We start from the raw sequence: 72089 nt of genomic DNA, 5'->3' as shown, positions 1-72089 counted from the left end.
ATTGGGGAAGATCCCACTGGACAGGGTCTAAGCAATCATCACTCTGTCACTCCAGATTTACCTTGATGGCCTGAGGGTAAAAGCCAGTGAGGACATGGGACAGCCAGTTAGAATTACCCAGGCGGGTAAAGAAAGAGGAGTCGGTACCAGAACCTTGAGGAAGAGTCACTCACTGACCCTCACACCGCAAATCCCCTGTTGACCAATGCTCACTCCCCAACTTGCAGTCCAACTCCCCTACTCACTACCTCAGTGGCCCCTCACCCTCTTTCCCCCCGGTCCCCCCCTCACCCTCTTTCCCCTCGGTCCCCCCCTCACCCTCTTTCCCCTCGGACACCCCCTCACCCTCTTCCCCTTGGACACCCCCTCACCCTCTTCCCGTCGGTCTTCCTTCACTTACTGGTTTTTAGTATTCCATCCACGTACTGCAGACAGAACCTCAGTCAATCGGCACAGGTCTTCTCCAGATAGTCCTTCAATCTGTCATTATTGGCCTTGTTCTGGTTCAATATGTGGTGTATATTTTGTGCAACCATACCTGCGCTATCCACACCGGTTTTTTCCTTGTCGAAGACGATCATATCTCTAGCAACCCAAGCCATCCGGAAGAACCATCCCAGTCTCCTATAATCCTGTAGCTCACATCCAGACCTTGCCTGCGTTGCATGCACCCCTGTCAATCAAAAACACATACAATGCATCCCAGAGATACCAGCCACCATCCTGTAGATCACCTGACTTCCCTGAATCCTCTATTATCAACATCCCGGGCGGGGGGGTGGGGGCTGCTGAGGCTGGGGGGGTGGCAGGTCGCCATTGACCAGAAACTGAACTAGACTAGCCATATAAACCTTGTGGCTGAAAGAGCAGGTCAGAGGCTGAGAATTTTGCAGCACGTATCTCACCTCCTGACTCCCCAAATAACCTAAGAGATAGGAGCAAGCAAGTCAATTCAGCACTTCTAACTTTTTCCTCCATTCAACAAGATCATGGCTGATCGTCTACCTCAACCTCCACCTCAACGCAGCGGTGGCAGAGTGGTATTGTCACTGGACTGAGGGGTGGAGGGGGGGGGTACTAAGAGGCGGCATGAGAGGGAGGGGGGGCTGAGAGGCATTGTGTGAGGGAGAGGGGGAGACTGAGAGGCGTGGTGTAAGGGAGGGGGGACTGAGAGGCGGCATGTGAGGCCTGTCCACCATCTGCAAGGCACAGGTCAGGAGTGGGATGGAATACTCCCCACTTGCCTGGATGAGTGCAGCTCCCACAACACTCAAGAAGCTTGACAGCATCCAGGGCAAAGCAGCCTGCTTGATTGGCACTCCATCCACAAACATTCACTCCCTCCACCACCGACGCACAGTAGCAGCAGTGTGTACCATCTACAAGATGCACTGCAGGAATTCACCAAGGCTCCTTCGGCAGCACCTTCCAAACCCACGACCACTACCAACTAGAAGGGAACACGACCACCTGGAAGTTCCCCTCCAAGTCACTCACCAACCTGATTTGGAAATGTATCGCCGTTCCTTCACTGTCGCTGGGTCAAAATCCTGGAACTCCCTTCCTTACAGCACTGTGGGTGTACCTACACCACATGAACTGCTGCAGTTCAAGGCAGCTCACCACCACCTTCTCAAGGGCAATTAGGGATGGACAATAAATGCTGGGCCAGCCAGCGAAGCCCACATCCTGTGGGTGAATAAAAAAACCCATCTGGTTTGCTAATGTCCTTTAGGGAAGGAAATCTGCCATCCTTACCTGGCCTGGCTTACATGTGACTCCAGACCCACGGCAATGTGGTTAACTTTTAACTGACCTACAAAATGGCCTAGCAGGCCACTCACCTCAGGAACAATTCAGAACCATATAAACACAGTGGCTCAATGAGGTCAGAGGCAATGAAAACTGGCTAGTAACTCAGCTCAGGTGTCAACCTGGTGAAGCTACAACATAGGACTAATGCATACCAAACAGTGGAGGCAGCAAGTGATAGACAGAGCTAAGAGATCCAACAACCATTGGATCAGATCTAAGCTCTGTAATCCTGCCACATCCAAACGCGAATGGTGATGGACAATTAAACAGCTACCATGAGAAGATGACTCCAAAAATATCCCCATCCTCAATGATGGCAAAGCCCAGCATATGATTGTAAAAGACAAGGCTGAAGCATGTGCAAACATAAACCATTATCGGTGTTGGTGAGTTGCTGCAGTGCACCTTGTAGATGGTACGCACTGCTGCCACTGTGCATCAGTGAAGGGAGTGAATGGTGGTGGATGGGGTGTTATGGCACAGCCGTTTGTAAAGGCTGAGTTATTTAAAATCCCAGAGGGAAACTTCAAACAACAGCCATAACCTATATTTTCAATTGGTATGTTTTGAGTTGCAGCTCTAAATTCAGGAATAAGACCACCAGTTCTCAAGAAGTTTTTATATCAAACTAAATGAACCATCTATTAATTTACAATGTATTAAACACATACGCATGTCTACAAATTACTATCATAACTTTTAACAAATTCCCAAACTAATCTCCACTAAGGCAATAACCAATAGACTTAACCAGGCACCAGGCATTTGTTACCTTACGAATTCAAAATGAGGTTCCTTTCAATTTGGTTCCTTTGCAGACAGTTGTAGGCTTACAGCTGCTTAGATCTTACATGCCTCAGCCCTGCACACACAGACTCCTCTCAGGTTATACCTAGTCTTCCCTTTTGAATGTAAATTTTCATTGTATCACCAGGCCCTCTGAACCCCTTTCATAGTACCAATTTTATTAGTAATAAAAACATTGCTTGGTGCCTCCTAGCGAGGTGCAATATTTTACCCCGTCTTTGAATGCTCTATTCCACAAAATGCAAATGTACTCTTTACCTCTCTGTTTACATCTCAAAACTACGATACATGAAAGCACCCAGACTAGCTGGCTTTAATCCAATTAACACACACATAGGCTAAAGCGCTATTTTAAAAAAATATAATTTCCAATAACATTATATACATTAATATCTCTTTCTGACATTGAGTGCCAATTAACCAGGCTTTGTCCAGGATGGTGTTAAGCTTCTTGACTGTCGTTGGAGCTGCACTCATCCAGGCAAGTGGAGAATATTCCATCCCACTCCTGACTTGTGCCTTGTAGATGCTTTGGGGAGTCTGGAGGTGAGTTACTCACTGCAGAATTCCCAGCCTCTGACCTGCTCTTGTAGCCACAGTATTTATTCGGTTGGTCTAGTTTCTGATCAATGGCAACTCCCAGGATGTTGATAGTGGAGGATTCAGTAGCGCCATTGAAGGTGCCGATGGATGGATAGATTTTCTCTAGTTGAAGATGGTCACTGCCTGGCACTTGTGTGGTTTGAATGTTACTTGCCACTTTTCAGCCCAAGCCTGAATTTCGTCCAGGTCTTGCTGCATATGGAGATAGACTGCTCAAGTGTCTGAAGAGTCGTTTCCACAAACAACCCCACTTCAGACTTTATGGTAGAATCTTCATTGTTGAAACAGCTGAAGATGGCTGGGCCTAGGACACTACCCTGGGGAACTCCTGCAGCGATGTCCCAAGACTGAGATGATGGACCTCCAACAACCACAACCATCTTCTTTTGTGTTAGGTATGACTCCAAAAAGGAGAGCTCCGCCCCACCCCACCACCCAATTCCCATTGGCTTCAGTTTTGCTAGGGTTTCTTGATGCCACACTCAGTCAAATGCTGCCTTGATGTCAAGGGCAGTCACTTTCACCTTACCTCTGGTGTTCACTTCTTTTGACTATATTTGGACCAAGACTCTAACAAGGTCAGGTGCTGAGTGGCCCTGGTGGAACACAAACTGAGCATCAGTGAGCTAAGTGTCACTTGATAGCACTGTCAACGATACTTTTCATCACATTGCTGATGATTGAGTGTAGTAATTGGCTGGGTTGGATTTGTCCTGCTTACTTTGTACAGGGCATACTTAGCCAATTTTCCACATAGACAGATGCCAGTGTTGCCGCTGTACGGGAACAGCTTGGCTAGGGACACGGCTAGTTCTGGTGCATGTCTTCAGTACTATTGCCGAATGTTGTCAGGCCCACAGTCTTTGCAGTATCCAGTGCCTTCAGCCATTTCTTGATATCACATGGAGTTAATTTAATTGGCTGAAGACCAGCATCTGTGATGTTGGGGACCTCAAAGGGAGGCCACTCGGTGCTTCTGGCTGAAGAATGTTGCAAATGCTTCAGCTTCATCTTTTGCTCTCAGGGCTTTCTCCAAAAGGTGTTCCAACATGGAGAAGTACTGATTCATCAGCTGAGGGGGGACAGAAGGTGGTAACCAGCAGGTTTCCTTGCCCATGTTTGACCTGATGCCATGAGACTTCGTGGGGTCCAGAGTCAATGTTGAGGACTCTGAGGGCAACTCCCTCCCCATTATATGCCACTGTGCCACCACCTCTGCTGGGTCTAACCTGTCGGTGGGACAGGACATACTCAGGGATGGTGATGACGGTGTTTGGGACAGTCTGTAAGGTATGATTCCATGAGCATGACTATGTCAGGCTGTTGCTTGACTAGTGTGTGGAACAACTCTCCCAGCTTTGGCACAAGCTGCCGGATGTTGGTGCGACGTTAGCAAGGTCGACAAGGCCGGGTTTGCCATTGTTGTTTCCGTAGCAGTTTGACACAACTGAGTGACTTACTATCTGTTTCAGAGGGCATTTAAGAGTCAACCACATTGCTGTGGGTCTGGAGCCACATGTAAACCAGACCAGGTAAGGGCGGTAGATTGTCTTCCCTGAAGGGTATCAGTGAGCGAGATTGGTTTTTACGACTATTACACCATTAGACTAGCTTTCACTTCCAGATTTTTATTAAATAAATTTAAATTCTACCAGCTACTGTGGTGGGATTTGAACCCGTGTCCCCACAGCATTAGCCTAGGCCTCTGACTTACTAGTCCAACGATATTACCACTACACCACTGCCACCCCATCAGCAATCATATGCAAGGGCCTGAGAAAAGAAGGTGGAATAGTCTGTGCAACAAAGATGTCCTTCCCTAGAAGCTCAAAATATCCTACAGTGTAAATAAGGAGTTTTTGAAGAAACATACCAGAGTTAGACCCAAGTCACTCATAATTAGTGGAAAACCTTCCCAATCCAGGACAAACCACAAGTTACCTGGAGAGATCCAAATAGTATTTAAAATGGAAACTAAACAAACCTTGGAAGCAGTGGTGGTGACACCAACCTAACAATGATTTGGTGCCATCAACAGAACACCTACAGGGAGAAATCAAGGAGAAGACTTCTTCAAAAGAAGTGTCACGTAAATATAATAATTTTCATAACATTATTGTGGTTTATTGTAAAAATAGGTTAATAGTGGGGTTTGGATAGTTTGTGTGCGTGTGTGTGTGTGGGTTTGTATGGGATTTAATTGAGTTGGAGACAGCTGGTCTGGAGACTTTGACTCATCAAAAGAAGCTAGATTTGAAATGCTCAATATGTAAACATGGCTGCAGTTTTATAATGCGAGGGGAGGAGAATTTGCATTTTTACATAAATCAGGGTAGTTTGAATTTCAAAGAGATGATAGGATGCTACACCTAGCCAGAGAAGCTAGGCCAAGTACTGTGTTTATTTTTCCCAAAGGTTACTGACAATATTAGCACCATGAATAGATTTATATTATGAGAAAGGTTAAGGTCCAAAGACATACAGGACCAATGGGATTTGCATTAAAAGGGAGAAACATGTATAAAGGAGAAGAGGCTATGTGTCAGAGGGCAAAAGCATTGTAAGATCTACCAGAAGTGTGAAAGGCCTCCAGTATTTGTGCATTAAGCTGCTGTCTACAGAAACCGTAGCTGGAAAAAGCCACTTTGAATTCTACTGTCCAGAGTATTGTGGTGACTTGCCTGGATATGTTCAAATCTATTTTTTTTAACCATTGCTTCAACTGAGCTGTAACTGAAAGCCAGGTTAGTTAGGGGTTTTAGGAATTATAAAAATTTGTAGACCTATGTATGTGCTTGAAATCTTTTCTTAATAAATGTTTAACTTAGTTTTGTAAAAAATCTCTAGTCTTGCTGGACTTATTACTACTGAATTCAGGATGCACTACTTGAAATAAAATACAAATTGCAAAATCATTGTGATCGCGTGATCAAGTTTCCCTCGTGGATTTGATCCGCCTGGCACACATCATCTGCCGCATCATAACAGGAAGAAGCAGGAGACTTATCTTGGTGAGAGGCAGAATGAGAATCGGTTGCAATGTCAGCACCAGTTGAGCAGTCACTGCCCCTTCTGCAGCCGTTTGCAAATCTCGAGGGTTCAGAGAGGCCAGCGTTAGGAGTTCTGGAAAAAGCAATTCCAGCTGTATCAAGCAGCATCAGTTTTGCATGCCAAAGAGCAGAAGCACCAGGTTAGTATGTTCCTGTATGCACTGGGGTCCATTGCTGATGATGTGCCCCTGAGACAGGGCGTGGAAGAGACCTCTGCAGATTTTGAAACCATCATGAAAGTATTCGATGCATACTTCAGTACAAAACGGAACTTCAATCAAGCGAGTGCAATTCAATTAAAGATCCCAAAGGCCAGGCAAATCCATTGAACTGTTCCTTACAGGCTTGTATAGGCTAGCCAGCTGTTGCGATGCGGTATGGTCCATTGAATGACAAACTTATTCACAGCCACATTGTTGTTGAAGTCTGCAATGTGAAGTTGTCAGACTTTTTTGCAGACAAAAGCCAACTTAACACTCAAACAAGCGGTTCAATACATTAGATGGGCCAAACTTAGGGAGCAAAATCAGGCCATAATCCATGGAAATACCGAGGTTTTAGATGAGTCTGTTGGTTGGGTAAGCCCAAAAGTGGCAGCAGCCCTGCCCACTCAAAAGCATGGCAAAATGGGGTGGGGGGGAGAGAAACCGCGGAATCCCTGCAGCAGCTGTTTTAAAGTGCCCATGCTGTGGAGCTAAAAAGCAACGTAGAAAGCAAGGTTGCCCAGCAGGGGGCAGAGTGTTTCCAATGATGAAAGACAGGACATTCCAAGCAGTTCTGCAAATCTAAATACATAATTAAAGGAAAAAAGCATGAGAATGTCTCTGAAAAGCAACCAATCTAGGAAATTGGGAATAAGGAAAGAAATGAGAATACTGATTTCCCAGAAGAAATGAAGGATCAAGAACAAAAATTTTGGTCAGTTGCTTTACAAGTTAAAGGCTTTAAAACTGAGTTCAAACTTGACACTGGAACCAGTGTTACAGTACTGTAAAAGGTCATATAGCTGCCACCCTCAGCCATAAGGGGCGAGAGGGAGCAGAAGATTCCAGGAACAATGTTAGTTTGTCCTCTTCCTGTTCAAGAGAGTGCAACAGTCCACGTCCTGAAGTCTTCTCTCTTGAATCAGTCTTTCATTGAAAAGGTTTCACGACCTTCACAGTTCAGTGATTGTAGAGGTCACAGCGCAGTTACTCAGTCATGGAAAGCTGTTATCCCACTTCACCAATGTGTTTGTCTTCCAGGAAAAAGATGAGAACAGCATATGTCCACAACGTCCTACCAGAAGGCTGAGAATACTGTGGGAGACACAGTGACTTTGGTTGGTGGTGTGGTGGGGGGGGTGGGGAGGTTGGGGGTGGATAGAATCTGTAACAGTACAGGTGGTTTACAGAAAATTTAACAATTAGTTTGAGAAAATAGTTTAAGCTTGTCATCAAAAAAGTTGACATTATACTGGGGGTGGGGGAGATGTAGAATAATGGGTAGTAGTTATGGTAATGGATAGTGATGTGCATCATGATGCAACAGTGACATCAGCAATTATGTGCAAGAGGCTGAGAAGAGAAGATGGAATAGTCTGTGCAAGAAAGATGTACTTACCTAGATGCTTAGAATGTACAATAGTGTAAATAAAGGAGTTTTTGGAAAAACCTACCAGAGTTAAACCCAAGTCACTCATAAATAGTGGGAAACCTTCCCAATCCAGATCAGGCCACAAGTTACCAGAAGATAGATCCAAATAGTATTTAAGGTGAAAGTCAGACCACACATCAGTCCCTCTCTCTCCAGCAGTATCCAGCCTGGCACGGCCCCCTCCCGACACTATTACTCACTGACCAAAGAATAATGCCCCAGTACCAAGCCTCGAACTGAGACTCTCTCTGACCCCATTACTCACCCACAGAGACAGCTCCATGCAGAAGGACCAGCACAATCAGTCCAAGGTTTGTTGTTTCCTTCAATAGGTTGGGAGGAGCAATTTGCCAGACATATTTTCCCAAGAGGGCGTCCCTTCTCAGTCTGTGAGCTGTGTCCTGTACTGGTATTAAATCCTGTTTACTCAGTTCATGCTGATTGTACATTAACATAATGCTGAAGCAATCAGAATAAAAACTGCCCAAGAGTCAAGACTCTGGCAGAATAATCTCCAGACAATTTCAAATTGAAACTAAGATGTTTCCCAATATTGTGAACAATCCAATTATAGTTACATCATCAGTTGTCGGGGAGAATGAAATGAACTGGGAAGTTTGATTCAGAAAGTGACTGAGGGATGAACATTAGGAAGAGGCCATTCACCCACTCAAGTCTGCTACGCCACTCACTTAGAAATTGATGTTCTTTATCTGAACCATCACATTTCCCACTTTGTATTTTAGCCCTCTCAAGGTGAAAATCAAGATTCCTTTAGATAGATGGTGAAATAGGCAACCACACAGCACATGAAATTTAATGAGGTGAAGCAATGCATCTTGGAAGGAAAAATGAGGAAAGGCAATATAAACTAGAGGGGTCAAAAGTGCACCCTCAATCCTGACCCTTCTTCGGCACATCCTTACTCCTCTGACAATACAGCACTTACTCGGAATTGATGCTCCAATAGTGGAAAACTCCCTCAGTATTGACCCTCTGACAGTGCTGCACTTTTTCAGTACTGACCCTCCTTTAGCACTCCCTGACCCTCTGACACTGCAGCACACCCTGAGTACTGACTCTGACAGTGCAGCACTCCCTCTACTGTCCCCTTTCCATTATGACCTGGTGCTCAATCATCTCTGCAATTGCTTTCCAGACCCTAGGTTTAGGAATACATAAATGTAAAACAAACCAGCTCAAATCTTTCAGTGCCCAGATCGTCAGAGATCGGACTTAAGTTGAGAGATGCGAGTCAGGACTCCGTGGAAGTCCTGACGGACAAACATGGGCAGAAATTGTCCAGGAAGTTTAAACTTCTGATGGGCTGATGCCCACTGCCTGGGACCCTCCACAAATGTCTCCAATACTGAGTTCAGGCAGAGATTTGGGCCAGATACATGGGACTTGCTTGGATAATTACCTTGGAAATGTTATGCTGCTGAATACCTGGTCTAACTCAAGTGATTAGCCAGCATGACTGAACTGAGCACCACAACCAACTCCTGAAATCAACTCCCCCTGACACGAGCAAACTACACCCTGACCACCTGCCTACACCACCAAATCCTCCCCTAAGTACCCGACTTCCCCCCCCCAACTCAACTACTCATCTACTCTCCCGACTACCCCACCAACCAGCATACTACCTACCAACCAACTCCCCAACCACCCCTCTATCCCAATCACCTGACTACTCACACCCCTGCCACCACCCGACTGTACCTGTCTCTGTAGTGATGCATCAGTATTCTCCAGGTACCCTCTATAAATTGGGTGGCGGCTGTTACCTCAGATAGACAATCATGAGGAGGCAACGGTTAAGGTCACTGTTGCGATGAAGATACAGTTACACTAGTACGTGAAAAAATTTGGGTATGATGTTTCCCAACTCCCCAAACATGCTATGAACCTTACGATCTGGAATTGAGCATTCATATAAATGTTATGTCTTACAACAACAGAACTAAGACATAAGGAAGGACATTTCTGAAACTGGGGATGACAACCATTGCTGGGATGTTGGATTGAATGTTGAAATTCCTCTGTGGATTAGGATTCTTTCCCAGATGTTGGTAGTTATTCAGTTACTGGTTCTAGGAGGGGTAGTGTTCTCACTCGTCTACATGAAGCAAATGATGCATAACTTTAGAAAGACATGTTGATGACAGGAACCATGTGGGGAATGTATGCAACTACAGTGCCAGAGTCACAACAGTTGATTGTGTAAGTCTGACAGGACCTGACTGAAGCATGAATTACACTGTTTTGTTTTTCTGTACGTACTTTACCTATCATATAAAGATGAAACTGAAAGTCCGAACATTGAAGCTTAAAGCATAGATTTGCAAAATATTTGTGTCAGGGTGCTAGCAGAATTTTAATGCTATTATATGTGTCGAGTCTTCCGTCATTATATATAGTAATTTTGAAGGATCAGCTTCGCTTCACCCTCAAGGTGGGAAATACATAGGTTAATATGGAATTGTGAATTCAGAAAATGCTGAGAAGTGAGGCATGATTTTTAAGTAATTTAGTCAAAGAAAGATTTGGATGCATAAGGACCGTGGAAAGAAAACGTCAAGCTGTTGTAAAACTTGTTTCAGGGAATATTCTGACCTTTGGCTGATTGGAAGCTTGAATAAGCATTTTTGTCTGCTGACATGTAAAATTAGACAATAGCAAAGTAAGGAACTGTGCTATGTTAACCATTTTAGCTAAAGGGTTTCCTGCTAAATAAACAAAAACGTCATGCATGAAAGTCATTTAAGTTAAAACAGTAATGGGCAATAGTGAAATAATAGTAAACTAACAATGGAATAATAGTAAACTAGTAAGTTGGCTAAAGTGAGGCTTTGCCCTGCTCAGGCTACATACGAACATATACGAGTTAGGAGCAACAGTCGGTCATTCAGCCCCTCGAGCCTGATTGCCATTCAATAAGGTCATTGCTGACCTGATTGTGGCCTCAACTCCACATTCTGCCTACCCCGGATAACCTCTGATTCCCTTGCCAGTCAAGAATCTATCGACTCCCGCCTTAAAAACATTCAATGACCCTGCCTTCACTGCTCTCTGGGGAAGAGAGTTCTAAAGATCCATAACCCTCAGAAAAAAATTTCTCTATCTTAAATGGAAGACCTCTTATTTTTAAACTGTGTCCCTTAAACTAATCAGTCACCTAACACTGCACAAGGCTAGATCCAAAAAAGGTACAAGAGGAGGAGTTTGAGACCCTCGGCACAAAAGATACACCACTGTCAAGGAGAACATGGCAACAACAAGAACACACCAAGAGAGAGAGCCCTAATTAACTGGAGAGTACAGAGCCGGTGTTCGTAACAACAGGTTACGGCTACCACCTTAAGTACAATTTTATTGCGCTACTTGTGATTCTACTTAATAAACTTACAACTTCTTATAGCAAGTGCCTCATACCCAGAGTGGTCAGTGGCTAGTTGGAACTAAAGGTCCCAAACATTGACTCAAACTTAAAGCCCCACTGGCCACCTGACTGCCCGACAACCATCCTCCCCACCCACCTCACCCAATTACTAAAACACATGCATCCATTTACTCACCCCCACACATTCATTAAAAGACTTGAGACATTGAAAAACTTACTGAATACGGCAGCCACTGTTGTAAAAAGGGGACATTGTTCTCTCCTTCCCAGACTCTCCTACACTCACTGGTCTTCCCCGTTAAAGGCTTCTCTGATCTATTTCTGTTTCAGACAGGGTCAGAAAACATGGCTAAAAATGGGTAGTATCACTGGGTCAGAGAAAACTTTGCGGGCAGTGGCAATGCATCCAGCATTGCGGCTGACCGGAAGATCTAAGCCATTATGTTTTCCCCAACCTCTTTGCTAGCCAGGTAGAATGTGGATGGCCACCAGAACTTTGAAGCTGAATAGCTTAAAAATAAAGAAAGAAATTATATTAATACAGCACCTTTCAGGAAATCCAGTGGAGGGGAGAGGGATGTCACTGCAATAAAATATCTCAGAATTTGTAGCCTTGCCTGCCTTTCACCATCAGTTCTATTATATTAAATGTTTTAACAAGGGATTAATTCACATGCATAACATTCAGCATGGTGTGGGAATCCAGTCAAAAATAGCGGTTTTAATGTAGCCACATAATTATTTGGCCTGTAACTCTCATTGCATCCAGCAGTGGGAGCTGCTGCATTAGTTACTGTACAGATCATAGAGCAACATGCTGAATAGGTGCAGGCAAATTTGAGAGATGGCTCATTCCCTGCATGAAGTCAGAAAAGTAAACCTCACCCCCAAATGTACGGTAATGGTTTCACATTTCTAAATGTTAGATTGACAGGTATATTAAAACACAGTCAATAATCAATGAACAAATCCTTGGAGGTATTCCTTTGGGACAGCTTGTCAATAGTGGCACATTTTTTCTCCATTAACACTCCCATTAACTGTGAATGAATGTCCCTATATTATCAGGATTTAAACAGTGAAGGGGGTGAGATGTCTCTATATTCTCCTCCCTTTTCCCCCTCAATTTTCTATTCTTGGGATGCTTTGGGTTATCCTCTATGATAAAGAGGAATATAAAATACTTGTTCAAAGTTTCCGCCATTAACTTGTCAAAAACTCCTGGAACTCTCTCCCTAACAGCACTGTGAGTGCACCACATGGGCTGCAGCGGGTCAAGAAGGCAGCTCACCATCTTCTCAAGGGCAATTATGGATGGGCAATAAATGCTGGTCTAGCCAGCGATGCCCACATCCCATGAATGGATTAAAAAAGTTAGTCATACCCCAGTCTCACCTTCTAAGGGACCAACATTTACTTTAGCTACTCTCTTACTTTTTATATATTTGCAGAAACTCTTACTGTTATATATTTCTTGCTAGTTGCTCATTATAATTTCTCCCTCTTATGATTTTGTTTTAGTCATCCTTTGCTATCTCTAAAAACCTTTCCAATTTTCTGGCCTACCACTAGTCTTTGCAGCATCGTACATATTTTCTTTCAATTTGCTATCACCATTAACTTCCTCAGCCTGATTCTCAAGATCTTATTTTTCAATGGAATATATCTTTGTTGAGTTATGAAATGTCTCAAATCTCTGCCACTGTTTATCAACTGTACCTTTTAATCTATTTTCCCAGTTCACTGTTGCCAGTAAACTCTTGCCTAAGTTTAAGACATGAGATTCAGACCCAGGTTTCTCACCCTCAAACTGAATGTGAAATTCTAACATGCTATGATCATTCTTGCCTAGAGGATCCTTTGCTACGAGATCATTAATTAATGCTGTCTCATTATACATTACCAGGCCTAAAATAGCCTGTTCCCCAATCTGTTCCAGAAAGGTATTGTTTTAAGAAATTGTCCCAAATTCACTCTATGAACTCATCCTCGAGGCTACCTTTGCTAATCTGATTTGACAAATCTACATGAAGGTTAAAATCTCCCATGATTATTGCAGTACCTTTCTTAGAAGCCCTCATGAATTGAGGTATACTCTGCCCTACTTTGTCACTCCTGTTGTGGGGGGGTGGGCGGGGGGGGGAGAAGAGCGTGCTATAAACAACTCCCACCAGTGACTTCTTTCATTTACTATTTTTCATTTCCACTCAAGCTGTTTCTACTAAAATGCCGCAAGGTTCAATGTTGGACCTCAGCTATTTTTAATCTATATTAATGACTTAGACAAAGTGACAGCAGTGTATCTATGTTTACTGACAATACAAAGCTAGCTGGAAACAAATTGTGGGAGGGTACAGAGGGGCTGCAAAGAGACAGAGGTTAAGTGAGTGGGCAAAAAAATGGTAGATGGCGTATAATGTGGGGACGTGTGAGGTTATTCACGTTGGCCATGGGAACTGAAAAGCAGGATTTTTCTTTAAAAAATGGTATGAAACTTGCAAATGTTGATGTTCAGAGAGACTTGTGTATACAAGGAAACTCAAAGTTAGCATGCAGGTACAGCAAGCAGTTAGGAAGGCAAATAGCATGTTAACCTTTATTACAAGGGGATTAAAAATAAAGAAGTCTTGCTACAATTGTACAGGACTTTGGGGAGACCGCACCTGGAATACTGTATGGAGTTTTGGTCTCCATATTTAAAGAAGGCTACAGTTGCATTGGAGACAGTACAGCAAAGGTTCACGAGATTGGTCCCTGGAATGAAAGGGTTGCGCTGTGATGAAGCAGAGTAAATTGGGCCTATATTCACTGAAGTTTAAGAAGAATGAGAGGCGATTGCATTTAAACATACAAGATTCTGAAAGGACTTGACAGGTTAAACAAGTTTTTCCGCTGGTTGGGGCATCTAAAACCCAGAGTCTCAGTTTCAGGATAAGGAAACGATCATTTACGACTGAGACGAGGAGAAATTTGTTTAAAGAGTTGTGAATCTTTGGAATTATCTACCCCAGAGGGCTGTGGATGCTCCATCATTAAATATATTTTATTTAAGGCAGGGATTTACAAAAAAGCAATGGATATGGGGAGATAGTAGGAAAGAGGAGTTGAAGCCCAAGATCAGCCATGATCATATCAAATTGCGGACCGGGTTCAATGCTGTTCTTGATCTTCTGAGCCAAATTAATTTCTCACTCCTGTACTGATCTCATCCTTTATTAATAGCACTACCACACCTTTTCCTTTCTTCCTAAATGTCAAATGCCATTGAATATACAGTTCCCAACCTTGGTCACTTTGCAGCCACAGCTCTATAATAGCTATCATATCAAGCCCATTTATTTCAAGTCATCAGTTTTGTTACAAATGCTGCATGCATGCAGATGCAGCCTCTAATTATGTCTTTTTACCATTTATCCCTACTCATTCCTGATTTGCTGGTGCACTCATTTGTATGACTTACCCCTTCCTATTACATTCTGGTCATCATTCTCAGCATCACTACCCTGCACTATCGCCTTGACCTTTTTCAGTAAATTTCGAAATTTCCCCCAACATGAATCCCCCGCACATCCTCCCTCCTCCACCACATACACCCCCACCTCCCAAACCAATTTAGTTTAAAGCCCTTGCCAAAGGCCAAAGCAAAAGTTATAAAATTCACCAGCACACTGGTCCCAGTGCGGTTCTGGTGAAGACCATCCCCATGGTACAGCTCCCTCCCTCCCCAGCACAGGTGCCAGTGCCCCATGAACCCATTTCTCCCACACCAATCTTTGAGCAACACAGTCAACTCTCTGATCTTATTTACCCCATGTCAATTTGCTTGTGCCTCAGCTAGTAATCCAGAGATCAAGGATACTATTGTTAGATCTCAGTTCCAATCTCCTTTGAACAATTTGTGCAGCACCTGCTTCTGGGTATTGGTCAAAATGAACTGGTGGGTGGGGGGCAGGGAGGGAAATGGGTTTTCATTTGTAATTGGGCCTCTGGTGACTGTTAAGCACCTGTTGGCATAGCACTTCACTGATTGCACAGGACCAAAGCCCTGGCTATACTGCTAGAGATCTGGTTTCAGGCACATTGGCATCTTGAAATGACACAATGTAAAGTCCTCACTCGCTAACTTCCCGTATTATGCCTCTTTTTCAGCCAATTAAACTCTTGTCAACTGAGTGCACTTCGTATACAATATTATTTCTACTATACTTAGCAAAGTATGTTTCAAAGGTGCAACCTCTCTCAAAGTTTCAGCCTTATAAATCATGGTGCTACTTAATTTCATCCAAACCCATTCAGGTATCTTGTGCCACAGTCCAATCCAATCTACCACACGTAAATAATTATGTGAAGCAGTGATATCGCAACATTGCATATGACAAACACAATCTCCCAGTCAATATCAAATGTAGGGACCAACAAGTTTATTCAGTAACAAAGCCAGACTTGATCTTTGTTCTCTCCTACCTAGCAAATCTCTGCTGAGAACACGGCAATGAGCCTTGATTGGCGGTAGTGGCCTTGGGTTAGGAAGAGGCAGAATTGGCACTGGATCTTGCTCTTGATCACTATCCTCCGCTGGCCCAGAGTGTGAGCAAGAATGGAAGAGTTTGGGTTCAACGGTGATGCTGGTGCAAATAGACTGCCAACACAGGTGGTCAAGGGTCACAGGCATACACACAAAAACAACCGGAGTAAGGTATGGAAACACACTATAGAAGACAGTCAACAGCTTCTGTAAGAGGAGGGTAGAGAAAAAAATATATGCAGGAGAATGAATATTGTAAGTGTATGCTTTTTTCTACTAAAATAAAACTCACCCAACAAATTTTATCCTCTGGCTATTAAAATATTTCTCCCATCACACGATATGAAACTCGTGCAACACAGTTGGCAGGCCCACAACAGTTTCCACCCCACCCCGACTCAACCTTCAAACAACATGGTGATAGACAAGAAAGTTCACTACTAAGTAGATTTTCCATTCCAATGCAGCAGATATGAAATGGGTACATTTTGTCTCAAATGCACCAAAGATCAACTGAGGGATCTTACGAAAATCGTCACAATTCAAACTCAAATCTCAAAACACGTCATGTAACACAGCTAACTCCTGTTCCTCAACATGCTCCTCTCCAAACACAGCGACAAATAAGAAAATAGAGGCAGGTGTGTAATGGGAATTAAACGTTTAGGCCAAGTAGCACAGGCACTTTATTCAAGCCCACAAGGATTAGACTCAGTGAAGGGATTAAAATGAAATCAGCTGCTCAAAAAAGGGTCAGTGGGGGAACTTTAGGACTATGCTGAGAACATTGAGAATCTGATAAATTAAGCATAGGATCATGATTTTTAAAAATTTACATAAATTAAAACCTAGGAGTGTAAAACCAAGACCTGCAATCATCAGGGACAGGCAGAGCTGGGGTTTTATATATAGAAACATGTTGAAGGCTACATTGGACAAAAGCACAAAAGGAAAAAATCAGAAAAAATGGGAAAAAAATGCTAAGACTAGAAGGGAAAAGGAAACAAATATCAAAGCATTAAAATTATTTTTAAAATTGTAAGTTTAATGTGGCTAAAATAATCTGGTTCCTTATTTCCCTGCCACCCCCTCACCAGATGCTACGAGAAGGGTGCGTACTGTCAGTGCTGTGCAGCCTCTGTTTAGCTTCAGCTACTGGATGATGCTAACCATATACATGTAAAGTATCAGCAGGTCTCTAACCAAGGGACCGAGCACTAAAGCCACGAGGCTCCGACCACACCCACTCTAACTGGGATGGCCGACTGATCACAGCAGAAGCAAGGTCAAACCTCAAAATGTGGTCCTCAACTCAAAGCACACACTCGCAACCAGCACTGCAGGACACAGGAGCAATGGTATGTAACAGTTCAGATTTATTCTATTCCCCCAACCCCGACTGAAAGAATTTCCTCTCAATGGCCTTGCATCAAAATTCAAACAATTTCCAGCCAGTCCTTCTCTTGCGGGATTCAGCACAGTCCCTTCCACACTCTCCAAAGCCAAAACGCTGTGGCAGTCTTATTGTGGCGAATAGATGGAAGGAGTAAGCAAGCAGATAGCAATTTTTGTTTGGTCCTTTCCCTCCTTCACTATTTCTGTTCCTTGGTGGGGGCGTAGTACAGCTCAAGAGGCTTGCTGACCTTCCAATATTTCTCATTCACCAATTCCAGCGTCAGTGATCCATTCAATGTCTGCACAGAAATTCAAAGGTAGAATTAAACAGAGATACATCCTATCGAGAAGCTTTCCTGGGGAATAACATGGGAGTTTGGTTAAACCAACTGCTGATGGTGGCAGTGAGTCAAAACAACTCAGTAAGGTCCAAGGCTCGTTCTGTGTTGTATGAACTGATCTCACCTAGGTTGCTACAATCTACCAGAGGGTAGAGGCTGGGTAGGAAAGCCAAGTCATTGCGCCAAATCCTGATCTACTGCCAGGGGCACCTCAATACTTCTCTGGCCTCTGGTCAAGATCAGGATGTTTCTTAGTTCTGATACAGCAGCAACTTGCTTTTATATAGCACCTTAAACACAGCAAAAAACATCCCAGGGCACTTTAAGGGGGCATAAACAAACACCAAAATGATACTGAACCACAAAAGGGGGCACTAGGACAGGTGACAAAAGGAAGGTTTTAATGAAGATCTTTAAAGAGGAGAGAGGGATAGAGAAGCAGAGGGGCTTAGGGCAGGAAATCAAGAGCCAAGGACCTAGGCCACTAATGATGAAGTGATAAAAATCAGGCATACGCAAGAGGCCAGATTGGAAGGAAGGCAGAGATCTCTCAGCTTACAAATGAAGAATGACCACTCGGGAAAAGCAATCAACGCCATCTGAAGGGAGGATGGAACAGAGAAAGAAGGAGGACATTGGAAGAGAGGGCAGCCAAACATGTGTTATAATCTTGTGCCTCTCCATGTCAAATATGCTACTGTTCACTGGATGGGTTGGTGCTGACAACGATGTGAATGCTGTACCCTCGCTCTCCTACGGGAGGGACAGAATACACTTCATTGTAGCAAAGCCTGCTTTCACTTTATTATTGGGAAACCTTAGAGAAAGGCTGAGGCCACAAGCCCAGGGCATCATCAAGGTAGAAAAAGAGAAGATAACATAAACAAAGTAGATGTGGCAAAGTAAAGCCAAGATCTGATTTTAAAACCTACAGAACAAAAGGGAAAGATGAAGTTAGGTGAGGAACAGCAGTTTCTAAGGTCAGGGAAGGAGGAAATTAGAGCTGGACACAGGATGATGAAAATCCATTTGTACACAGCTACAATACAGGGAGGAAAGGCAGAAGTGGAACCTAAGAGGAACAGAAATGTCAGAGCAAGATGAAAGAGCCTTTCAATCGAACTGTGTACAACAGGTTAAAACATGAACTGTGTATACCTACCGTGAACTGGCCCCCAGAGGTGGTGATGTAGATTGTGTACTGCTTCTCACTGACTTCCTCCAGACTGACAGGGTTATTCCCAATGCTCTTCTGCTGCTCTTCCAAAGCAATCCTTAATGCCAGATACTTGGACAAATGGTCCACAGTGGCATTTGCAGTGGTCTTCACGTATCTGAGCCGTCAGTGCATATCATGGATTCAGAATTAGGTAGGAAGAGGGAAAAAAATGCAAAAGTAAAATTCATAAGCCATTTTCTTCAAAGGTGGAAGCTGAATAGAAATGTCAGTCATCTGATACATGGCAAAGTAACTAGGAGATTTTGAAAAAATATGAACTTTTGTCACGTAGATTGTTAACAGCCCTCAATCAAAATCACTCAAATTCATCTTATCTGACCGTTTATCGCACTGCTGTTTGCAGAGCTTGATGTGTGCAAATTGGTTGCATTTGCTACATTACATTGTTCAGAATCTATAGCAATGATTTAAACTTTAAAAGCACAATTTCTATACTCGTGGACATCTCCAAACTGGAAGAGGACTGCAACAAATTACAAGACAACATTAATAAACTTGGAGAATGGGCATATATCTGGCAAATTAATTTCATAGATAAGTGTGAGGTATTACATTTTGGTAAGGAAAATAAGGAAATCACATGTTACATGGAAAACAAGAATCCAAATGGGGTAACAGAGCAAAGGGAACTGGGTGTACAAATAAACAAGTCACTAGAAGTAGCAATGCAGGTTAATAAGACCATAACAAAAGCAAACCAGGCACCAGGGTTTATTTGAGAGAGAATTGAAAAGTAGAGAAGTTATGTTAAGCTGGCATTAAGTCTTGTTTAGGCCATATTTGGACAAGTGTGCGCAGTTCCGGTCACCATATTATAAAAAAGATATAGGAGGCACTGGAGAAGGTGCAAAAATGATTTACAAGGATGAAACCAAACTGCAAGATTATACCCATCAGGAAATGAAGAACAGGCTGGGTCTGCATTCCCTTGAAAACAGAAGGCTGAGGGGTGATCTAATATAGAGATCTTTAAAACTGCGAAAGGTTTTGACAGAGTGGATACAGAAAGATACTTGTGGGGAAGAACAAAGCCATCAATAGAAGACAGTCACCAAAAAATCCAATATAGAATCCAGAAGAAGCTTCTTTACAAAGAGTGCCGAGAATGTGGAAGGTGCTACCTCAAGGAGGAGTTGAGGAGAATAGTATAGATGTATTTAAGGAAAAGTTAGATAAGCACATGAGGGAGCAAGGAATAGAGGGTGCTGCTAACAGAGTTAGATAAGGAAGGGTGAGAGGAGGCACAAATAGAGCATGAATGCTGGTATGGGCTGGTTGAGCCAAATGGCCTGGTTCTGTGCTATATATTCGACATAAAGAGATACACTTAAAAAAAAGTGCTGTAAAGCACTTTGGGACTTCCTAAGATTGTGAAAAGTGTGGTATAAATGCAAGTCTTTCTCTCAAGCTGCCATTTTGAAGGGGTGCATACCCCGAGAGGGAGGGTGCAGGCCCGTATCCAAAAAGCAGATCGCAGTAAAAGTAACGGTGGTTAATGGCGGGGATTGCCTCACTCCTTTTATCATATTGTGCAAAACCTGGAAACCAACATACATATATAATATGAAGTGCTTTTGCTACACTTTTTTAAACAAACAATTGCATAGGAAGGGGCAATAAAACCATCATACCCATGACACACAGGCTGGAATGAGTCAGTTCATTTTTAAGTCTTTTTTTCCCCATAACGATTGCCCTCTTAACTGCACCCATTATGAAAATCTGCAGCAGGATTCCATTATCCCCCACTATCCCCATAAACAGATTGATCAGCCATGGAGATACAGGAATGACCATCTCCTGCTGACTTGGACAGTTAACACCTGCCCAGTCAGTTAACAACAAACTGGATTAAAAATTGGCATATTTGCCACATAACAGTGATAGGTGTGAAGTGCATTCGGATATCCTGAGGGTGTGAAAGGCACCATATGATTCAAGTCCTTTCTCTTATCTATCTTGCTCACAGCAAAGTTACACCAGTTAAAATGGAATTCATGCTTGTTCATCCTCCTCCATGTAAAAAAGCATCCCAAGATCTTGTACAGTAGCTTTGCCTACAGTCAGGACAAGTATGCACAATTATTGTGACTGATTATGACACAGCCAGGTTGGAAACAGCAGGATGCAACTGAGCCAGAACAGAAGGTGTCACATTAGCACATCAAACTGCTGGAGAATTCCACAATATCTTACAGATGCGCGCTGGAGCTTAACACTTCTAACTTGGAATCTTATTTGTACAGGCCATTTTCCCATACCTTGTTTGTGAATATTCATCTTTTTCCACCAGCACTGGATGAGGTCTGAAGACCAACTCGATTTCACTACAGGAATCCACCCCAACATCCGGGCTTCCAGCCCCTTCCCGTGAGTTATCCAGATCGGGACAGGAGTCATCGGAAGCTTTGGAGCGCTTGCGGCTCGGACCGGCCTCCTGATTGCTGTGCGTAGACACGTTGCTGACATGAGAGCGGCTGTCACAGTTGTCCTCCCCTCCACTGAAAGTGGTGTTGTCTGATTCATGCTGTGCCTTCCTTACTCGCTGAGCTCTACAAAGAGGAAACGGTTGGGCGGAGGTGGGGGGTAAAAGGGGAGCATGTTTAAAATGCATGTGCCTCCAACTACATAAAAAGAGGGTGATCGCAGTCATCCGGCACACACAAGAACAGCGCTCTAAAATCTGACAATAAAGCATCTGAATTAAGTCAAAAAGTAACCTGGTAATGTCCCAAGGTCTCTGCTAGAACATTGGCCTGTGCAGTGCAGAATTAAATCATACTCCAGAAACATTCCAGGTTTGGTCAATGTACTTATGTTATCCCAGCCAGGATAGTGGGGACATGAGAGTTGGCTTCTGAGCCTCTCAGGTCCATACCTGATCACTATTCATTAATTCCAGCTGAAAAATGTGTATACGAACATTAACCCTGACGACCAAAAGCCTGCAAGCGAGACTGGCCTTTTGCTTGAGGTATGGAAAGGCACCTGTCTTCAAGAAAGATGGGGAAATTAACACCGTGGCTTCAAGGTCACGAAAAGTCATCTCCGCTGAGGTCCTACATCGTGCCCACTGAAAATACCATGGACGTGAAATTACACAGTGAGATACTGGCGCACAAACACTGTGCCAGAAATTCCCTTCTATTTGTACAAACTGTTAACGCTTTAAAGTAAGGAATAGGACCTCAACTCAAGTAGCAGACACAGGAATTTCAGAACAACACGTTAGCATTCTTAAACAATTACCCCAAAATGTAATTTCAAGGCCTAAACAACAATAGAAAAATGAACACTTGCTGCAATAAACCTCCTGAACAGACTATCATAGTGAGAGAGACACTTTCTGATAAAGTACATACCCTCTCTGAGAATACTGACTAGTAATGAACAATGCGATTTAGAATCTAAGTATTAAACTGATCTGTTTTCTGATCTTTTTCCTTACAACTACTTCTTTGATATCTATCAAACATTGAACCTCCTACATTTTCCAATCCCACCCCAAGCCTTTCATATCTTAGAGCCTTTTTTAACCCTGCCTGCAAACTTCAGAACCTCCTGATTTTTATAACCCTCCAGCAGAACACCTCTTGAACTTCTTGGAATGCAGGGCATTTCTTCTACCCTTGCAACAACTACTCGTATTTCTATAGCACCGTTAACATAAGAAAGCATCCTGAGGCCCTTCAGAGTGCAATCATACAAGATTTGAGACAGAGCCACATTAAACGACATCAGAACAGTTAGTCAAAGAGGTAGGTTTTGGGATTGACTTAAAGGACGAGTGAGGCGGAAAGAATTCCAAACCTTGGGTCTAAGCAGCTGAATCCACGACCGTCACTCGAGGGGCAACCGAAACATGGGATGTGCAAGAGGCCAGAATTGGAGGAACGGAAAAATCTTGGAGGGCTGTAGGAAGCTGCAAACATATGAAGGGGCAAAGCCTTGAAGAGGTTTAACACAAGGTTGAGACCATTAAATTTGACATGTTGCCGAAATAAGAATCAATGCAGGCTAGTGATCAGAGGTGCTGGGTGAACAGGACCTGAGAGTTAGGACAGAGGCATCAGAATTTTGGATATGCTGAAACTTATGGAGGGTGGGAGGCCGCCCAGTTGAACATTGGAAAAGGTGAGTCCGGAGGATTTCAGCAATGGGTGGACTGAGCCAGGAGTTGAAACAAGCAATATCATGGAGGTGGAAATAGCTAGTCTTGGTTATGGCGATGTATAGGGACAGGAGCTCAGCATTTGTTGCCAAGGTTGCAAATTATCCAGTTCAGACTCAGGCAGTGGCCAGGGAGGGAGATGACATCAGAGGCTCGGGAATAGAGTGTGTGGCCACTGCCTTTGATCTTTTCAAGATTTAACTAGAGGAAATCTCTGCTCATCCAACACCAGATGTTGCCCAAACAGCATGGCATATCGGAGACAGTAGAGGGTTCAAGGTAGATGGCGTGAGAGAGAGCTAGGTGCCATCAGTACACATGTGGAACGTGACATTGTGTTTCTAGATGATGCCGCCAAGGGCCAGCTCGTAGATGAGAAATAGAGGGCCAAGGATAGATTCTCAGGGGTCAGGAGAGGGAAGAGAAGCCATTCACAGGAGATTCTCTGACTACGACTCGACAGATAGGAAAGGAACTGGCCGAGTGCAGTTCCACCCAGCTGGATAATGGAGGAGAGGCAACAGAAGAGGATGGCATGGTCAACCGTGTAAAAGGCTAAAGACAGGTCAACAAAAATGAAGAGGGAGAGTTTACCACAGTCACAGTCATACAAGACTTCATTTGTGACCTTGACGTTGGCTATTTCAGTGCTGTGGCAGGAGCAGAAACCTGACTAAAGAGATTCAAAGGTGGAGCTGTGGGCAAAATAAGCACCACCTGGCATTCGGGACAAGTCCCTCTTTACCTGTGCATGGCCTGCATTTTCAGCCCTTCCTCAATGCTGCTGCTTAGGGCCTGCTGGTTATGCAGCCTGCTCAATCGTGCCAGCACGCGATCTTGATGTGCCTCATACTCATCCCTGCTCGGATAGATCTTACAGATCAGTGCATCAAAATTTGGATCTGGTCGGAGCGATCGTTTAGACACCAGCTTCTTTCGACATGTAGGACATTCTTTGTTCCTAAACAAAAGTGGCAGAAAACATTATTAGTTCAGCAGATAGCCACATGCCAGTGGGCACAACATTAGAGCACATCACAGCCTGAATTCTTCGGTTAAGGGCAAGTAATACAGGCCAGTCTGGAATGGCAACACTTAGTTGCAGCATGAGATCCCAGAATAAGGTGATTCCTTAGCAGAAGAAAAAACAGAATATAATAAAACAGATAGACAAAATCATATTATACTGGGAACTAATCACCTGCTCACTTGCTTGTTGGGTGCATAATGAAGGAGAACCTGAAATCAGGGAAGGGGTAGGGGTCACTTGTTAATAAATGTAGACAGAGGAAAAATGAATGTTTAAAAACATGAAGATCAGGTGAAGCTCAGGAAACAAAACAGTTCAGTGTGATGTGTGCTGGCTTTTTTACGAGTCCTAATCCATACCAGAGTATGGAGTGGAAGGACTTCACAGGAAATAAATTTTTTCAAGTCTCAATTCCAGTTCTTATGAAAATGGGTCCATAACATAAACCTGCCTCTAGCTGACAATCCAACTCAGAATTACAGGATAGCCAGTGTAGGAAGTGGAACAATGGCAGAGGGTTGCTGCAAGGAATCCACTTCTTGTGGTTGAAGCTGAGGAGGTCATTGAGGCTGCATTTCATCACCCTGATACATAACCCAAGAGCACTTGATGTAGACATCACACAGACTCGGCTGTGATATGTTTCATCATTAAACAGTCTCGCACTCACTGACTGGGCTCACAGGTGGAACATTAACTCATGGAACCTCAGCCATTTGACAATGTGTTCAGGAAGAAAAACTTTAAATTGCGAAGATGTAGAATGAAAAGTGATTCCATTCGATAATCACAAAACAAAGATTTAAGATCTTCAACAAAAGAGCCACAGGCAAACTGAGAATTGTATTTTAGGTGTTGAGTAACACAACAATGGGACCATTAACGATATTTGGTCAAATGCAGTGCTTTGCCCCACTGCCTTAGTTAACCATCATCCCCCAGCCAAGAACAAAGTAGATTAACTGCACATTTCACTCACTTCTAACTTGCAATGTGCAAAATGGCTGCTGCAATTATCGATATAACAGTGATGGTACTTTAAAAGAATTTAGGTATAAAGTGTTTTGGGATATCTTTAGGGTGTGAAAGGCACCATACTATAATACAGAATAAAAGTTCTTCTTTTACATTCTGTCCCTCTTTCCATTTGTGAATAACAATGATTGCTGTAGTAACTGATCCCTATCTCTGGGTGGTGCTGTAACTCCTGAAGTACACTGAAGGCTGTTACAGTCCGAGTACCTGAGAGTGAACTGCTGCGGTCTGAGTGTAGGTTCTCAGGAAGTCTGATTAGTAAGAGTATTTAATAATAAAACCAGCTAGCTGCTTTAGGAAATAACTAGATATTGGACTTAAAACATAGGATTGACTAGTGGCACAGAACCAGACAGAGTTCAGACCCGAGATGTGTAACGCTACACACCAGTTAGCAGCTCACTAATCCCCATTCACTAAACACCTGACATTAGTTAACAAGCTAGACTCAAAGCCTCTGCAGACACTGGGTGAAACTCTTTCGAGTTATCAACAGTCACAGATTGCAACTCTTTCGAGTACAATCACGGTTCTTGGTTTCCAGGAGTGGGACATGAACCCATAACCCTCTGAGTCAAAGGCGAGGGTGCTATGGACTGAGCCACAGCTGACACCTCCAGGCACTGGGTGAAGGTGCATTTAATCACCAAGCCACCAGAGAGGTTATATGCATTAACCACACACACAACATCCAACTGTCCCATACCCGCTGCGGAGTGCAGTGACGATACAGTCTGAGCAGAAGCGGTGTAAACACTCCTTTGTCGTCATGGTGTTCTTTAACATGTCCAGGCAGATGGGGCACATCAGCTCGCTGTGTAAGCTTCGGGGCGACACTGCAATCTCCGTCCCATCCATAATTGCCTCCTGAAAGAAAAAGACAAGGCAGTCAATGTAATAAGCCAACCTTCTGTGGCCATTATATCTGCAAACAAAGAGATGAGAGGCGTATCAGGTGAATTATTGTAATCTAGATCTACATGGTTGTAATTTTGTCGGTGGAGTTTTGTCAAAGACAGCACCGATCAACTGAAGCTGAGCAATAAATGCCCAAGCGTTAAAACTATTATTTTTAAATTTGTTCTCCGGACTTGGGCAAGGTTAGCAAGGCTGTTTATATTGTGCATCGCTAGTCACCCTGAAAAAGTACAGTTGGGCCTCTTCAAAGCAACTGCGTACAACTGAGTGATCTGCTGGGTCAGCTCAGAGGGTTACATAGCAGTGTGAACTAGCCACATGTAGATTAGACCAGGAAGGTGATCCAGTTGGATTGTTGACAATTTCATAAGTCATTTTTCTGCAGTCAATCCAGAAATTAACCAGTTTTATTGAATTCAATTTAACAACTTGCCATGACCTCAGGATTGCTGGCCCAATAACTCCTGAAAACAAGTAGCCTCATCCTGGCCCACACAAGGTACAGCGAGAATAGTGTCAAATTTCAACATGCTAAGTTTTGTTAACCACTGCTCTCATCAGCTTGAAGTTTCCCAATCTTAATTTAGAGCCTTGCTTCTTTGCTTCTCAAAGTCGGAACTGCAAACAGGCATTGAGATATCAAGGGCCACAGGACTCCTGTGAGAAAGTTACAACCTCAACCAAAAGTAAAAGCAGAATGTGTGGAAATGCACAGGTCAGGCAGAATGGGAGAGCACACGCTGGGAGAGAGAAAGCGTGCAAGCGGAGAGGGAGAGAGGGAGAGAGAGAGGGAGAGAGAGAGGGAGAGAGAGAGGGAGAGAGAGAAGGAGAGCGGGAGAGAAGGAGAGAGGGAGAGAAGGAGAGAGGGAGAGAGGGGGAGAGGGAGGGAGAGAGGAGAGGGAGGGAGAGAGGAGAGGGAGGGGGAGAGGAGAGGGAGGGGGAGAGAGAGAGAGAGAGAGAGAGAGAGAGAGAGAGGGAGGGAGGGAGGTTGATGCTTTAGGACTAGGGTGATGAATCCCACCCAGAACAGTAGCCTATCTTTCAAATGCTGATTAACTTGTGTGATTCCACCACTTTGTTTTTACTTCAGGTTATCAGGATTCAAACTTTTATGAATATATGCAGGCCACACAGATTATATATTTGGTAAGTTAAAATGTATACAAACAAGGGGGACAAGCCTTTTGATCATTGATAAGCAATTATTGATAATGGGACAGTGGAACAATTACTTAGAATCAAATGATATTACAGCACAGGAGGAAACCATTGAACGCAAGGAGCTATCCACTAAGCCCCATTCCACTGTCCTTTCAAATCTTTATTTAAATATTAACCCACATTCCTTTGAAAATCTATTCTAATTTCTGCTCCCACCACTTTTTCCTCATCGGACAGTGCATGTCACAAGAACCCTCCACATAAACAAACTTCTCCTAATCTCCCTTCTCTTCTTACCACAACCTTAGACTTATGTCAGTCACTGACCATTGGAAATAGTTTTTCGCAATTCATCTAATCAATATCATTCATATCCCTTTCTGTTAAGTGTCTAACATCTTCTCATAACCAAAGCTTCCCGTTCATTGTCCTGTCTTAATAATCTCTCCTGTACCTACTTTATGTTGATATTTTTCCTAAAGTAGGGTCCACAAAACAGGAAATATTATAGCCAACTATCACATCTACTCCTGTTTCTGTAGTCTTACGCTCCCATTTATAAAAACCATGATCGCACAGACATTTATATTTAAAGCATAATTAACACCTGAACTCAATTTCCTCTGCTCTTCAAACTTCTTTTAAAGCTTTACCATTGTGTATGTTTTCTTTCCTTATTCTTCGTTCCAAAACGATCTAATTTTCTCTGCATCCATCAAATCTACCAATCCCTCTGCATTCTCCTGAATTTTCTTCCAATTATCTGTAGATTATCCACCCTTCCTTTTGTTTTATTGTGCCCCCGATCATCCAGTTTAACTGACTTTTTATGGATGCATTTATTCTAAGAGCAATAGTCCCAATAATAACCCCCAAGAGAGAGCTTTATCTACAACCCTCCAAAAATCCATTAACAACCAGCCATCCTCCTGCCCTTCAGCCAACTTGCCATCAATGCTGCCATGGTCCTTTTAGTTTTTTCTCTTTCAGATGTCGCTGGCTAGGCCAGCATTTGTTGCCAATCTCTAATTGCCCTTGAGGTGGTGGTGGTGAGCTGCTTTCTTGAACTGCTGCAGTCCATGTGGCGTAGGTACACCCACAGTGCTATTAGGGACCGAGTTCCAATTTTGACCAACGACAGTGAAGGAACGGCGATATATTTCCAAGCCAAGATGGCGTATGGCTTGAAGGGGAACTTGCAGGTGGTGGCGTTTCCATGCATCTGCTTCCCTTGCCCTTCTAAGTGGTAGGGGTCACAGGTTTGAAAGGAGCTGTCGAAGGAGCTTCAAGCTGCTGCAAAGCATCTTGTAGATGGCACACACTGCTGCCACTGTGCATCGGTGGTGGAGGGAGTGAATGTTTAAGATGGTGGATGGGATGCCAATCAAGCAGGCTGCTTTTCCTCAATGGTATTGAGCTTCTTGACTGTTGTCGGAGCCGCACTCATCCAAGCAAGTGGAGAGTATACAAACTTTAGGGAGTGAGTTGAGTTACATTCTGCAGAATTCCCAGCCTCTGACTTGCTCTTGTAGCCAGTGTTTCTATGGCTGGTCCAATTCTGTTTCTGGTCATTGTTAACATCCAGGATGTTGGTAGTGAGCGGTTAATGTTAATGCCACTGAATGGCAAGGGAGATGATCAGATTCTCTCTTGTTGGAGATGGTCATTTCCTGGTGATTGTCTGGCCCAAATGTTACTTGCCATTTATCAGCCCAAGCCTGAATGTTGTCCAGGTCTTACTGCATATGGACTTGAACTGCTTCAGTGTCTGAGGAGTTGAGAATGGGACTGAACACTGAGCAATCATCAGCAAACATCCCCACTTCTGACCTTATAATGGATAGAAGGTCAATGATGATGCGTTGGGGATAGTCTTGAATTTCTAAAGGTCATAGACATGTTGGTGGATTGGGCAGACAAGTGGCAGATGAAGTTCAATACAGAGAAGTGAGAGGTGATTCGTTTTGGCAGGAAAGGTATGGTGAGACAGTATTAAAAAAAACGGGGAGTGTCTAAAGGAGATGCAGGAACAGAGGAACTTCAGTGTATGCATACATAGGTCATTGAAATGGCAGGACATGTAGAGAGCAGTTAATAAAGCATATAGCATCTTAGCTTTATTAATAGGGGCACTGAGTACAAAAGTAAGGAGGTCATGTTGAACTTGTATAAGACACTAGTTAGGCCTCATCTGGAGTACTGCATCCATTTCTGGGTGCCATACATAAGGGTGTGAAGGCATTGGAGAGAGGAGATTCACATGAATGATTCCCAGGATGAAGAACTGTAGCTATAGTCAGTTATTTGAGAGAAAAGGCAGCTGAGAGGAGACTTGATAGAAGTATTCAAGATCCTGAGAGGTATAGTCAGGATAAATAATGAGAAACTGTTCCCACTCAAGAGAACATCAAGAGCTAGAGGGCACATGTTCAAAATAATTGTCAAAAGGAGTAAATGTAATAAAGAAATTTATTTTCACCCAGAGGGTGGTTGGAGTTTGGAACAAACTTCCTGAAAGGGTAGTGGAGGCAAGTTTGACCAAGGTATTCAAAAGGGAATTGGATTGCTACCTGAAGTGAGAATGTGCAAGGTTATGGGGATAAGGCAGGAAACTGGGTCTAGGTGGAATACTCTTTCAGAGTGCCAGCACAGACTTGATGGACCGAATGACCACCTTCTGCACTGCAAAGATACTGTCTTTGTCCTGGGATATCCATTTCAATTACTGGACAGTCACCCTGAATTTCAATCTTCCAAGGTTCCTTGATGCTACACTCAAATGCTGCTTTAATGTCAAGGGCAGTCACTCTCAGCTCACATCTAAAATTTAGCTCTTCTGTCCATGTTGGGACTAAAGTTGTAATATAGTCAGGAGCCAAGTGGATCTAGTTGAATCCAAACTAAGCATTGATGAACAGTTTATTGCTGAGAGTGCTTGAAACACTGCCAACAATATCTCCCATTACTTTGTTGATGGTTGAGAGTACACTGATGGACCCCTCATGAATACCTCTACCAAGTTTCCTCTCAGCCTTCTTTTCTCAAGGAAAACAGTCCCACCCTCTCAAATCCATCCTTTAGCTCCAGTTCTTCATCCTGGGAATCATTCATGTGAATTTCCTCTGTACTCTCTCCAATGCCTTCACACCCTTAAGTAATTGGCTGGGTTTGATTTGTCCTGCTTCTTGTGTACAAGACATACATGGACAATTATCCACATCATCAGTTAAATGCCAGTTGTTGTAGCTGTACTGGAACAGCTCGCTAGGGTTGTAGGTTTTGGACCACAAGTCTTCAATACTATCACCAGAATGTTGTCAGGGCCCATAGCCTTTGCAGTATCCAGTACCCTCAGCCGTTTTCTGATATCACATGGAGTGAATCAAATTGGCTGATGGTTGGCATCTGGAAATCTCAGGAGGCCAAGATGTATCATTCACTCAGCACTTATGGCTAAAGATGATTGCAAAGGCTTTAGCCTTGTCTTCTGTACTGATATGTTGGGATCACCAATCATTGAAGATGGGAATATTTGTGGAGCCACCTCCTCCAGTTAGTTTTTTAATTGCCCACCACCATTCATAACTGGATGTGGCAGGACTGCAGAGCTTTGAACTGATCTGCTGGTTGTGGGATCGCTTAGCTCTATCTATCACTTGCTACTTCCGCTGTCTGGCATGCAGTAGCCCTGTGTTGTAGCTTCACCAACATGGCACTTCATTTTTACCTATGCCCGGTGGTGCTCCTGGCATGACTTCATTCATACTTCATTGAGCCAGCACTGATCCCATAGTTCAATGGTAATGGTACATTGAGGGATATCCCAGGCCATGAGATTACAGATTGTTGTTGCATACAATTCTGCTGCTGCTAATGGCCCACAGTGCTTCATGGATGCCCAACTTTGAGCTGCTAGCTCTGTTCTGAATCTATCACATTTCATACAGCAGTAGTATCATACAACACAATGGAGGGTATCCTCAATGTGAAGACAGGGCATGTCTCTGCAAGGACTATGCGGTGGTCACTCCAACCAAAACTGTCTTGGACAGATGTATCTGCGACAGGTTTATTAGTGAGGACAAACTCTAGTAGGTTTTTCCATATTGTTAGTTCACTCACTACCTGCCACCGACCCAGCCTAGCAGTTGCCTCCTTCAGGACTCAGCCAGCTTGATCAGTAATGGTGCTACCAATCCACTCTTGGTGATGAACATTGCAGTACCCCACCCAAAGTACATTTTGTGCCCTTGTCACTTTCAGTGTTTCCTCCAAATAGTTTTCAACATGGAGGAGTGTGGGTTCATAAGTCAGGCAGTAGGCAGTAATCAGCAAGAGGTTTCCTAGACCACATCTGACCTAACACCATGAGACTTCATGGAGTCTAGGGTTATTATTGAGGACGCCCAGGGTAACAGGGCTATATATCACTGTGCTGCCTTCTTTGCTGGGTTGGTCCTGAGGTAAGAAAAGGCATACCTTAGAGCCTATGTACCATCCTGGGGTACGATTCTGTGAACATGACTATGCCGTGCCTTTGCTTGACTTTACCGACAATCCACAGGTTTATTAGTTACATGGGATCATTCCTGGGGTGAAGGGCTTGTCTTATGAAGAAAGATTGAATACATTAGGCTTAAAGCCATTGGACTTTAGAAGAATGAAAGGTGATCTTATTGAAACATACAAGATCTTGAGAGGACTTGATGGGATAGATGTTGGAAGGATGTTTCCACCTGTAAGGGAGACTAGAACTTAGGGGACACAGTTTAAGAATAAAAGGTCTCTCTTTAAGACAGATGAGGAGAATTTTTTTCTCCAAGGTTTGTTGCTTGTGGAATTCGCTTCCCAAGGAAGCAGTGGAGGCTGGGTCATTGAATTTATTCAAGGCAGAGTCAGACAGATTTTTGATAGACAAGGGAGTCAAGGGTTATGGGGGGGGTGGGGGGGGCAGACAGGAAAGTGGAGCTGAGACCCCAACAGATCAGCCATGATCTTATTGAATATCGAAACAGGCCAGAAGGGCAAAATAGCCTGCACCTTCTCCTAAGTCGTATGTTCCTGCTGAGACTGGCTTTTAATTCCAGATTTTTATTAATTGAATTTATTAATTAATTGAATTTAAATTCCACAGCAGGATTTGAAACTGTGCCCCCAGGGCATTAGTCAATGACATTACCAGTACACCACACACACCGTAATCTCATCAAGGTGTTTACTGGGCAGCACCTTCAAATGCCTTCTGAAAATCCAATAGCCACAATATTTCCTTTAGCACCCAATTAATACCTCAAAGAACAGTGTTATGCTTACCAGACACCAATGGCCTTTTGCAAATCCATTCTGGCTGCCCATAACTGGGTCATGGGTTTCAGGTGATTTTATCTACGCTATGCTCTCTAGTTACCGACTCCTGATGTTGGGCAGACTGATCTATAGTTACCCAGCAATCCATGTCACCCTTCCCAAACACCAGTGCGAGACTGGCAACTTTCCAATCCTTGGGTTCAACTTCTCTAATCCAAGGATGTTAGAAAGATTGCAGTCAGAGCTTCACCAAATTTGCCTGGCATTCTAAGTTGCCTGCCATCAGGCTCTAGCGCCTGTTCCACTTTTGAGTTCAACAGATTTTTTTTCCCTCTATGCCATTTCATTATCTGTAGTTGCCTTTTTGATTTACTCTTTCTCCCACTTGGCACATTCATTATTGAAAACTGAAGTAAAGTATTCAATTAAGAGGGGATTTTCTGCCTGTGCTGCAGTAGAATCTTTCAGAAACGCTACCAGCTGTCCTTTATTTTCTGGTCTATCCATCAAATATTTTCTAACGAGGAAATGTTCAGCTCCCAGTCCTACTCCAACTAAAGCTGCACTGTTGTTAGTGAAATAATGCCACACCTCTTGCCCACTGCAACTTGTTCCTCGTTTACAAATTTTATTTAGAATATACTTAAGTGCAATTACATTCAGGTACCTTAAATCTGTCTGTATTTGGCTATCATACTCGTCCTAATCCTTCTTTCAGTTTTTCTCTCATCTAACCTACACCCCTTTCCAGTTTCTCTTTGCTTCCCGGGCTTTTTATCCTTTCCTCACATTAGTTGAACTCCCCTTGTCCCCACCCCAACAATATGAATTTACTCTCTCAATCAGGAGACTGCCTATGGGGGCTGTGCGTACTGTGCTTAACTGACTAGTCAGGGAAACTGACAAAAGCAAATTGTTGTCAAGCGAGACTGTGAACATGCTTTAAAGTACATATCCTCTAACGTGCTTACACAGGACCCAAAACCAACACAGGAAGCACGCCTCACTCCCCACCGCCGCCTCACCCACTGCTTTCCCAAGTTACCTCCCCACAGCTGCCTGGAAAGAAAAAAACAAACTCCAGAACGGACTTCATACCCTCACACAGGCCTTATCAGTAAAAGAATCGGCAGTTCTTTTTGAGTGCGCATCTTTTGTTTCTACAAGTAACAACTTAAACGTTACAGATCAATTTTGGCCAGGAATTCGATCTGTCCCTAAATGTTAAGGGTCATGGAACAAAAACAAGGTTAACAAAAGAGAAGCTATACAATAAGATCCAACTGGTCTTCACTGTGATGAATAAAAATTCTCTTAGGGTGAGGCTTTCAATTGCACAACTCGGCCAAAAAAAATGCAGCTCATAGAGAACAAAAGCAAGAAAGTTATGCTAAACCTTTAGAAAAGACTGGTTAGGCCTCAGCTGGAGCAGCGTATCCAATTGAGGGCACCACATTTTAGCAAGGATGTCGAGGCCTTAGATAGGGTGCAGAGAGAAGACTTTCCAGAATGGGTTCAGGGATGAGGAACTTCAGTTATATGACGAGACTGGAAAAGCCAGGGTTGCAAGGTCAGTTAAGGGGAGGTAACAGAAGGTATTCAAAATCATGAAGGGTCTTGATAGATTTAATAACAAAAAGCTGCTTGCACTAGCAGGAGATTTGGTAACCAGGAGAAACAGTTAAGCCAATCAGCAAAAGAGTCAGAGGGGAGGGGAGAACTTTGCTTTTCCACTGCAAGATGCTGTGATCCAAAATGCACTGTCTGTAAGAGCGATGAAAACAGATTCAATGGTAACTTTCAAAAGGAAACCGGGTATATGTTTGAAAATGAAAAATTGACAGGACAATGGGGAAAAAAGGGCAGTGTGGGTCTAATTGGATAGCTTTTCCAAAGAACCGCCAAAAGCTCGATGGGCCAAATGGCCTCCTTCTGTGCTGTACAATCTTATAGGACGTAATCTCCACCACCAAGGGCCTGGCGGCCTCTGCCTAAATGTAATTTTCCTTTGGGGAAGGAACAAGACTTTCAGACATCAATTATTTTGCAGTGCTCAAATTAGTTGCAGACAAAGAATCCCCACGTACACATACTCAAGTTCAATGCACCCATACCAACAGCAGTGCGCAGTATTAATTTCCCAAATTACAACCAGTGGCTTCTTAATTGATCGAGAGATAAATAGTTTGAGGCAAGGTAATAAAAAGGGAAAAGCTGGAAATAATAGCAGATTTGGACACATCTGATCAATGGACAGCCAAGCAGACTAACCTGAATCATTTGCAGCCTGCCTATGTATTTGCAGCATTTTCTGTTATTTTGAGACAGAAAACCAACAAGACTCCCCCTGCAAAATGCAGAAGAAAATGGACCCAAGCCATGCAGCACCTCTCAGGGAATGGCAAGGTTAAGCACTATTACAGTGGTCAGCAAACTTTTTAACTTGAAGAGCCTTTAAAAAAAAAATGAGTCAAATAGAAACTATTGGGAACGGCAGGATGAAAATTCGGCATTTCTAAACCAATTAAGTGTCAAATTGCCGACAGTCTCTGGTAGAATGCATAATTTTCATGTATAATAAATTGAGTTTACTTATTGAATTGAATCAATTGAAAAAACTAAAATCAAAATAGGCCTATCTCTGAATTATCACATCTTTTGACTGGTTTGCATTTTTACATTTTTTTTCTCTTTGTATCCCAAATGTGCATTTCAGGTTTTATACATCAATTTGCGGGAATTGCATATAAACATTATCGATAAGAAAATATAAAAACGGTCAACCATTATTAATTTAATGGGAAAACAGTACGCTTTCACTTTGAATAAAAATGCAGTAAGAATTTTACATACAAATTGAAAGAATGCTTTTTTGTCAGTGTTTTTAGAACAGATTTTGCAACAAGTAAAATTATTGTGAAAATAGTTCTGTCAGTAAAGCCATCTTTAAAGCCTGTTCCTCGAGCCAAAGGTATTATCTTTAACAACGGTTATACAGGTTTACTTAGAGCATAATGTTTTTCATTAAAATCATTAAAACTATAGGTGCAACATAATGATTAGCCTTTTATCTCCACAATAAAAAAAAAGCTCTTCCTTTTCTTGACTTAAATTATTTTAGGGCTTTACAATGTTAATGCAGTATAATTATAAAAGGTTGAGTGTCACAAATGTAATGTTAAAGAGGCACATCAGGCTCTGGAGGCACACGCTGCAAACCCTATTCTATCACAACTAAGCCATTAATGTAGGGGTGGGACAGTAAATGAGTAGGAGGGCGAGTCAGGGCAGTCGACTTTTGCTAAACCTCGTCAGCCAGAATGGCACCAAGAGGGCTAGGACTGCAAAGGCCTCTCTTTCTCAAGCAAGGAGATGTGTTGGCAATCAGGAAAGAAGGAATAATAAGGACATGTTATAAAATGGAAGAGAAAATAGAACTGCCTAATTGTAATAAGTACTGAGCTGAGAATCAAAGCTTTGTATAAAATGTTTAGCCCTAGTTGAAAGCTTACTGCTGTGCAACATGTGCAATTTAAAAACGTGCATTGTACAGCAACTAAAACATTGCAAAGGGCTTTCTGTTAAAAATAACTGTGCATATTTCTCATGCAGACATGCAAAATAGACACAAAGGGATATCCCCTCTGCTCAACACGTACCTGCGGGGTCCTGTGTAGTTCGTAGAGGCTGAGCTGCCCTGTTTTACTCACCTGTGGGGTCCGGTGCAGTTCATAGAGACTGAGCTCCCATGTTTTACTAGGGTTCTGAGTATTCACCGGCGCTGCCATAGTGACTGCAGCTTTGTTTAAGTTTTATTTTGAAATGAACGAATGATGGCTTTTGCACTCTGTTCAGACCTGGGAGAGAAAAGGACAAGCACAAAAAGAAAGCATTAATCAAAGCCATTTTAAAAATCAATTACAAAATACCCGCATAGCTGAAAAATAAGCAAGGGTGTAAAGAAAGAGTGAGCTGGTCCTCTACACTTCCCAAAATTAACCACACAGCCTGTAGCATAACAGGTGATCCCCAACCCACAACTTTTTGACAGGTGAAAAGTACAAGGCAAACATCACTTAAAAGTCATGGTAGACTCCTCATTGTTCCAGTATGTCCAAGCTGTAAATGATTTTGTCATCTTCTATGGGGCCTCTCATGAATGAAGTGTCCGATGGGAGATTGGCATGGACATCCACAGAACTGGCAGTTCATGTGATGCTTGGGGACCTCTGGCCTTCCTCTGGACACGCTGGGCATTGCGAGTTTGGCATAGATGGTCCTCAAAGTACTGCATGTATTCTTTGGTTCAGTAACTACCAAGGAACAAGTCTTTTCTCAATCACAGGAAAGATCCTCACAAGGGTCCTATTAAACCATCTACTAGACAGCCTCGTAGATGATGTCCTCCCACAGTCATTAGAACATTAGAACTAGGAGGAGTAGGCAATTCAGCCCCTTGAGCCTGCCCCACCATTCAATACAATCATGGCTGACCTCATTTCAGCCTCAGCTCCAATTTCCCGCCCTTTCCCCTTAACCTTTCAGCCCGTTACTATTTAAAAATCTGTCTATCTCCTCCTTAACTTTATTCAGCATCCCAGCATCCACTGCACTCTGAGGTAGTGAATTCCTCAGATTCACGACCCTTTGAGAAAAGTAATTCCTCCTCATCTCTGATTTAAACCTACCACCCCTTAGCCTAAAACTATGGCCTATTGTTCTAGAATGCCCCACAAGGGGCAACATCTGCTCCACGTCTACTTTGTCTATCCCCTTTAGCATCTTATATACCTCAATTAGATCTCCTCTCATCCTTCTAAACTCTAGCGAGTATAGGCCTAAACTGCTCAATCTCTCCTCATAAGACAAGCCCCGCATCTCTGGAATCAATCTAGTGAACCTCCTCTGAACCGCCTCCAATGCAACTACATCCTTCCTCAAATAAGGGGACCAAAACTGTGCACAGTACCCCAGGTGCGGTCTCACCAATACCTTGTACAGTTGCAACAACTGTTTTTATACTCTATTCCTTTAGCAATAAATGCCAAAATGCCATTTGCCTTCCTTATTACCTGCTGTACCTGCATACTAGCTTTCAAATCCCTCTGCACTGAAGCATTCTGAAGTTTCTCTCCACTTAAATAATAAGTCGCCTTTTTATTCTTCTGACCAAAATGGATAACCTCTCACTTTTCCACGTTAAACTCCATCTGCCAAATTTTGGCCCATTCACCTAACCTGTCCATATCCATTTGTAAATTTCTTATTTCTTCATTGCAACTTATTTTCCCACCTATTTTGGTGTCATCTGCAAATTTAGCTATAATGCCTTCTATCCGCGAATCCAAGTCATTAATATAGATTGTAAATAGTTGGGGCCCAAGGACCCAACCCTGTGGCACCCCACTCATTATATTTTGCCATCCAGAAAAAGACCCATTCATCCCGACTCTCTGCTTTCTGTTGGTTAGCCAATCCTCTATCCAAGCTAATATATTACCCCTAACTCCGTGTGATTTTATCTTGTGCATTCATCTTTAGTGCGGCACCTTATCAAAGGCCTTCTGGAAGTCCAGATATACTACACCTACAGGATCCCCATTATCCACTTTGCTTGTCACATCTTCAAAGAACTCTAGCAAATTAGTCAAACACTTCATAAAACCATGCTGACTCTGATGGATTGCATTTTGACTTTCCAAATGCCCCATTACTACTTCCTTCATAATGGATTCCGACAATTTCTCAACGACAGATGTTAAACTAACTGGTCTATAGTTTCCTACTTTCTGCCTCCCCCCCTTTTTGAATAAGGGCGTTACATTAGCGTTTTTCCAGTCCAATGGAACCTTTCCAGAATCCAGGGAATTTTGGAATATTATAGCCAATGCATCCACTATCTCCACTGCCACTTCCTTTAAGACCCTGGGATGCAGGCCATCAGGTCCTGGGACTTGTCACCCTTTAATCCCAATAGTTTACTCAGTACTTTTTCTCTAGTGATGGTGATTGCTCTAAGTTCCTCCTTCTCTATACCCTCTGCACTACCTGTAACTATTGGGGTGGTACTAGTGTCCTCCACCGTGAAAACTGAGGCAAAATATTGATTAAACATCTCTGCCATTTCTGCGTTCCACACTATTAACTCCCCAGTCTCATCTTCCAAGGGGCCAACATTCACTTTAACCACTCTCTTTCCTTATATATACTTGTAGAAGCTTTTGCTATCAGTTTTTACATCTTGCGCTAGTTTTCTTTCATAATTTACCTTTGCTCTTTTTATTATTTTTTTCAGCAACCCTTTGTTGATCTTTAAAAGTTTCCCAATCTTCCAGCCTACCACTGACCTTTGCAATTTGGTATGCCTTTATGTTATCTTTAACTTCCTTGCTTAGCCATGGATGCTTTTCCCCCCTCTTACCATCTTTCTTCCTCTTTGGAATATATTTTACTTGGGAGGAATTGAATATCTCCTTAAATATCTGCCACTGTTCATCAACCGTCCTACTTTGTGGTCTTCCTGCCCAGTCCACTAGGGCCAAATCTGCCCTCATGCCTATGTTGTTACCTTTGTTTAACTCCAGAACACTAGTGTGGGACTCAAGTTTCTCACTCTCAAACTGAACTTGAAATTCTAGCATGCTATGATCACTCTTCCCTAGAGGATCCTTTACTATGAGATCATTAATTAATCCCATCTCATTGCACAAAACCAAATCCAGAACAGCCTATTCCCTGGTTGGTTCCACAACACACTGCTCCAATAAACAATCTCTAATTCACTCTATGAACTCTCCCTCGAGGCTACCCTTGCCAATTTGATTAGTCCAGTCTACATGCATATTAAAATCACCCATGATTATTGCCTTACCTTTCTTACACGCTCCCAGTATTTCCTGGTTTATACTGTGCCCTACTGCTGAATTACTGTTTGGGACCTATAGATTACTCCCACTAGGGGCTTCTTTCCCTTGCTATTTCTTATTTCTACCCAGGCTGACTCTAAGTCTTGCTCTCCAGTGCCTATATCATTCCTCACTATAGCACTGATCTTTTCCTTTACTAACAAAGCTACACCACCTCTTTTTCCTTCCTGTCCATCCTTCCGAAACACTGAGTACCCTTGGATATTCAACTCCCAAACCTGTTCTCCCTGTGACCACGTCTCAGTAATCACCACCAAATCAAACCTATTTATCTCTATTTGTGCTGTTAACTCATTAGTTTTATTCCGAATGCTACGCACATTCAGATACAAAGCCTTTAAGTTTGCCCTATTGTCAATTTTCCCTATTCTTATATGATTCTTTGGTGCAATATGGCACTCACACACACTGTCCCTTCCTTTCACTTTTTGGTAACAATCAGCCTCGTCACTAACCTGCACTCTTACCCTCTCAAACTTTGATTTTTTATATTTCCATGCAACTGAACCCTCCCCCCCACAATTTAGTTTAAAGCCCTAGTTATGCAATATGCCAGAACACTGGACTCAGCATGATTCAAGTGGAGCCCATCCGAACGGAATAGCTTCCTCTTTCCCAAGTACTGGTGCCAATATTTCATGAATTCAAACCCATTTCTCCCACACCAATCTTTGAGCCATGCATTTACCTCTTTATTCTTACTGACCCTGTGCCAATTAGCTCGTGGCTCAGGTAGTAATCTGGAGATTACCACCTTTTTGGTTCTGCTTTTTAATTTAGCACCTAGCTGCTCATTTTCCCTCAGCAGAACTTCTTTCCTCGTTCTACCTATCACCATGGTTTTAGGGTTAACCATGGGATAGTAGATATGCAGTAAGAGAACTACAAGAAAAGTGCAAAGAGTAATGTCAAGATCTACTAATTTGCCTCCTCTGCGACCCCCCCCACCCCTTTGCACTCCTTCCCCCAACCCCCTCCCACCACCCCTTGCCCCTCTCCCCCCAGCCCCCACCAACCAGTGGAGCCCTTCACAAGATTGGTCACTTCAGCAAGGTAAAGGAGAAAAACCAGCACTGATGGAATCATAAATCAGCATTGGACCAGCAGCAAAAGGAGGTATTGCTTCAGTGAAAATAAAAGGATAGAATCCTCCAAGGCCCCACACACAGCACATTGACTTATTAGAAAATCGAGAGTGTACGTTCTGCCATTTTCTTGCCATTAATGGCAATGAGCAGTAGTTGGCAGGGGGATTTGGAAAATTCAGAATGGCATCTCGCTGTCAGGAGCCCTCTTAAAAAAATGACATTTAAAAACTCAAATATCAATAGGCCACCACCATCCACATTATTCAACCAATTTCCTCACAACAACACAGCCTTGCCGATAGGTAATTCTGAGAGTATAAACAAATTTATAGTCTGCTCCTCGTGACAACAAATCACTAATATTACAATTCCGTAGTGAATATATTCCAACAGGAACCATGTCTGACTTTACTCGTTTAATCTTCTAAGCAATTCCTTATTCTCCCAATAATCCATCCCTGTGCTCCTCCTCATACATATCCCCTACTCCATCAACATTTTTCCCCTACCCTTCAGATCCAATCAGACTCTTATTTCTTGCCTCACACTACTTGCAAGATCCTTTTCCTGCACCTCCCTAATCTGTCAGGTTATTTCATACTTGTCTCTTCCCCCTTTGAAAGGCTTGCATTTCTATAGCACTTTCACAACCTCAATGTCCCAAAACGTTTTAAAGCCAATGAAGTACTTTTGAAGTCTAGTCATTGTTGTACTTTAGGAAACACAGCAGCCAATTTGCACACAGCAAGCTCCCACAAACAGTAGTGTGATGATGACCAGATCATTTTTAAAGTGATGCTGATTTTAGAGATAAATATTAGAAAGGACATCAGAGCACGCCCCTGTTCTTCGAGATTAGTACCGAGAAAGCAGTCAGGGCTTGTTAAATATCTTGTGTTCACCATCTCACTATCAACAGTGCAGTGTCTTTCCAATATTGCTCTGCAGGCTCAGCCTAGATTTTTGTACTCAATTCTCTGGACTAGAACTTGAACCCATAACCTTCTGACACAGAGGCAAGTGCGCTACCAACTGAGCCATGACTGACACACATATAGACCCCCTGTTCTATTCAGGGCTAACTCTTGCTTTTGTAGCGTTGATGTTGCAAGTGACACTATCAAACAAATTATTAGCAAGTACCTTTGCAATCTGGGAATCCTCCAATGGATCAAAATTTAACCTTGTGCCAGTCACAGAATGCCAATCAGTGCAGGGGATGTTTGGTACACCGAGTAAGGAAGGTCTTAATAGTCCTAATTTTTGTGCTAATAGTGGCTGAAGCCAATGAGACAGAGACACAGGAGTGATCGGGGCTGATGCACATACACAATTATTGACCACACTATATCTATGCATGCAATCAAAGAGGGGGGTCTCACTCACAGCAAAATGGCAGGGCCAGTGGATTACATACTAACAAAGGACTGCCAACTGGAAGGTGGCAATCTTGTGCTGAGCCCAAAACCAAGTGAACCATTCAGAAAGCATGAGAAAGATTCAATATTAAGAAAGCTGACAGTGTCAAGTAATTGCAATGAAAGTTGTGGTTTACATGGTACAGCAGCACATGGTGTTCATTCAACAGTGTTCAAAGAATCCTGTTCCGTCAACACTCAAGAAGCTCGACACCATCCAAGACAACGCAGCCCGCTTGACCAGCACCCCATCCACCACCTTAAACATTCTCTCCCTCCAACATCGGTGCACAGTGGTAGCAGCGTGTACTAACAACAAGATGCATTGCAACAACTCAACAAGGCTCCTTCAACAGCACCTTCCAAATCCTCGATCTCTACCACCTTGAAGGACAATGGCAGCAGATGCATTGGAAAACCACTGTCTGTAAGTTCCCTTCCAAACTACACACCATCCTGACTTGGAACTATATCACCGTTCCTTCACTGTTGCTGGGTCAAAATCCTGGAACTTCCTAACAGCATTGTGGGTGTACCTGCACCAGGTGGACACTAGCAATTCAAGAAGGTGGCTCACAACCCCATTCTCTGGGGAAATCAGGGATGGCCAACAATTGCTGGCCCACGAACAAAACAAAAAGCAACAGCTGACAATTATGGTATGGCTCAAAATTAGTAATCTTCAAGGCATCTCACAGAAAGAGAACACAGAATCTCCAAATTCAGCTAGCTTAAAAACTATAGGAGCTTGCAATGTGAATCTAACACATATGTGACCAAACTTAAGAGCTGAAAAGGTACAAGTAAGCTTCTATTCCATGTCAAACCAGTACCAGAAAGGCCATATTCCAATATAGTGAGACCAAAAATTACCAAATATTTACCAGATTTAATGTGTGCTATTATTTACCATCATTATACTTCATTCACAGGCCAAGACCACAAAATCCCTGTGTCATTGACAACTGTGCATGCTCAATTTTAACAGACCTTTAATACTGTGGTCTCTTTTTGTATTCCTGTGTTCCCAAAGAACACATATTCCATCAAATGTAGTTCTTTGCCCTCTCTGTGAAGATTCTCCATCCTCCCAGATTCCTTGACACTTCCCGCAGAAATCCCATTTCTATGAGATCCCTCTCTTTACAGATATCAGATTGTTAAATATTTTCACTTCCCTTTACAGCTCTTCTATCATATCTGTCAGTATACTCTCTGTACCTATCCCTTCAAATCACAATACTCTTTGTACTGCTTCTATTGACCTTTCTGAAGTTCCTATTTGCTTCTCATGCTGTGCAATCTCTCTGTATTCCTTGTAGAAATCACTATGTTGCTCACACTCCAGGTTTCTTTATACTCTATAGTTAGCTAGTTTCTTTCACATCATTCAGTAACAGTTCCTTCTCAAATCCGTGTCCTGCAAACATAGATCCCTTCCTGTACCAGCTGATTTCCTTGTGCTGATCTGGTTTTCCAATATTTGTATTCCCTGTAGATATTCCTATTCTAACAGATATCTGTGCTCCCCATACAAAACTAATTCAGCTCAAAAGAATCGCTTAATATCACAATGTATTTCCATATTTGCATCAGTAGTTTATCAATTGTTCCTGTGGAAGTTGGACAGCAACATCAATTGAGGAGCCCACTCAGGCCATTAGGCAGGCTTAGCCGAAGGCAACACTTTTTTTAATACAACTCCCTACCCTTTTTCCATAATCCTCAATAACTGCTGGTTTTACACCCATGATGCATTGGGCCGTGTGTTCTCAATTCATAACCCTCTGCTGTAAACAAGCATCTGCTACTGGATCCAAATAATATGTTTACGTCTCCCACAACAGTGAGTCTCTGAACAAGACTGTCAATTTAAAACAAACTGTGGACAGTTTTCAGCTGATGCTGATGCCAGCAAGAATTCAGAATCAACTGTTCAAACCTAGTTCGTGCAAGGGCCTTTCTTCATACCATGTGAGATAACTTACTTCCCATCAGTCTGGGCTAGGCAAAGGGTCTGACCGATTTTATCAGAATCTACACCAGTTCATTTTCAACTTTCTGCCCAAGTTAACTGCTTCTTGGTCAAAAAGTCCAATCCGTCTCTTTCCTGCCCAACTTTCTTGTTTGTATTATGCCATAGTACCATTGTGATGTCGCTAACATTTCTGCAAAATAACAATGGTAAATATGAGAAATTTTCACAGGCATTTTGAAAACATTTCCACAAGGGTTCTAGCTCAAGTACAATTCTGGCTGCATGAAATCTTTACACCCAAGACCACACAAATTTCAAAACCACCTAGTGATTTACCCACAGGCATCATTTTGAGCTAGACACCACCTAAAGATGATGATTAAAGGCCCATCAGTGGCTAGATCAAACATCACACTGAACTGAAGCATCAACTGTAAGATTATACCGTCCCAACGCTTTAATTAAACCCAGTGACAACACTGTCTATTTTACGTGCTTGCTGTTTAAGTTCACTGGATCCCAATTGCCAGTATCCAATCTTTGTACACATTTCTTCCCAAATTTCTAATTGTACCTCAGTCTAAATCACGTACCGCTCAAATTCTTAGTATTCAGCCTAAGCCTATCCCAAGAACATCTCTTGAAGGCTTTCTATTCCTGCTCCTGCTGCATTCTTGCATCTAGGTTATCATCTTATCGTGTCCACGGACAGTCTACACATGGCCCAGCCAGAACTGGACACATTTTTACACCTTGTTGTTGAATTCGGCAAGATCTGCAACAGTGCAGGGTTCCTCTAGCGATAGACATTGCAGGAGATGTTGCATAGTCTGTAGCTCAGTTCCACATTCACAGTTGTCGGGCAGGTTGTATATCCCCATTTGCTTAGTGACACCTTTGAATGACCTACATCAGTCCTAAGTCTGTTAAGGCACTTCCAGGTTGCCCAGTTGCAATTAGCTCCTGGGGGAAGGCTTTCATCTGGTAGAATTTCCATCGCTGGGGGTTGTTTGAGACTGGCGAGCCGGTCTTTCCACAAGGTGAAGCGGGCTTCGGATGGGGTTGATTGTAATGGAACAACACTGTTGATGAAGCTCTTCCTTGACCTATGCACCAAGGTTATTGAGTAACTCAGATCCAAAGAGACTTACAGACCTCCCGTAATTCCAAGTACTGTATTAATAGAGATAGCTTTCAATCCATCTCCACCAGAGCAATTATCTGCATTTTCATTATCTTATTATTATTCATTCATGGGGTGTGGGCTTAGCTGGGTGGGCCAGCATTTATTGCCCGTCCCTAGTTGCCCTTATACACATAGGCTGCCTCTATTGATCTTTCTGCAGTTTCTATGCACTACCCATACTATGCAATCTCTCTGCATTCCTTGTAGATATCTCTATATTCCTCTTTCTACCAGGTCTCTTTATACTCTGTTATTAGCGAGTTTCTTTCACATCATTCAGTAATGGCTCATTCTCAAATTGTGTCTTGAAAATCTAGGTCCCCTCCTGTACCAGCTGAGTTCCTTGTGGTCATTGCCAAACTTGCTGGCACATTTTGCACCCTAAATAACAAATGATTGGTATTAATGTACTTCTTGCTGTAAGAAGAGAGAGTCAAAAGTAGCTCTTGAAAACAAAGTTAAGTTGTACATAGCTCACCCCTTCATCAAATAGCTAGAGTTTCATGGAATTTCACAGAAATGACTACAGCACCAAAGGCCATTCAGCCTAACCAGTCCATGTTGATGTTTGACATCCACACATGAAGTGCTAAGTTCAGCACCATTTGCAACTCCTCAGATACTGAAGCAGTCCATGTCCAAATGCAGCAAGATCTGGACAATATCCAGGCTTGTGCTGCCAAATAGCAAGTAACATTTGCGCCACACAAGTGTCAGGTAATGACCATCTCCAACAAGAGAGAATCTAACCATCTCCCCTTGACATTCAATGACACTACCACCACTGAATCCCGCACTAACATCTTGAGGGTTACCATTGACCAAAAACTGAACTGGACTAGCCATATAAATACTGTGGCTGCAAGAGCAGGTCAGAGGCTAGGAATCATGCGATGAGTAACTCACCTCCCGACTCCCCAAAGCCTGTCCGCCATCTACAACACACAAGTCAGGAGTGTGATGAAATACTCTCCCCTTGCCTGAGTGAGTGCAGTTCCCATAACACAAGAAGCTTGACACCATCCAGGACAAAGCAGCCCGCTGGATTGGCACGACATCCACAAACACTGATTCCCTCCACCATCAACGCACAGTAGCAGCAGTGTGTACCATCTACAAGATGCACTGCAAATACTCACCAAGGCTCCTTAGACAGCACCTTCCAAACCCACAACCACTACCATCTAGAAGGACAAGGGCAGCAGATAGATGGGAACACCACCACCTAGAAGTTCCCCTCAAAGTCACTCACCATCCTGACTTGGAAATATATCGCCATTCTTTCACTGTCGCTGGGTCAAAACCCTGGAACTCCCTTCCTAACAGCACTGTGAATGTATCTACACCACATGGAATGCAGCAGTTCAAGGCGGCAGCTCACCACCACCTTCTCAAGGGCAACTAGGGATGGGCAATAAATGGTGGCCCAGCCAGCGAAGCCCACATCCCATGAATGAATGAAAAAGAAACTTCACATGCCTGCCTTTTTTCTATATCCCTATCCTCCACCAACCACCAGCCCATTGTATCCTTCCATGTTGACAGGGTCTTTGGGCCAATCGCTAATTCTATTTCATTCCATCGTCTCTGTACGAGAACATTTCCATTGCTCTCAGTGATAAATCAGTTACATTTAGTGTACCAATGTCCTCTCATACAGATACCCCCCGATAGCAACCTGACTGAGAATGCCAAACTGCGAGCCTACCAGGCCTGCCACATCATCACATTCCTCTACAGTGGTGAGACTTAGACAACACATGCTAGGCAGAAGAAAAGTTGAACATTTTCCACTCTTGCTGTCTCAAGGCGTATTCACAGCATCTCTTGACAGGAAAAGGTCACCAACTCAGAGGTCCTGGAGCATCCTAATTCCATCAGTATACACTCAATGCTAAGTCCATGACATATGAATGTGGCAAGCTCAGTGCATCAGATGGATGATGACCAAATGCCCAAAGATCTTCTATATGGTGAACTGGCCACTGGGCCACGACTTTCATTCATTACCTCCGCCACAAGGGCACCAGTAAGCAAGATATGAAGGTGGCCAATTGGGAGACAATCGCTGACAGCCATGACCTCTGGGGGCTGACTGGAAGAGGCGAGCAGAAACGCAAAACTCAAGTGGCTGAGAAGAGGGCTCAGGGAAAACGGGGGCCAGCAAATCGAGAGCCTTGTCTTCCTCTGCTGCAAATGTGGCAGAGACTTCCACGCCAGGGTGGGGCTCCTGAGTCCCACCAGGCGATGTTTAACAAAGAATGCACCACTACCATGCTAAATACACAAAGGAAAACAGACGATCTTATCATTATCACATTGCTGCTGGGGAGTTTGCTGTGCGCAAATTGGCTGCCATGTTTCTAGATTACAATTCAAAAAGTACTTCAATGTTTGTAAAGTGCTTTGAGAGGTCCAATGGTCATGAAAAGCGATAGTGATGCAAGTCTTTCATTTTCTTCCGATACTCCAGCAGTGTTTCACAAAGGTGCATGCTAAAGCTACAGGTCTTCTCTCCCTCACCCCTCCATTCCCACTCTTATTGTAACACCAAGTGGCTTCATTAGCCAAGTCGGCGCCTGCGCCCTTGTTACCTGTTGAGCCGGCGGTGACGCAGGCGCAGCTGCTCCTTTTCTACAGGTGAGTCTTTCCCTGCTTCACTGGGGCCCTGACCGCGAGACGCAGACGCCCCTCCCTCCCCTTGTGACGTTGACACAGGTGTTCCCCAGGCATTGCGCCTGCGTGTCCCTCCTCACCTGCCCGCCGCGACGCAGCGCGCGTCTCGCGCCCACCACCGGCGGCGGCTTTCACACCGCGCGCGCGCGCCCTTACGCATGCTCGCTGGCGGCAGCCCGGCTCGAGCAGCTTACCTAGCCGCAGGTTCACTAGGCCCGGGCCCCAGGCCTTTCCAACCCAATCTTCTTCATGACCCGGTGCAGTCGGGTCTACCGTTTATTACTCCCCGCCCGATTCTCTGCCCCGTCCTCACCTTCAGTTTATTTCTTCTCTTATCTTTCTCTCTTCGGAGTATTTTTTTTTCTGTCACTCCCTCTTGCGCAGCCACAACAACGGCAAACCAACCCCCCCTCCCCTTCTTACAATAGCGACGTCACTTCTGGTCTTCGCTGCCGCCCCTCTGCCGCAACGTCACTTCCGGTCCTCGCTGGCGCTCTCGATATCGACATCACTTCCGTCTGCGTCCACCGCTGCCCTTCGTCACGTGGGTCCCAGCGCCGGCTGTTGTAAAGCGGCAGGCGTTTCCTCTTTCGGGATTCAGCTATGTTTTAGCATTTTCTGTGAAAAAGACGATGTTTCGCCACGATTTGCTGCTTCCAAAACGTGTTTTGTGTCTTGAACGAGGGAAGAAAAAAAAAAGTCGTTCGAATTAATGGTGCACACCTTTAAATTCCCCAGTGCTACATCAATGGCAGGGAGTCAGGGTTTTTCATTCCTGAGGTGTTCAGTTCACTGTGAGAATGTTCCCCCGCATCGGGAATACAACGGGTTCTTCATCGTCCTTATTCAAAAGGGAATTGGATAACTATTTAAAGAGCAAAGATTTGCAGTGCTACGGGGATAAGGTGGGGGAGTGGGACTAGCTGTAGTTGCTCTTGCAGAAAGTCAACATGGATACAATGAGCCGAGTGACCAGTGCTGTAACCACTCTGATTCCTGGTGCGCTCCACATCGGCAAATTCTGCCTCGCCAACATATGATTTTTCCCAAACATGAGAGTTAATGTTTGGAGAATCACAAGCTGGGTTACAAATTGCCTTTGGTTGTGCTCTGGAGCAAGCTACCTGTGCTATGTATGCTTCCTGCACACCACACTCTCCACACAAAAGGTCCAGAATAACCTGTTAGTCTATTTCCTCACCCTTCTGCTCTAATCTGTTTTGCCCTGTAACTTGACAGAAGTGTGAGCTTTTCACTTTATACATTAATGATCTAGATGAAGGAACTGAGGGCAGTTTGCAAATGATACAAAGATAGGTGGAGGGACAGGTAGTATTGAGGAGGCGGGGAGACTGCAGAAGGATTTGGACAGGATAGGAGAATGGGCAAAGAAGTGGCAGATGGAATACAACGTGGGGAAGTGTGAGGTCATGCACTTTGGTAGGAAGAATAGAGGCATAGACTATTTTTTAAATGGGGAGAGAATTCAGAAATCTGGAGTGCAAAGGAACTTGGGAGTCTTAGTCCAGGATTCTCTTAAGGTTAACTTGCAGGTTGAGTCGGTAGTTAGGAAGGCAAATGCAATGTTGGCATTTATTTCAAGAGGACTAGAATACAAAAGCAGGGATGTGCTGCTGAGGCTTTATAAGGCTCTGGTCAGACCACATTTAGAATATTGTGAGCAATTTTGGGCCCCGTATCTCAGGAAGGATGTGCTGGCCCTGGAGAGGGTCCAGAGGAGGTTCACGAGAATGATCCCATGAAAGGCTTAACATATGAGGAACGTTTGAGGATTCTGGGTCTATACTCGATGGAGTTTAGAAGGATGAGGGGGGATCTGATTGAAACTTACAGAATACTGAAAGGCCTGGATAGAGTGGACGTGGGGAATATGTTTCCATTAGTAGGAGAGACTAGGACCCGAGGGCACAGCCTCAGAGTAAAGGGAAGACCTTTTAGAACAGAGATGAGGAGAAACTTCTTTAGCCAGAGAGTGGTGAATCTATGGAATTCATTGCCACAGAAGGCTGTGGAGGCCAGGTCATTGAGTGTGTTTAAGACCGAGATAGATAGGTTCTTGATTGGTAAGGGAATCAAAGGTTACGGGGAGAAGGCGGGAGAATGGGGTTGAGAAACTTATCAGCCATGATTGAATGGTGGAGCAGACTCGATGGGCCAATTGGCCTAATTTCTGCTCCTATGTCTTAAGGATAACAGCGTGATGAGGGCACCAGAGCACCTGGGAGCTTGCTGAACAACAGGACTTAAAGCATATGTGTATCAAGTAATGAGATTTTATGATTGGGCAAGAAACAAGGTTAATTTGAGTCAAATCAGGGATAGCGAGAAAGAATAAGAGAAAGGAAATTGTAAGAAAACAAATTAAAATTTAAAGTTTCTTTTTAAATCACTAACAATGTATTAACTAAGAATGAAACTCCTTGCATTCAATTAGTTCCTTTCTGGGCCAGAGAGGTTGAGTCACTTTGCAGGAAAATAAATCTCCACAAGTGTGAGGTGATGTATTTCAGCAGAAGAGATAGGGAGAAGCAATATAGACGATACTTGCCTTTATTAGCTGAGGCATAGAATACAAGAGCAGGGAGTTTATGCTGGAACTGTATAAAATGCTGGTTAGGCCACAACTGGAGTAATGCGTGCAGCTCTGGTCAACACATATAGGAGGGATGTGATTGCACTGAAGAGGGTGCAGAGGAGATTTACCAGGATGCTGCCTGGGCTGGAGGACCTGAGGTATGAGGAAAGGTTGGATAGGCTGGGGTTGTTTTCCTTGGAGCAACGAAGGTTGAGAGGGGACCGATAGAGTTGTATAAGATTATGAGGGGTATAGATGGGGTGGATCGGAAGGCACTTTTTCTATTAGTAGAGCGCTCAATAACCAGGGGACGTAGATTTAAAGTAAGAGGTAGAAGGCTGAGGGGAGCTGAGGAGAAATTTCTTCACCCAGAGGATGGTGGGAGTCTGGAACTCACTGCCTGAGAGGGCGGTTGAGTCAGCAACTCGTAACGTTTAAGAAGTATTTATATGTTCATCCATCCATTAGTCGGCCAACACATCCATGTTTGTGGCGCACTGTCTCCCTACGCCAACTGGAAAGCAAAAAAGACTCATGACCCAAATGGACGATGCTTGACTGTCAGCCAAACAACCTTTTTTCCCCCTTATTCTCAATATTTTTATGTCTGTTAAAGAAATGTTCAAAGGAAATGACAAAAAGAAAGCAATCTCCTTTAATGACCTGATGATTTTTCACCAGGGTTGCTCATAACATTGCCCTGGAGATTGATCTTCAATTACTGGAGACTCTGGGGCCAATCCTGGAGGGTACACTATTTCGAAGAAGAGCAGGAGAGTCCTCCTGGTGTTCTGGACTACTATTTATCCCTCACCCAGCATCACTAATAGTGATTATCTGGTCGCAATCATGTTGCTGTTTGTGGGATCTTGCTGTGTGCAAATTAGCTGCTGCGTCTCCTGTATTGCAACAGTGACTGCGTTTCAAAATTCCTTCATTGGCGGCAAAGTGCTTTGGGATGCCCTGAGGATCTGGAAGTGCGATCCAAATGCATGTCTTTAACACTTGTTCTTCAGTCTCACCCACAAAACTTTGAAGGCACATACAGGCCACGGTACCACACGCCCCTCAGTAAGCACCTCCGCGCCTTCAGGGGAGGAGGGGCGGTAACTCTGGCGGCTGAGAGGGCGGTGGAGGAATCAAATAAATGTGGCCCTGGTCGAGGTGTGGAATCAGGTCACCTTCACGGTCATCCGCCCTCCCGACGGCTAAATGGTCCCTTGGGCCGAGGGTGGGGGGTGGTGGGACAACGCGGGAGAAGACAATGAGCCGGCAGGCAAGGGTTACGTGCAGTCCGTTACATGGGTCACTGACGGTAGGTATGTAAAGCTGACCTCCGGCTCACTCCCAGGAACCGCGGTCCTCAATGGGGCCGGGGGTGGGGATGCGGTTTGCAGGGGGTCACACAGAGTTCCAACACTTTCGCAAGAGCGGACGCTTTGTAACCAGACTCCGACTGACAGGAGGCTCACTGCCTTCCTGAAAGGGGTCACCGATGTCTTGGATGACACCTCACAACAGGGGAGGGTGTGAGCGGCAGTGGTCCAGGCTGCCGTGGGAGCCGGTTTTTGTCTCTTCACTGGCGTGAGCTTCACATTAGGATTAGTGAAGGGAGATAAATACATTTGTTGCAATGAGTAATGTGACAGAGCTTTGGCCCAAAGAATAAGGAGATCACATAGCCGTTTGGAAAAGTAGAGGAGAGTGATGTGGAGGTACAGCTGCATAAATCATTGAAAGTAGAGATGCAGGTTAATAAGGCCATTTTAAAAAACAAATAAAGCTCGGGTTCATATGCAGAGCAATAGAATTTTTTGCAAAAAATCAGGGAAGTTGTTTTAAACTTATAAAGAATCCTGAATTCTTAAAGCATGGCCACAGCTCCGGTCTCCATATTATAAAATGGATATAGAGGCACTGGAGAAGGTACAAAAGAAGAATTTACAAGAATGACATCAGAACTGAGAGGTTATACCCATCAGGAAAGATTGAACCGGCTGGGGTTCTCTTCTCTTAAAAAGAGAAAGCTAAAAGGGTGACCTGATTGCGGGCTTTAAAATTAACTAGGGAAGATGTTTTCACTTGTGGCAGAGTCCAGAACGTGGATCTTACTACCACAGGGAGTAGGTGAAGTGAAAAACATGGATGCATTTAAGGAAATGCTAGATAAGTACAAGACAGAGAAAGGAATATAAATGTATACAGCTGAAGAGGGGTGATGGTAGGCTTGTGTGGGATAGAAACCCTAGCAGCGACCTGCTGAACCAAAATGCCTCTATCTGCACTTCACTCCCTCCACCACCGGTGGAGAGTGGCAGCAGTGAGTACCAGCTACAAGATACACTGCAGCAACTCACCAGGGCTCTTTCAACAGCACCTTCCAAACCCACGACCACTACCAACTAGAAGGACAAGGGCAGCAGGTGCATGGGAACACCACCACCTGCAAGTTCCCCCCCAAGTCACTCGCCATCCTGACTTTGACATGCCTTCACTGGGTCAAAATCCTGGAACTCCCTCCCTAACAGCAGTGTGGGTGTACCTACACCACATGGACTGCAGCGGTTCAAGAAGGCAGCTCATCACTGCCTTCTTGAGGGCAACTGGGGATGGGCAATAAATGCTGGCCTAGCCAGTGATGCCCATATCAAAGATTTTAAAAATATTCAATATAACAAACACATCTGCTGAATCTGTTGTTTAAAAGGAGATTGAAATGAAAGACTTGCATGTATATAGTGCCTTTCATGATCCCAACCCACTTTACAGCCAAAGAACTGCTTTTGAAGTGTAGTCACTTGTAACGCACAGCAAGCTCTCACAAATAGCACTGTAATAATGACCGGATCATCATTATTTTTCTTAATGATGTGCGTAGAGGGATAAATCTTGGCCCCAGGACACCGGGCAGAGCTCCCTGCTCTTCTTTGAAATAGTGGCCATGGGATCTGCAGTATAAGGCCCTGGCACATGTAGGGTTAATGTAGGACTGAGTACAGTACCGCCCACACAGTGATATAGAAAGGCGTGTGACCCAGACCTCGGGTCAGTGTGGTGTTGAGCAGAGACGTGTATAGACCTAAGCATGGAGATAGCTCCTAGCCTGTGCCCTTTACTGTACATGTGTAAATAGTTCTAGTAGTTAATCAAGACTTGCAGTTAACCTACAGAAGACTGGGGAGACCTCTCTAAAACATCTGTAACCAATGCCCTCCCAACATGGTAGCAGAAATGGGATTAAAAACCCTAAAAACTTGGAGGTATTGTAGTATAAGGGTCTGGCACATGTAGGGTTAATGTGGGACTGAGTACAGTATTGCCCACACAGTGATATAAGAAGGCACATGACCAAGACCCAGGGTCAGTGTGTTGTTGAGCAGAGACGTGTGTAGGGCTAAGCATGGAGATAGCTCCTAGCCTGTGCCCTTTACTGTACAGGTGTAACTAGCTCTAATAGTTCATGAAGACTTGCAGTTAACCTACAGAAGACCACAGAGACTTCTCTGAGACTTGTCGATCTGTAACCAATGCCCTCCAAACATGATCTTTTACGTTCAAAAATTTTAAAGCCCCCATTGAACAGATAGAGGGGATGACTTCTTGTGTTTACCTGTGTAATGTGCAGCAAAATTGTCTTTTTTTGCTTGTGAATGTGTTTACAGTTCCGTTAAATGCAACGCAGAGGGGGAACAATTCCCCATCCTGCTCCCGCCCCCCCTCCCCCAGCCTGTTCTTCTTTCATTTTTTGTCCCTTTTGATGCCACTCTCCCACATTGCCGGTCTGTAGTCAGCGTGCCTCACCTCCGGAAGGTCTGACCTTGTCCAGGAACCGGGAGCGGGCTCGTCTGGTGGGATTTTTCAGGGGTGCAGAATGGCACACGGACCTGGATACAGCCAAATATGAGCCCCTCCCCACCCTGGGAAATCTCACCCTAAAACAGAAAAACTGCATGTAACTGTGAGGTCGGGTTCAAAAAACATCATGTAGGGTTGCGATAGAATAGGTAGAGAGAAACTGTCTCCACTGGCAGCAAGATTCGTGACTAGAGAACTGAGATTTAAAGTGATTGGCTAGAGTGCCAGAAGAGAGATGAGAATTTTCCTTTTTCAAAATGAGTTGTTATGATCTAGAAAATGCTGCCTGAAAGGGCAGTGGAAGCTGATTCAATAGTAACTTTCAAAAGGGAATTGGATAAATACTTGAAAAGGAAACATTTGCAGTGATTTGGTGAAAGAGAAGGGGAATGGGTAAAGGATAATCAAGAGATATGGGCATACAGCAGGAAAGTGGAGTTGAGGTGAACCTTATTGGTTATTTGTAATGGCAGAGCAGCCTCGAGGGGCCATATGGGCTATACCTGCTCCTATTTCTCATGTATGGTCAAAGACCCAGTGCTGGCCCAATGGGCTAAATAGTATCCTTCAGAACGGTGTGGCTACGCCCTGATATATGAGTGTGCAGTGAGGGTATGCCCTGGTATGAGTGGTCACTGAGGATATGCCCTGGTATATGATTATTTAGTGTGGGTATGCCCTGGTATAAGTGGTCACTGAGGATATACCCTGGTATATGATTGTTCAGCGTTGGTATGCTCTGGTAAGAGTGGTCACTGAGGATATACCCTGGTATATGATTTTTTAAAATTCATTCATGGGATCTGGGCTTCACTGACTGGGCCAGCATTTATTGCCCATCCCTAGTTGCCCTTGAGAAGGTGGTGGTGAGCTACCTCCTTGAACCGCTGCAGTCCATGTGGTGTAGGTACATGCACAATGCTGTTAGGAAAGGAGTCCAGGATTTTGACCCAGCGACAGTGAAGGAATGGCGATATATTTCCAAGTCAGGATGACTTGTCAAGTGATTTGGAGGGGAACTTCCAGGCAGTGGTGTTCCCATCTATCTGCTTCCCTTGTCCTTCTAGATGGCAGTGGTTGTGGGTTTGGAAGGTGCTGTTGAAGGAGCCTTGGTGAATTCCTATGAGCAGTTAGTGATTCTATGCCCTGGTATATGAGTGGTCAGTAACACTTCTATTTCTTAGGTTCTTACATTTATTGAGTTTTATATTAACTTTGAGTGCAGTGATTTAGTTAAGTCCAAAATCAGAGTCTTAAATCTGAACAAAGCATACTACGTAGATCTGAGGGGACGAGTTGGTTGATGTGGGGGTCAGGAAGGTTGAAAGATATGATATGAAGCAATGGCAAACATTTAAATAATCCATTCAAAATTCACGACCGAATTACCATTGCCTTAAGAATAAGAACCTCACAGGAAGAATGATCCTAATAAGGCTGAGAAATTAAATAGAATATCAGATTAAAGGAAATGGCTAATAAAGCTGCCAGTATGAGAAGTGGATAAAGAAAGGAAAAATAGTACAAAACTAAAGGCTTTAGAGGCATAAAAACAGATTGTAAAAGCTTCTTTAGTTATGTGAAAAGGAAAAGATTAGCGAGAATAAACATGGGTCCATCAGAGGCAGAGGCAGGAGTAATGATAATGGAGGATAAGGAAATGAAAGAGATATTAAATAAGTATGATCTGTCTGTTTTCATGGTAGAAGACCCAAAAAGCCTTCTGGAACCAAGGGCCTAGTGAAAATGAGTGAAAATAGCATTAATGAAGAAACGGGGCTGGACAAATTGTTGGGTCCAAAAGCTGACAAATCCCCTGGATCTGATGATCAGCAAGCTAGGATTTGAAAAAAAAATGATTCTGAGATTATAGTTGTATTGGTTTTGATCTTCCACAATTTCTTAGATTCTTAAGTGGACGAGATTCTAGATTGCAAGGTAGCAAACCTAACCCTGCTATTCAAGAAAGAAGGGAGAGAGGAAACAGACAACTATAGGCCAGTGGGTTTGGTGACCGTCGTAGGTAAAGTGCTAATGTCTATTTTCAGGAATGTGCTAACAGAGTATTCTATCGACCAGAAACCGTACTGGACTAGCCATATAAATACTGTGGCTACAAGGGCAGATCAGAGGCTGGGAATCCTGTGGCGAGTAACTCACCTCCTGACTCCTCAAAGCCTGTCTACAATCTACAAGGCACAAGTCAGCAGTGTGGTGGAATACTCTCCATTTGCCCAGATGAGTGCAGCTCCCACAACAATCAAGAAGCTCAACACCATCAAGGACAAAGCAGCCCACTGGATTGGCACCCCTTCCACATTCTTCCCTCCACCACTGATGCACAATGGCAGCAGTGTGTACCATATACAAGATGCACTGCAGAAACTCACCAAAGCTCCTTAGGCAGCACCTTCCAAACCCATGCCCGCTACTATCTAGAAGGACAAGGGCATCAGACACATGGGAACACCACCACCTGGAAGTTCCCCTCAAAGCCACTCACCATCCTGACTTGGAAATATATCGCCATTCCTTCACTGTCACTAGGTCAAAATACTGGAACTCCCACCCTAACAGCACTGTGGGTGTGCCCACGCCAATGGAATGCAGCAATTCAAGAAGGCAGCTCACCACCACCTTCTCAAGGGCAACGAGGGATGCGCAATAAATACTGGCCCAGCCAGCGATGCCCATGAATAAATAAAAAAGAACCCTCACATGCCTGCCTTTTTTCTATATCTCTATCCTCCATCAACCACCAGCCCATTGTATCCTTCCATGTTGACAGGGTCTTTGGTTATAGAGAGGTTAAGTGAGTGGGCAAGAGAACAACAGATGGAATATAACTTGGAGAAATGTGAAGTTATCCACTTTGGTAGGAAAAGTAGAAAAGCAGAATATTATTTTAAAAAGTAAGAGACTGGTAAATGTTGGTATTCAAAGAGGCCTGCGTGTCCTTGTCAAATCATACAAATTTGCCATGCAAGTAAGGAGGAATACAAATGGTATGTTAGCCTTCGTTACAAAGGAGTTGGAGTATAAGAGTAAAGAAGTCTTATTGCAATTATATAGGGCCTTGGTGAGACCACACCTGAGTGCAGTTTAGGTCTCCTTACTTAAGGAAGGATACACTTACTTTAGAGGCAGCGCAACAAAGATTCCCAACACTGATTCCTGAGATGAGGAGAGACTGAGCAGACTAGGCTTATATTCCCAAGAGTTTAGAAGAATGAATGCAACATATCAAAATCTTAACAGACATGACAGTTGGGAGGATGTTTCCCCCCGCTGATTGGGGAGTCCAGAACCAGGGGCCACTATCTCAGGATAAGGAGTTGACCATTTAGGACTGAGATGAGGAGACATTTCTTCATTCAAAGATTATGAATCTTTGGACTTCTGTACAACAGAGAGTTGTGGATATTCAGTCGTTGAGTATATTCAAGACAGAGGTTGATAGATTTTTGTGTACTAAGGGGATTAAGGGATATGGGGGATAGGTATAACTGAGGTAAAAGTTCAGCCACGACCTTATTAAGTGGCAGAGCAGGCTGAAGGGCCCACTACTTGTTATGTTCTTGCATTCTGGTACAGGAGTGGTCAGTGACGGGAGGTGAGAGCAGAGTTTTTGGGACATTTTTCCTACTTAGCTCCAGGCAATCCTGCAATCCAATGGCCTGCCCAGTCAGATGGCTGAAGACGGAGAAGTAGCAGGAAGCCAATAAGTGATTATGTGGTAAAATCCATGTTTTTAGTCTGTTCAAATTCTGGCAGGAGCCTATGCCGTCACGGTAGGGTGGGGTAGCAGCATTGGGAGGGGTCCGAAAACCTTGGTTCTTGCCAATCTTTACCTACAACCTGAGGGTTTGGGTGACTGAAGTGTGCTCCTGCAGGGATGGAATGCATCCTTTATGTCAGACAATTGGAAATTCAAGGCTCCAAGGGTGAGTCCAAGACTCAGGTTCAAAGTTATGAAGAGGATACTGAACTCGCTGGAGACATTAAATGTTGGAGTTTTAAAGCAATAGGCAAATAGGATCTTCTCCTCTCCAGTGTCAAATGGCCTCCTTCTGCGCCATAACAATTCTGTGGTGGTTCTACCCCAGTTTCTAATCGGTCAGCACAGGCCTCGACCGAGAGCATGGGAGCAGGTCAGACGCCTCCCTGACTCCTCAGCCCTGGAGGTCAGAGGACCTGAGAAGAATGTCGGGCAAGAGAAAAAGAATGAAAACAAACAAAGAGAAAAAAAATCAAATTAAAAGGACTTTCAAGAGGCAGACTTTCAATGCTGCCGCTCTTGGCCATCACCCCTATTTCTTGTTTATAAGAAGTTAAAGCACCCTTTGTCCTTGCAGCTTTGTCAACAGTGAAACAATTTTGCTTAATGACTCTGTCCCTTTAATAACTGCAGGCCACGATACCAACCAGGGCATGTGTGTGAATCCCGACTCTGACCCATCCTGTCTCAGTTTGCAAATGTACAAATCCTTTATTTTCTTTTGGCTTTCCCATAGCCCAAGTCTCGTTTCTGATTCCAGCTCCACCACCCCCATCCCCCCTCCCACTGTTTAATGGACCCAGGCTAATGTGAAAAGCAAATTTGCTTTTACAGGCATAATAGATTCCTCATCATCCCCGCCTCTCTCTCAAAGCCCCGCCTCTTTGGCTATTCATTTTGAAATGAAGCGACGAGGCTCCCAGCAGTAGCTTGGCGATCGATCAGTTTGATTGATCACCCGAGGACAGCGAGGGTAGAAGATGGGAGGGAGTGTGGGGGGGTGGTTGGTGATGCAAGGAGGCCACAAATGCAGGCTAAAGTCCAAAAAGGCAACAGCTGCTGCATTCAGCATCCAAAAGGGAAAGGTCACTGACCAAAAGCAAAACATTTACCGGCTCCTCGCTGGGTCCCTCGCTCCCATTGTGTGCTCAGGGGCATACCCCTTCATAAAGACAGCGTTCACAGGGGAAAAAGAAGGGCGAGTGTCCATCCTTGCACGCTGATCTCACAGCTTTCTCTTCTGACGCTCCGTCTCCTCTTCTGCTTCACACTCATTCATCTGGTGGGACTCCTCCCACCCAAACTTCAATAGAAAACCCGAAGGAGAAACATTTTCACTTGTTTTTGCTGCCTTTCCGCTCATGCTTGTGTCTCTATTTGTCTGTCTCTGCTTCCCATTCCTCTCTCTGGTTAAAACATGCCTCCTTTCACTCGCATTTAGTGCTGCAGATGATCTGAGCATAAAACAAGCATTTCCTTTGCGATAAACCTGGTGCAAGACGCATCTTATCCACCAACGTGTCAAATCTCATCCTGTGTTCAAATCCCTCCGTGGTTTTGCCCCTTCAAATCTGTTCCCTCCTCCAGCCCTACAACCCTCTAAGAGCTCTATGTTCTTCCAATTATGGCCTCTTGCGTATGGCCCACGTCCTATACCCCGTCATTAGCATCCGTGCCTTCAATCACCTAGACCGTAAACTCTGGAATTCCCTTCCTACACCTCTCTGCCTCACTACCTCTCTCTCCTCCTTTAAGGCACTCCTTAAAACCAAGCTTTTGGTCATTTGTCCTAATATCTCCTTATGTGGCTCGCCAGTTTTTTTTTTAAATCTGACTATGCTCCTGTGAAACACCTTGGGACATTTTACAGTGTAAAATGCAAGCTGTTGCTGGTATACAACACAGAAACAGGCCATTCAGCCCAAACAGTCCATGCCAACGTCTATGCCCCACTCAAGCCTCTATTTCTGGGATTGTTAATCTGACATCCTGTTTTGGTTTCCATCCCTCATGCTGAATCAGTGTTCTCATTTGCAATCTCTCTCAAACCTGTTTATCAAATGGCAGTAATCATTATGTCAATTTGCAGAAATGGCAGCCTCTTACTTACAAAGGTCAATTTGCATGTTATCGATGTCAGTGAAACACTAACTGAGCTAATTACTGACCCGGATCCAATTAAATAATGGAAGATCACACTTTAACATGGCCCACAGCAGTGGGATTGGTGGTGTTAATTGTATATCAATTGTATTTAATTATATGAAGGCGAAAGGCATTAATTGGTGTTTTACTTGAGCAGATATAAAGAGATACTTACTGAAACTATTGTTGGTTAAGTTTGGAGGTATATGCTTGTAATGTTTCACTCTGTAAATAAATATAAAACTGAATAAAGTACACCAACTGGCTTTCTAGATTATAACAGGTTGTCTCACTCAGATGAGCAATTTTATGTCATCTGATGTAGTAAAGCATCCCAAATGTTTCACAGGAACGCAATCAAACAAAAATTTGACTATGAGCCAAAGAAGGATGGATTAGAACGGCTGATCAAAGAGGTGGGATTTAAGGAGCATCTTAAAGAGAAAGGGAGAGTGAGGTGGAGAGGTTCACGGAGGGAATTCCAGAACTTAGGGCCTAGGCGGCTGATGGCATAGCCAGCAATGGCGGGATAATGAGAGTGGGCAATGGACAAGAGGCCATTATTGGAGGAGCACAGATATCTTGGTTTTAAAATCATTAACATCATCTTTCCCATGGGATCTGATTTATAGGTAGCTGCCATCATAAGATCAACAGTCTCCAACCCCACCTCAGCTCATCTACTGTTGAAACCCTCATCTGTAACTTTGTTGCCTCTGGACTTGACTACTTCAATGCTTTCCTGGCCAATCTCCCATCATCCATAAACTGCAGCTCATCCAAAACTCTGCTGCCTGGACGCTAACTTGCCCCAAGTCCCATTCACCCTCCATCCCATGTGCTCGCTGACTAGCATTGACTCCCAGGCTAAGCAACACCTCAGTTTACAGATTTGCATCCTTGTTTTCAAATCCTCCTGCAGCCTCAGCCCTACTCTGTCTCTGTAACCACCTCTGCAATCCTATGACCCTCCAATTCTGGGCTCTTGCAGAGGGGGGGAGGGTGAGGCCATGGAGATTTTGAAAGTGAGGATGAGAATTTTAAAGTGGGAGTGCTGCCCATCCAGGAGCCTCTCTAATTCTGGCCACTTGTGCATCCCTGATTTTAATCGCGTAACCGTTGGCAGCCATACCTTCAGCTGCCTGGGCCCTAAGCTCTCGAATTCCCTCTCTAAACCTCTCCACCTTTCTCTCTTCCTTTAAGACACTCCTTAAAACCTTCTGGTTCCACAACTGGCTCCAATGTTCCCTTGAAAATGTACCTGTTGTGTGCGGAGCCAGATTTTTCTTCTCTGTACTTTTAAAAAGTTTTAAAGACTATTTGAGTATGAGCATTATTTATCACAGAACACGGCCTCTCTGCCTCTGGGGAGGCAGTGGCGTAGTGGTAGTGTCACTGGACTAGCAGTCCAGAGACCCAGGATAATACTCTGGGGACCTGGGTTCGAATCCATGTCAGATGGTGGAATTTGAATTCAATAAAAATCTAGAATTAAAAGTCTAATAATGACCATGAAACGATTGTTGTCAAAACCCATCTGGTTCACTAGGGAGGGAAATCTTCCATCCTTATTAGGCCTGGCGCACATGTGACTCCAGATCCACAGCAATGTGGTTGACTCTTAAATGCCCTCTAAAATGGCCGAGCAAGACACTCAGTTGCATCAAACCGTTACAGAAAATTGGACCTACACCATATAGACTGCAGCGGTTCAAGAAGCCAACTCGCCACCATCTTCTCAAAGGCAATTAGGGATGGGATAAATGCTGGCCTAGCCAGCAATGCCTGCATCCCATGAACGAAGAAAAGAAAATCTAGAACCCTAGGGACCCATGCTAAAAATTAAGATGGAGATGAAGAGGATTTTCTCACAGAGAGGTCATAGTGTTTGGAATTCTCTTTCACTGCGAGTCATGGAGGCTGCGTCATTGAATATATTCAAGGGAGTCAAGGGTTATGGGGGCAGAAAGGAAAATGGAGTTAAGGCCACCTCAGATTACTCGTGATCTTATTGACTGGTGGAACAGGCTCGATGGACCAAATGGCCTACTCTGCTTCTATTTCTTATGTTCTTAAGTTCCTCTTTGATCAAGCTTTGGATCAGGTGTCCTAATAAATACCCAAGAGGCTGTAACCCTCTGGTAAAGCACCTCGAGGTGTTTTACCACATTGTTGCAGGAATATTGGAAATCATTACTGAAGGTAGACCGCTTATGGAAGTGAGGGAATGCTGCCGGTTTCTCTAAGCAGCATTCTGATGCCTGTTGTTAGTGGAGCTATGGTTGTCATAGTTCAGCATCAGAACAGATACTGGAGAAAGTCCTAACAACCTGATTGCCAGTTGAGATGTTACATTTCTTCTTGTAATGTGAGCTATATTGGCAAGCCCAGCATTTATTGCCCATCCCTGGTTGCACTCAAAAGATGGTTGTCAGACCTCTCCTTGAACTGCTGCAGTCTGTGTGGTGATCACACCCCTACAATGGCATTAGATAGGGAATTATGGGCTTTAACCCCCGCAACGATGAAGGAACAATGGTGTACAGGTACATATCAGGATGCTGTTGACTATTCCAACACACTCCTGGCTGCTCTCCCACATGCTACCCTCCATAAACCTGAGGTCCTCCAAACTCTGCTGGTTGTGTCTTAACTTGCAGCAAGTCCCGTTCCCCCATCACCCCCTGCACTCGCTGACCTTTATGACTCCCGGTCAAGCAATGCCTTGATTTTAAAATTCTCATCGTTGTTTTCAAATCCCTCCATGGCCTTGCCCCTTTGCTATCTCTGTAATTTCCTCCAGCCCCACAACCCTCCAAGATCTCTTCATCCCTCTAATTCCGGACTCTTGAGCATCCCCGATTTTAATCGCTCCCCCATTGGTAACTGTGCCGTCAGGTGCCTGGTCCCCAAGTTCTGGAATTCCCTCCCTAAACCTCTCCACCTCTCTGCTTTCCTCCCCTCAGACATTCCTTAAAACTGACATTTGCTTATGTGGCTGGTGTCTAAATTTGTTTTATAATGCTCCTGTGAAGCACCTTGGGACATTTTATTACATTAAAGGCACTAATAGATGAGAAAAAAATTTTCACGCAGCGCATGGTTAAGGTCTGGAATGCTCTGAGAGTGAGTGGTAGAGGCAGGTTGAATTGGAGCATTCAAAAGGGAATTGGAATGTTATCCAGAAAGGAAGAATGTGCAGGGTTACGGGGAGAAGTCGGGAAAATGACGCTAATGAATTGCTTGTTCAGGGAGCCGGTGCAGAAATGATGGGCTGAATGGCCTCCTTCTGCACTGTAACAATTCTGTGATATAAATATAAGTTGTATGAAAGCAAAAATATAAGTTGTGTGAGCCAGAGGAGTGCTTAAACTTGATAGTGTTCCACACCATTGCCATTCTTACACCTCTCGGTGGCTGATGTTGTAGGGGAGAGCAGTGTTGCCAAAGTAACATTGATGAGTTGCTGCAGTACATCCTGCCAATAGCACATAGGTTCGTGTTTGCATTAGAGAGGGTTTTTTGGAGAGGATGTTGCCAGGAATGGAGAATTTTAGTGAAGAGGAAAGATTGGGTAGGCTGCAGAGTTGTTTTCTCCAAAACAGAGGAGGCTGAAGGGAGATTTAATTAGGTGTATAAAATTATGAAGAGCCTCGGATAGAGTGGGTAGGAAGGACTTATCTCCCTTCACAGAGAGGTCAATAATCAGCGAGCAGAGATTGAACGTAATTGGTGTAAGAATTGGAGGGAAGTTGTGGCATAATTTTTTCACCCAGCGGGTGTTGGGGGTCTGGAACACTGCCTGAAAGCCTCATCACATAGAAAAATCACATCAATATGCACTTGAAGTGCCATAGCTACAGGCCTACAGACCAAGAGCTGGAAGATGGGATTAGACTGGATGGTTCCTTGTCAGGCAGCATGGACAAGAAGGGCCAAATGACCTGCCTCTGTGCCTTAAATCGTTCTAATTTTGTAATGTAGGGAAACATGGCCACTTATTTGCATTCAGCAAGCTGCCTAAAGGACCAATGGGTATAATCTGTTTATTAGGTGTTGGCTGAGGGGTAAGTATTGACTAGGAGGCCAGAGAGAATAGCCCTGCTCCTCTTGAAACAGTGCTAGCAGATCTTTTACATCCACCTGAGAGGGCAGGCAGGGCCCTCGGTTTTATATCGTGTTTGAAAGGCTGCACCTTTGACAGTGATGCACTCCCTCCATACTGCACTCAGAGTGCCTGCCTGGGTTACATTCTCAAGTGGATTTTTAATCCACGACCCTGTAACTCAGAGACAAGACCTCTAAACACTGAGCCACTGCTGACATGTAGCCCAAACACCCAACCATAGCTAACTAGTTTCAGATAAAGGAATTGCACGTTTATCCTGATGCAGTGAATTCACATGCATCATATGTTGATGAACTGGCAGTTGTTCTGAAGGCTCCCCTACCCGAAGCAGCTAATGTGTGGGAACATGACATTTGACTGATCTCAAGCCAGGCAGTGTTTGGTATCTTCAGGCTGCCTTGATTTAAACCGGCCACTATGGGGCATCTGACAACTGTTCTTTCTGGAACTGCTCTCGTCAGAGCCATCACGTTTTGCTATTTTAACCAGCAAGGCACCTTACCTAAAGAGAATAGCGCTCGGCATTCTCACGATGACCACCCGGAACTGGAAGTCGTGCCAGCCGTGGCTCAGAGAGAGGCACCCTCGCCTCGGAGCCAGGAGGTTGTGGGTTCACAGGTTTTTTTTTACTCATTCACGGGATGTGGGCATCGCTGGCTAGGCCAGAATTTATTGCCCATCCCTAATTGCCCTTGAGAAGGTGGTGGTGAGCCGCCTTCTTGAGCTGCTGCAGCCCATGTGGCGTAGGTACATCCACGGTGCTGTTAGGAAGGGAGTGCCAGGAGTTTGACCCAGTGACAGTGGGGTCAAACCAAGTCAGGATGGTGTGGCTTGGAGGGGAATTTGCAGGTGGTGGTGTTCCCATGCATCTGCTGCCCTTGTTCTTCTATAATTAGAGGAACACAGTACAAAAGTCAGGGGGTGGTGCTGAACCTTTATAAAATATTAGTTTGGCCCCAGTGGGGGTATTGTGTCCAACTCTAGACACCACACTTTAGGAGGGACATGAAGGATTTGGGGACCGTACTGAAGAGATTTACTAGAATGGTTGCAGGGATGTGGTTATGACAGAGAGATGGCAGAAGAAAGGGTTATTCTAATTTGAGCAGAGAAGTTGAGAATGAGATTTGATAGAGGTGTTTGAAATCATGAAAGTTAAATCAAGAGAAATTGTTTCCAAAGTTTTCAAGCTTCCAAGTTGACGTTCATCACCCTGTTCCCATGAAATGTCACGACCTTTACATTAACTCTGTTTCTCCCTCCACAGGGAAAAGAGTTTCTCTCACACTTGAATATCAGCTCTTTGACTGACCTTCAACACCTCAGTCAGATCACCCCTTAATGTCCTATCCACGAGGCCTCTTCTCCCAAACTGTTCTTTTTTTTAATAAAGAAACAACTAAGAACAAAGGCAAATTGAATCTTGCTTCATAGAAGAAGCTGCATCACATCTGCTCAGCAGCACAATCTCACCTCAACAGCCAAACATGGTGGCTCCTCAGAAGAATTGGAAGGATCGGCTTCAGGGCTGGAGGTGATGGAGCAACAGCAGTGGCTGCGTCAAACAAGCATCAGCCAAAGCTTTTCCTCACCCCATCTGCTCACTGTATAAAACCTGAGGAACCCAGGTAATTTTGCTGCAGTTGAAGCAGGGAATGACCTGGCTAGTCACTAAGAAGAATACAATCCACTTGACCACTTATGGTTGATTGTGGATATATACTGTCTGCATATCTGGTTTGTTAAGTTTCAACAGTGTAACTTATGGTCAAAGTACATTCAGTTTTGACAATGTGACTTAGCTGGTAATATGATACACTGAAACTGGCTATTGAAGGTAGGGCAATTTGTTTGGAGAAGCAGGAAAACATCAGTTTAGAGTTCTATGGCTTATCACGTCTCACAGAACTGGCCCAAAGTACAAAGGACGAGTTTTCACCTCAGACAACCTTGGGACGTCCCAAAGCACCTTATGAGTGGGAGACAGTAGGGTAGTGGTAGTGCCATCAGACTAGTAATCCAGAAGCCCAGGCTAATGTTCTGGGGACATGGGTTCAAATCACACCACAGCATCTAGTGGAATTTAAATTCAATGAATACATCTGGGATTATAAAGCTATCCCCATCAGTGCTGGTGACCATGACAACAATCATTGATTGTTGTAAAGACTCATCTTTTCTAATACCCTTTAGGGAAGGAAATCTGCCATCCTTACCTAGTCTGGCCTACATGTAACTCCAGACACACAGCAATATGGTCGATTCTTAACTGCCTTCTGAAATGGCCTAGCAAGACACTCAGTTGAAGGGCAATTAGGGAGAGGCAACAAATGCTGGCCTTGCCAGTGACACCCACATCCCAATAAAGAACAAAAAATGAACTGAAATGGCTGCCTTGCCTACAAATGTCCTTCAGATTACTTTGAGTTGACCATCATCCATTGGGAACAAGCTATCACTGATTGCATTGTCAGATTAGCCCTAAAACCAGCATCACTGTGGTTGACATACCTTTCAGAGTTCTTTGGTTTTGTTTCTTATAAGAATATAAGGAATAGGAACACGAGTACGCCATTTGGCTCTTCAAGCCTATTCTGCTATTTAATAGGATCATGGTCTACCTACCTCAATTTCACCTCACAGCACTATTCCCATATCCCTTCATTCCCTAAGGATCCAAAAATCTATCAACCTCTGTCCTGAATATACTCAGTGATGCAGCATCAACAACTCTCTGGATTTATTTGTGACTATCTTCTATTTAAGGTCCCTAATTTGAACACCTCCATAAGTTTTTTTAAAAATTCATTCATGAGGTGTGGGCTTTGCTGGCTAGGCCGGCATTTATTGCCCACCCCTAATTGCCCTTGAGGAGGTGGTGGTAAGCCGCCTTCTTGAACCGCTGCAGTCCATGTGTTGTAGGTACATGCACAGTGTTGTTAGGGAGGGAGTTCCAGGATTTTGACCCAGCGATGGTAAAGGAATGGCGATATATTTCCAAGTCAGGCTGGTGTGTGGCTTGGAGGGGAAATTCCAGGTGGTGGTGTTCCCATAGGGCGGAATTTCATGGCCCCTTCCGCTGGCAGGATTTTCCAGTCCTGCTGAAGTCAATGGACTTTTGAACGGCTCGCCGCGTTCTCTGGTCCCGCCCTCACCGCAACAGGACCATAAAATTTTGCCCCATGTAACTGCCGCCCTTGTCCTTGTCTTGTGAAAACACCCTGACTTCATCTACCCCATCAGACCCTTTCATAATTGTAAAAACCTCCATCAGGTCACTGCTCAGTCTTTTCCTCCTTTGGGAAAAGAGCCCCAATCTGTTCAGCCTTTCCTGATAGTTATGACCTCTCAGTTCTGCTATTGTTCCAGTAAATCTTTTATTGCACCTCCTCCAGTGCCTCCAGATCCCTTTTTTTATAAGATGGAGACCAGAACTTTTCACAGTTCTCTTAACAGTGGTCAGACCAAGGTTCTATACAAGGTTATTAGTCTCGACTACTGAAAGCGAGCAGAGACATTTTGTAAGCTGGATTGTTTGGGGGTGGCGGGGGGTGGTGTTGCGGGTTTCTTTCTCGGTCCCCATCTCTAACCAAGTTGTAAGAAATAATGAGCGGTGGAATTGTCACGAAGGCATTGACAATTCTCAACACTTAGTGACCAGAGGAATTCCTCAGCCAAGGTGAGGTGACTAGTGCCTGCTTCAGCAGAGAGTTCTTCATTGTGAAGGAATGCTAATGAGTTATGGAGCAATAGCGTGCACGTATTAATTAGTAGAGCTAATAGTGTTGATATGAGCTGAAGAAAGGGGAATGCCCTCACTGCTATTATAGTGGCGTGTCAGGATTGAGGCTGTGTGCAAATGTATTCAGTGGTTTCATTCTCTGAGAACTGGCCCCACTCTCATTTCCATTACAAAGCCCCTCTGGGGTTCAAACCACATTCCACCGTATTTGAAGGCAGCGAGCAGGCAAGTAATTGAACTCTCTCCATCCCTGAGGGCTGGGGCCGTGAATGAGGAATGGGGGTTTTGGGAGTGAATTGAAAATGCCACAACTTAAACCTTCTTTTGGATGAGGCATCAAGCTCGTCTGCCAGGTGAAGCTTCCCAAAACACCATTATTTCGAAGAAGAGGAGTGCGGAGGTGGGGATGTTCTCTCCAGTGTCCTGGGGCCAGAATCATCTTTAAAAAAAAACAGATTATCCGGTCATTGTCAAATTGCTGTCTGTGGAATCTTGCTGTGCACTAATTGGCTGCCATGTTTCTGCCATCACATTTCAAAGGTACTTCACCTCTGTAAAGTGCTTTGGGACATCCTGACAACATGAAAGGTGCTACAGAAATGCAAAATTTTCATACTTTCTCATGGAGGGATTCAAACCTGAGGGGAAATATAATAAAGGTGGACACTTGGCCAAATGTCAATGGCCATGTGGTGGAACCATATTTGCCATGAATTCAGTGGTGGGGGGGTGGTTGGTGTGCATGAGCGGTAACTGATCTCAGCCACCAGAAGCTTAGAGTTCACCCAAATACAAAACACACAAAAGCAAAGTGATGAAATAACATACCAGCTCTGAAGTTCCTTGAGCCCCTCTCTGCCCTTGAAAGGGCTGCCTGGCCCAGTTCCTGTCCCTATGCCAAACCTCCAGGGATGGGGGTCACTTTCATAAAGGAGGTGGGCACTCACACTGGGTTACGCTACCTGCTGGGGCCAGACGTGTCACAACAGCACCTTGTCGCCACCTCACAGGGGAGGTCTGGCCATCCTGGCCGACCAGTTGGAAGTTTCTGTAGAATTGGCATTAGTAACCCTCCCACCTCCCTGCTTCTATATGGCAACACAGCTAACAACAACAACAACCTATATTTGTGTGGTGCCCTTTAGTATAACAAAACATCCCAAAGCACTTCACAGGAATGTTATAAAACCAAATCTGATACCGAGTCGTCAAAGGAGATATGAGGTTAGATGACCAAAAGCTTGAGCAAAGAGGTAGGTTTTAATGAGTGTCTCAAAGCAGGAAAGCGGGGCGGAGAGGCGGAGAGGTGTAGGGAGGGAATTCTAGAGCTTGGAGCTTAGGCAGCTAAAGGCAATTAGCCCACCAATCTTAGATCATGGCTTCAGTGCCACTCCAGTGACTGGAGAACATTATCTAGACTGTCATCCCAGTGCAGTACAGAGGGAGTGCTGCACTGCCATGGGTGCCACCCTTCAGAGGAGACATTTAATTTAGTGCCCGTCTGCCTCCACAGTTGTGCATAGGGGAGCACATGACACCATTCAGAGAAGAGCAGGATATTCCCTGATATGCTGCGGTGTCTTGGTTAATGGTGGAAGTGCAGGATGCCCTCCCAATCCTCTCTTTGCTTTTAGCCTTTTTCTTCCCATCCCATATCAATACTATGTTCCCCTTCAGCGACCACTGTGGCCTCTTAAAAAGGAAGTTGATAACATAGCAACCGGTTGTGTAGAATTGCAGGCAGTTCTGTTGGCAGATTCAGCACAGTGGGAAACTAGGTTAAGAGTGGTCCAAACTGATGTCACTTTAAACAATAGCAAAGAAAGGGGATTGTTTCCAATCAGCCTGAATTGTAAGGGGTAAAGTGTCAAACCAGTGCTGAGGCCATGGAGGGATTTGCAAACAAAGGTGAGAATTTTACAATGGAGGCTTTAGTGGACTGGGAGCCATTCTAATTCTGAACTCCCACACTTCCCCATTTTAATCGCCCTGCCATTGGTGGCTGCGCTGTTGGCTGCCTGGGTCCTAAGTGCTGGAATTCTCTCCCTAAACCTCTCCACCTCCTCTTTAAAGATGCTCCTTAAAACCTAGCTCTCTGATCAAACCTTCGACCATCGATCCTAATACCCCCTTAGGTGGCTCAGTGCCATGTTTTGTTTAATATGCTCCTGTGGAGCACCTTGGAACATTTTACTACATTAAGGATGCCATAGAAATGTACATTATTGTTGCTGTTGCTGTTGCTGTTGAGTTGGGATTCAGTCCCCATCCTTCTACCTCTCTCGGACTTCAGAATGACCACAGCTTCCATGGTATTTACAGCAATAAAATCTGCTCTGTGAAAATGTCCAAATTGAAATGTGGACCTTACGTGCCTAATTGCAATCAAATAGTTTGTTAGAACTCACTGTCCCAGGTTCTCACATGAAGGATGGCCACATGGAATGAGGGATCAGAGAGCAGTGGTGTAGATTCCCAATTGGCATTGTACAAAAAGAAGCACCTTTTGGTTCAAGAAGCTACTGTAAACTGCCTGATGTGATTATTCCCGTTCAGATGTGACCCAGCACCTGCCTCTGCTCTCGGTTTTTATTGTTTGCAGAAAGCAGCCATGTTTGAATTTGAGATTATGAGATCTCAACACATGCCCCTTTTCTCTTTTGCTGTTCCACACTCCTTCGGTGCCTCACCAATTGATATCCTCCGTGTGAGTACCTAGACACTAACTGGTGGCAGCTTATTCCTACAAGGCAGAAATCATGGTAGGTGCCAATCTTATCAATGTTGAGCATCTGCGCTTGAGCACATGCGTACATACATATACATAGGATATATGGCATAGAAACAGACCATTCGGCCCAACCATTTCATGCCGGTGTTTATATTCCACTCCGGCCTTCTTCTGTCTTTCCTAACCTAAATCTACTAATTCTTTATTCCCTTCACCTCCACATGCTTCCTCTTAAATCAATCTATAGAATTCACTTCAATCACTCCCTGTGGTAGCAAGTTCCACATTCTCGCCACTCTCTGGGTACAGAAGGTTCTTCTGAATTCCCATTGAATCCCTCGGTGACTATATTATATTGATGACTTCTTGCTATGCTCTTCCCAACAAGAAGAAGTATTTCCTCTATAGCCACTCTATCAAAACCTTTCATCATCTTAAAGACCTCTATTAGGTCACTGTTAATCACGTAAATTAAGGTTAAGTGTCATAGGTGGACGGGGTGTGGGGCAGGGAGCACTCATTGGACTTATGCACATATAAAGAAACACTTACTGGTTCAGTTCTCAGAAAGAGACTCCCTTTTGGAGCATGTATTTGCTGTGTTGAAAAAAATCCCAGGGAAGCAGTCATTTCTGGCAGTCTTGACGGCACAAATGGGACGTTGTGTGGTGTTTGGCCTATACCCATTGGAGTTTAGAACAATGAAAGTGATTTTATTGAAACATATAAGATCCTGAAGGAACTTGACCAGGAGGATGTTTCCACTTGTGGGAGAGACTAGAACCAGGGGACACAGTTTAAGAATAAGAGGTCTAGCGTTTAAGACAGAGATGAGAAGAATTTTTTTTCTCTCAAAGGGTCGTTGGTCTGTGGAATTCTCTTCTCCAGAAAGCAGTGGAGGCTGGTTCATTGAATTTACTCAAGGCTGAGTTAAACAGATCTTTGATAGACAAAGGAGTCAAGGGTTATGAGGGGCAGAAAGGAAAGTCGAGTTGAGATCACAATCAGATCAGCCATGATCTTATTAAATGGTGGAGCGGGCTTGAGGGTCCCAGTGGCCTATGCCTGCTCCAAAGTCCTATGTTCCAATGTTGTAAAGGATAGAGGATTCAATGATTGCAGCATTTCGAGATTGTCCGGTCACTGGCTGAAGTTGAAAATACTCTTAGCAGATCTGGATGCCAAAGCAGATGACAGGATTGGAGAAGCAATAGTTGGTGAATGAACCCATGAATGTCTGTTGAACAGTTAACAGGTGCTTCAGCTGTGACTCAAAATATCATTATGCGATGAACTGACCAAGCGAAGCAGCAGGGTTTTGGAAGTGGCACATTGCACGGAGAATTTAGAGGCTGGAGGTGAAGATAATGATCAGTCTGAAGGAATTACACTAGTCACAAGA

General features: G+C 44.0%; 1 protein-coding gene across 4 annotated transcripts; it reads right to left on the bottom strand.

Moving 5' to 3' along the window:
* Nucleotides 1-17197: 17197 nt before the first annotated feature.
* On the bottom strand, nucleotides 17198-48149 carry LOC144695803 (E3 ubiquitin-protein ligase RING2-A-like). Of its 4 annotated transcripts, none has more exons than XM_078566789.1 (7): nucleotides 48025-48149; nucleotides 36099-36296; nucleotides 25760-25920; nucleotides 23734-23949; nucleotides 21079-21369; nucleotides 18740-18911; nucleotides 17198-17535 (listed from the first exon to the last, which is right to left on the bottom strand). In XM_078566789.1, the coding sequence occupies exons 2-7, from the start codon at nucleotides 36225-36227 to the stop codon at nucleotides 17434-17436; spliced, it is 1071 nt and encodes a 356-aa protein (XP_078422915.1). In that variant the 5' UTR covers nucleotides 36228-36296; nucleotides 48025-48149; the 3' UTR covers nucleotides 17198-17433. The 4 variants fall into 4 exon arrangements, with proteins under 4 accessions (XP_078422915.1, XP_078422917.1, XP_078422918.1 ...); XM_078566791.1 differs by having other exon boundaries at nucleotides 36150-36296; XM_078566792.1 differs by having other exon boundaries at nucleotides 36150-36296; nucleotides 47906-48127.
* Nucleotides 48150-72089: the final 23940 nt, after the last annotated feature.

Source organism: Cetorhinus maximus, chromosome 21 (genome assembly GCF_964194155.1).
Source record: "Cetorhinus maximus chromosome 21, sCetMax3.hap1.1, whole genome shotgun sequence".
Taxonomy (NCBI): Eukaryota; Metazoa; Chordata; class Chondrichthyes; order Lamniformes; family Cetorhinidae; genus Cetorhinus; species Cetorhinus maximus.
This window is presented reverse-complemented; position numbering and strand designations above follow the sequence as displayed.

What these genes read in the sequence shown, in the direction of transcription:
- LOC144695803 (XM_078566789.1), bottom strand. Translation starts at nt 36,227, where the DNA reads ATGGCAGCGCCGGTGAATACTCAGAACCCTAGTAAAACATGGGAGCTC. An exon ending in AACTACACAGGACCCCGCAG is followed by an intron (nt 25,921 to 36,098) that starts GTACGTGTTGAG and finishes TTTTTCTTTCAG; the next exon opens with GAGGCAATTATGGATGGGAC. An exon ending in CCTCTGGGGGCCAGTTCACG is followed by an intron (nt 17,536 to 18,739) that starts GTAGGTATACAC and finishes ATTTCTGTGCAG; the next exon opens with ACATTGAATGGATCACTGAC.